At 39.2% G+C, this 72,089-nt stretch overlaps 1 protein-coding gene and 1 long non-coding RNA gene across 3 annotated transcripts; both read right to left on the bottom strand.

Annotated features, from left to right (window-relative positions):
- Positions 1 to 29,027: 29,027 nt before the first annotated feature.
- On the bottom strand, positions 29,028 to 71,771 carry LOC307001461 (nectin 1a). 2 transcript variants are annotated; one of them, XM_079617963.1, is made up of 5 exons: positions 52,289 to 52,423; positions 32,596 to 32,907; positions 31,396 to 31,504; positions 29,833 to 29,981; positions 29,028 to 29,650 (listed from the first exon to the last, which is right to left on the bottom strand). In XM_079617963.1, exons 1-5 carry the CDS (start codon positions 52,353 to 52,355, stop codon positions 29,616 to 29,618), a joined length of 672 nt encoding a protein of 223 aa, XP_079474089.1. In that variant the 5' UTR covers positions 52,356 to 52,423; the 3' UTR covers positions 29,028 to 29,615. The 2 variants fall into 2 exon arrangements, with proteins under 2 accessions (XP_079474089.1, XP_079474090.1); XM_079617964.1 differs by lacking the exon at positions 52,289 to 52,423 and adding an exon at positions 71,570 to 71,771 and having other exon boundaries at positions 29,476 to 29,650.
- Positions 46,073 to 48,506, bottom strand: LOC307002035. Its single transcript, XR_013798399.1, has 3 exons — positions 48,184 to 48,506; positions 47,078 to 47,243; positions 46,073 to 46,247 (listed from the first exon to the last, which is right to left on the bottom strand). It is a non-coding gene; the product is annotated as an uncharacterized lncRNA (long non-coding RNA).
- Positions 71,772 to 72,089: the final 318 nt, after the last annotated feature.

The raw sequence follows: 72,089 nt of genomic DNA, 5'->3' as shown, positions 1-72,089 counted from the left end.
TGTTTTTCAATAGCACAACATCTCCCACTTGAAGATTGGAGCTCTCGTTCTGCCATTTTCTACGGCCTTGTAAGGTTGCAAGATATTCCTTTCTCCAGCGATGCCAGAATGTATTGGCCAAGCTTTGGACTTGCCTCCACTGGCGACTGAAGAGGTCCTTTTCACCAAATTCACCTGATGGAGAAGGAACTACAGAAGTCTTTTGAGTAAGTAGAGTTGCTGGGGTCAGAATAAATGGAGCTTCAGGATCTGTAGATACAGGTACCAGAGGACGAGCATTTACTATGGCTGTGACTTCAGCCATGAAGGTTGTCAAAACCTCATGGGACAACTTTGATGGTCCAAGACCTTGTAGCATGGATTCAAGGATCCGCCTTGAGACTCCGATCATACGTTCCCAACTTCCACCCATGTGAGATGAGTGAGGAGGGTTGAACACCCAAGTACATCCATTTTCACTCAGATACTCTTGTACCTTTCTGTCTTTTGTGACTGGCTCCATCTTCAACTCCTTGCATGCTCCAACAAAGTTGGTGCCACAGTCCGACCGCAACTGCTTTGCCGGACCTCGAACAGCGAAGAATCTGCGGAGAGCATTTATGAAGCTGGAGCTATCCATCGACTCAATGACTTCGATATGTATGGCCCTAGTGCTCATACATGTAAACAGCACTGCCCAGCGTTTGGAGTTTGCTTGTCCTCCTCTAGTTCGACGTGAGGTCACCATCCAAGGCCCGAAAACATCCAACCCTACAAAGGAGAATGGAGGGTCCATACTAAGCCGTTCAGGAGGTAGGTCAGACATCTTCTGAGTCGAAATCTTTCCCCGCAGTCTGCGACACTGAACACATTGAAAGATCATACTACTGATGCGTCTCTTACCCCCTATGATCCAGAAACCAGCCTCTCTCACTGCACCCTCAGTGAAGATGCGTCCCTGATGTTCGACCTGTTTATGATAATGTTGAATCAGTAGTGATGTGATGTGACAACGACCAGGGAGAATTAGAGGACACACTTCATCTCTCCCAAGGTTTGCTTGTGAAAGGCGTCCGCCAACCCCGAGTACGCCAAAACTGTCAATGTAGGGGGATAGTTTAAAGAGAGGGCTCTGCTTGGAAATCACTGTGCTTGCTTGAAGGCATTTCAATTCCTCAGAGAAGGCTTCTGTTTGTACGCTGTGGATGATAACAGACTTGGCCTTTTCTAAATCTTGAACTGAGCAGGGCATGTCACATATATGCCAGCCCCTGCAAGTACTCTTGTTACTATCCTGCTTGAAGGAGTGGGTTATGTGCACAAGTCTTGCTATTGCATGAGTCAGTGATCGCCAGCTTGAGAATCTTTCAAACCGTTTGGGGTTTAACTCCTTTCTTGCAGTATGTGTAGCACAAGAAGTGACTTGAGGACGTACTTCAATGTCTACTTCAGGGTTTATCATACCAAAGAGACCCATGCGAGTTTCAGGCAGTGTTGTTTTAGTCAAGAATGTCGGACCAGTCAACCACATGCTACGGGGAAGGTCAGCTGCCGAAACTGATCTTGTGGCATGGTCGGCAGGGTTTTGATCGGTAGGTACGTATTTCCACTGCTCAGGGCATGTAGATTTCCGTATCCTTTGCACTCTGTTGTTGACATACACATAGAATTTCCTGGATTCATTGCAAATGTAGCCTAAGACGACCTTACTGTCAGAATAGAATGTTACAGCATCCAGCTTGGTGTCAATCTCATCTTCAATGGTTTCAGCTATTTCCACAGCTAGAACAGCTGCACACAGCTCAAGTCTGGGGACAGTGATCTCAGGTCGCGGAGCCAATTTAGCCTTACCAAACATGAAGCCAACTTCTACATTACCGCTCATATTGGTAACCCTGATGTAAGCAACAGCTGCAATAGCATTTGTAGAAGCATCACAGAAGACACACATCTCTTTGCTTTGTGTTTGACAGAGAGAGATAGTAGCATATGTGCGGGGAATTTTGACATACTCCAGCTCTTTTAATGAATCTCTCCAAACCTTCCATTCCTTATATTTCTCATCAGGCAGAGGTGCATCCCAGTCACAAGACCCTGTGGTAAGTGCTCTGAGCAGGAGTCTTCCCTGAAGGACAACAGGTGCAGCAAACCCAATTGGGTCAAACAAACTGTTAATCGTTGACAGGACCCCACGTCTGGTGTAAGGTCTCACCTGGTCTGCAACCTGGAAAAAGAACATATCCTCAGACAAATCCCAGCTCACCCCCAAACTTCTGTGAACTGGTGGGAGGCCAGTGCTCAGATCTAGATTCTTTAACTCCTTTGCAAGGTCCTCTGGAGGAAATGCTTTCATGACTTCCACTTTGTTGGAGGCAATCTTGTGAAGATGTAAATTAGACTGAGCCAGCATTTCCTGGGTGGCTTTGAGCAGCTTGATGGCTTCCTCTTCTGTGGGGAGGGAAGTAAGGCCATCATCCACATAAAAGTTCCTTTCCACGAAGTGCCTTGCCTCTGGTCCATAGTCTTTCTCACCTGAGAGGGCAGCTCTCCTGAGCCCATATATGGCAACTGCTGGTGACGGGCTATTACCAAAAACATGTACTCGCATCTGGTACTCCATTACCTTGTTGTTTAAGTCGTTGTTGTCATACCAAAGGAAGCGTAGAAAGTTCCGATGCTCATTTGTGACCACGAAGGAATGGAACATTTGCTGGATATCAGCCATCACTGCCACACGATCCTTCCTGAACCGCAGTAGAACCCCCAAGAGACTATTGTTTACATTAGGGCCAGTAAGGAGGACATCATTTAAAGATACACCTTCATGTCGAGCACTAGAGTCAAACACTACTCTTATCTGGCCAGGCTTCTTTGGATGGTACACCCCGAACATTGGCAGATACCAGCACTCTTCATCATTCTGTAATCGTGGTGCCAACTCTGCATGCCCATTCTCAAGTATCTTATGCATAAAATCAACAAAGTGCTCCTTTACCTCAGGGTGTTTTTTAAGCTTGCGAGTCAGTAAGGTGAGCCGGTTGCTGGCCTGAAACTTGTTGTTAGGGAGGCGTTGCCGTGGGCTACGGAACGGAAGTGGGGCAACCCAGCTATTTGACTCATCCTGATGAAACTCTCTTTCCATAATCTTCAGGAAGGCAAGGTCATCCATAGAGGGAGCTGGTTTGTCGTCATTCTTTGTGTTGCAAAAAACTGATTCACCTATGGGACATTCATCATGTATGGGCAAGCTTCTCTGTTTAAGGTTCAGGGTGGAGAATTTCTGTGGCTCATCATGATGGTTGAAACAGTCCTTCACATGCATACTGTTTGGACATGGACTCATGTAGCTGGGACGCCCATTTCCTAAAACATGAGTTTTGAAAACATCCACTGATGAAGGCTTGTGAGCTCCATTAAGGCATACATCTCCAACTATCACCCACCCAAGGGCCAACCTCTGAGCAAAGGGAGCATGATGTGGTCCGTTGCATTGCTCCAGCACCTTGTGCGCCTGAATGAGGTCTCTTCCGAGAAGAAGCAGGATTTTGGCCTTGGGATCTAGACATGGAATTTTGGAGGCTACTGATCTTAAGTGGTTGTGGTATTGTGCTGCCTCTGGAGTAGGAATCTCTGCTCTGTTGTTTGGGATGAGGTTGCATTCAATGAGTGATGGAAGAGCTAGGCATGTCTTTTCATCAAAGGACTCCACCATAAATCCTTCAGCTCTACGCCCTTCAGCCTCCGTGACACCTGCACACGTCCTAAGTGTGTAAGGTGCTGCATTGTCTGCAACATCAAACATCTCGAAGAAGGCCGATCTCGCCAGAGATCGATTACTCTGATCATCTATGATTGCATAAACCCTTTGTTTGTTCTGAGGCTCAACTTCCAGGTACACATTTACCAGGCAGATCTTTGAGCAGGACTTTCCACTTATGTGATCTCCACACACTTCTGTGCAGGTGGATGTAGCGATTGGGGAGGGAGGCAACTCTTCTTGCTCCCCGCCATAGCTTGTAGAGGGGCTGTAATTTTCCTTTTTTGACCAGGGTGCTGGGCCATAGTGAAGTGCAGCTATATGCTTGTCGCTATTGCATTCAGAGCACTGAATTAACACCTTACAGTCCTTTGCCTGGTGTGTGGTTGAGGAGCAGCATCTAAAGCATATGGAATTCTCTCGGAGGTAATCTTTCCGTTCCTGCAAGGTCTTTTCCCTAAAACCTCTACACTTTCTGAGGGGATGTGGCTTTTTATGTATTGGACATTGTCTGTTGAGGTTGTCACTTGTCTTGTTAGATTCATCCTTCTGTGTGGCATTGTCTATTTCTGTTTTGTGAACTGTAACCGGAGCTCTGATTGTCTTTGATAAGAATCTCTCACCTTTAGATGGTGCAACGGTGTGCATGCTCATGTTAAAGCTATGATCATTTCTCATGCGGGCTTCACAACGAATGAAATCACAGAAGAATGAAAAATGGGGGAAGCTGACACCATTCTCTTGTTTATAACGAGTTCCCTGCAACATCCATTTCTCCTGTAGGCTATATGGGAGTTTTTCTAAAACAGAGCTGAGGCCACGTGCAGTATCTAGGAAGGTCAAGCCAGGCAGATAACCTTCTGCTTTGGCTGCCTGTAGCTCAAGAAGTAGATCTCCTAACTCTCTGAGACGTTGAGGGTCCTTGGTAGCTTTGGAAAATGCTCAAGTTTGTTAAAGAGCGCTGCCTCCATGGCTTCGGCAGAGCCATAACATTCCTCTAGCCGCTTCCAGACCATGCTGAGGCCAATGTCTGGATAATGTATGTGAACCGACCTAATGCGTCTTGCGTGCTCAGTAGAATCAGGGCCGAGCCACTTTATGAGCAGGTCGAGTTCTTCACTAGGCTTAAGATCGAGTCCTTCAATAGCATTGCAAAAGCTAGACTTCCATGCCCAGTAGTTCTCAGGCTTATCATTAAACCTTGAGAGTCCACCTGTCAGAAGATCACGACGAGCCTGGAACTTTGCGAGTTCAAATACGTTTGAGTGAGCAGTATGAGACTCATTGTGATGTGAGGGTGAGTGGCTTGTCAATTTAATGTTGTGTCTTGGAGCTGATGCATCGTGCAATGCGGAATTAAACTGAGATGTGTTCCCGCCTGCATGTTTGACTGCTTCAGCATGAGTATGCATGGTGTGGCAGCTGAGGGGTGTCTCTGTGTGAGTGAGAACACGAGTAGGACGCTGTCTCTGTGGCAAGTCCTGAAAAGGACTATTCTGTTTGAAGGAATCGGGCTGTGGCTGGTCAACACAGAATGGAGCTAGCGGCTTGTGTTCAGTATTAGGAACAGAGGTTTCTGCAAGCATTGGTATCTGCATATCTTTATTATATCTATGCTGATCTTCTACATATTTCTTAGTCCTTTGCAATGAATCGTGTGAAGAATGATGCTCTTTGCTTTCAGATTGCTGTTCTATTTCCCCGGTATCCGTAGCTGTCTCAAACACTAATGCCTCTGCTGCAGCAGCTTCTGCTTCGCTTTCATGATGGAGAGCATTCAGTGTAGCCTCTAAACGAGTCTCCTCTACTTTAAGCTGAGCTTGTACTTGAGCTTGCTTCACTCTCACTTCTATCTCCTTTTGTGCATATGTGGCTCTAGTCAGTGCTGCTTCTGCCTTTGCACGAGCCTCCAATGCAGCCACGCTTGCTGCAGACTTGCCTGAATGTCTTGATCGTGAAGACACTGATCTGGTTTTCAGACTGTTTCTCTTTCGATGACATTCTGAGGTGAAAGCAGAGCTTGAAATCCCATTCACTGATGCAGCAATCCACGTTAATTGTCTTTTTACTATTCTGCCCTCGTAAAAGAGTTCCCCTTCTTCAACTAGGCAGACAGATGACTCTTTCCACAAGAAAGTTGAACTGAAGCATGGATTTATTGACTCCACCACTTCAAATGCAAGTGAAACAGAGTAAAACTGAAATACAGAAAAAAGGGAGAAATAATTCTCTAAAGACTGTACATTAATAATTGTAACAGTTCGCTTAAGGTATAACTGAACATAATAAACACAATAATAATCTAGATGCATGTAACATCGTACTGAAAAGTCTCTCTTAATATCAATTTTATCCTAAAATGATTAGCACTAATTCCAACAAAAGATGAAAAACTAGTAAACGCATACTTACAGACAAAGCTTCTATAAATGATTGCAAAGATGATGAAGAGATTAATCTGCTTTAACCGTGTGACTGCTTTACATCAACTGAGTAAACAAGATGGCTGCAATTAAGGTCAGAGGTTACTTTCTCTGACAACATCAAAAATATACATGGACTAGCACCACCTAGTGGCTCTAAAAATAAACTACACTAAGAACAGTACAGCTAGCCTTGCAGTCTCATCATGGAGTCTCTGACAAGTCTGATGAACAGTGTTATACAATAATCAGGATTAAAACTTTGTATGATTGACCACAGGCCAAGTGCACACAACAAAAGGACACACAAAACAATTAATAGGAGACTTAACTTCACATATCTTGTGGAAAGTGCCTGATGTAAAGAGGGAATTTTTTTTCTTGTTCCACCCCATTGCATGCAATGTAAGCATGTCCACCCGAGCTGTTGAAAGCAAATAATGAGGTTATGATGATTAATCTAAAAAAAGTATACAAGAATACTGCAAACACTCTGATCACCTTTGGACATACATTTGGTCGTCAGGGCACAACGTGAGAGGTAGCTGTTCACTTGCTCCACCTCCTCACCAGCGGTTGTCCCTGCTCCTTCCTGATTCCTGCCACTCCATTTAATCTGTTAGTAAAGGGTTGAAGAAATTCAATTAAATTTTATTTATATAGCCCAATATCACAAACCACAATTTGCATCAAAGGGAATTACAATCTGTGCAAGAAATGGTTATGCAAAAAGACAAAATAATATAGTGTAGCTTAACTTCAATTTCATATTATTAATGTGCTTGTAAATATTACAAATGTACATATGATGCCAAAATATTATACACACCTCACACTTAGTAGCATGGGCTCGAGCATGCATCACACTGAGAAAGGGTTTCATAGTGGTCAGCTCCTGAAGAGCAGGAAGAACACTAGCAGCTTTCTCCAAGTACGGCCAGTATGTGCAAGCCACGTCCATGGCGAAGAATTGTGCCTTGGCTGGCATGAGCTCCTTCTGAAGATACAGAGGGTAGGCAAGTGAAGTAGGTGGTCATAATGGACGACTCTTCGGATGATGGTAATCAAGATATGGAGTTCCAAGAAGTACGATATAATAAAAGAAAAAAGGGAATTAACATGGGTGATGAGTTTGAATATGAGAAACTTTGTACAAGTAAAACCAGGGATTCAGGACAAAGGATGATGAGAAACAGTGAGGATAAGGAAATTAAAGTTATGATCAGATTTGTCAAACAAGCAGAGCAATATGCATCCTGTTAAACTATCAAAAGCAATAGAAAAAGAAGTGGGACCAGTGAAAGGGGCAACATGTCTGAGCAATAGAAGAGTCTTTATTAAGTGTAAGGATGAAAATCAAAGCAAATATTCTAAAACTAAAAACACTAGCTGGTGGTAAAATAAGCTGTGCTGGAATAGATGTGAAGAGACGACTCGACGCCTGTGGAGAGACGACCCAACGCCGGCGATATGTTATGCCCTAAATTTATACATGATTAACTAACTGTATTTTTCTATGTACATTTCTGAAATGCATTTTCTGTAAAGCTGCTTTGAAACAATATGTATTGTGAAAAGCGTTACAAATAAATTTGAATTGAATTGAAAGAAACATGGCGTTATTTCAGCAGTAGGCTACCCTTAAATGTAACTATGGAAGAAGTAAAAGGAAACTTGATTGGAGGTAAAGTTGTTTTGGCTAGAAGACCTATGACATGGAAAGATAATGAAAAGTGTGATAGTCTTTCTGTGCTGTTACACTTTGAAGACAGCAATCTACCAGTCAAGGTGAAGCTAGGTTTCATCAGTTATGTGGTACGGGAGTATGTACCCCCTTCCTTTGTGTTGTTATAAGTGTCAGTGCATAGGACATACTGCTGCTGTTTGCAAAGGGAAAATGCGTTGTGCAAAATATGGAGGGGGGCATGCATACGGGAAGTGTCAGGAAGGAGCTGAGATCAAGTTGCAACTGTGGGGGAGAGCACAGCGCTGCATATGCAGGATGTCCAGTACAACAACAGGCTCGTGAAATCCACCCAGAATATTCAATATGCAGAAGCAGCTAATAGAGTGAAACATGTAGACGATACAAGAATACATATTGGACTGGAACAAACCTCTCAGAATGTCAAGTCAATGGAACAGCTGAACTTGATAAATAATTAATTAAAATTGATTTTTTGGCATGTATCTGTAAATGGTAAATGTATATGGCCAGTATCTAAGGATAATACAGGAAGTGATCATTTTCCAGTGACATATATAATTCAAAATAAGATTCAATTACAAAAATGTAAGTATGGTGTAAGATGGATATATAAGAAAGCAGATTGGGGAAAACTCCAAATGTTATGTGAAGAACAATTCAAAAATATGTCAGTAGAGGGTAGTGTTGATGACAGATATAATAAAATAGTGAATGGCATTTATTTTGCAGCCTCTCAGTCTATCCCACTATCAAATGGTATAAGTACAAGAAAGAATGTGCCATGGTCAGAGGAGTGCTCGGCAGCAATCAGAGAAAGGAATAAAGCATTACAGTTTTTAAAAAGAAGACTCACCTGAGAAGCAGTCATAGATTATCAAAGAAAAAGGGCTTATGTTAAAAAGATTATTTAAAGTAAAAAAAGGACAGCATGGCAAAACTTTTGCGATACAATAGGGATGGAAAATAAAATAAATGCAGTCTGGCTTATGATTAAAAAGATGAATGGGATTGACAGCTTTTAAAAAATGCCTGTAATGGAGGGAAAATGGGAAGGTAGCTATCACAGATGAAGACAAGGCTACTATGTTGACTCAAACATTTGCTAAAGCTCATAGCATTGAAAATTTAGATGATACATTTTTAACAAGACGACAACAAATTAAGAATATCCATGGAGATGCTTGCAAGAAAATTTATTTTTTAATAATATTTTGGATGATGAGTTTAGTTATTTTGAATTAAAAACAGCAATTAATAACTCAAAGAGTACCACACCAGGAAAATATATAAGTTATAGAATCTTAAAGGTGGAAAATTTTTTAATTGGGTTCTAGATTTTTTTTTTTTCGCACTTTTCAGGTGAAAATTGGGGAAGAATGATCAGCTCCTTATAACATTAGCCCAATATTGTTTAATTTGATGATCAATGATGTTTTTGATAAAGTTAATAAACCTTAGGATTCCTAAGGAATAGGATTGGCTCTTTATGCAGATGACGGAGCATTATGGAAGAGAGGCCGTACTGTGGTCAAAGCCATACAGGAGTCAATTAAAGAAGTGGAAGAATGGTTTATTGGATTGGGGTCTAAAGTTTTCAGTCTCAAAAACACAATGTTATTCACAAAGAACAAGAGGAATGAACATATAGATTTGAAGTTGTATGATCAAACATTTGTAAGAGTACCTGTTTTTAAATATCTTGGATTATGGTTTGATGGAAAATTAACATGGAAATGTCATATCAGTAAAATTGAGTCAAAGTGTAAAAAGATCTTAAATTGCATGCGTACGATTGCTAGTCACAATTGGGGAGCTAGCCGTAGTGCATTGTTGTGCATGTATCAAGCATTGATTCGTTCTTGCTTTTGTGGCGCTGGGAATGTGGAATTACCAGTAGAAAAAGTTTGCGACTACGCCACCCGAGGAATTTCGCCCCGGGAGATATGGACAACACTCAAATTATTATCATTAGGTCACTCAGGTTCACTTTCTCTAATAAAGGTAGGCAGAGACGTGGATATAAACAAAATGTACAAACATTTTATTACAAATTTAATTTAAAACAGTAAGATACTCACATAAAAAGACTAACAACCAGGAGCCACACTGGCAAGGGTTTGGGTTACCACACAACACTCAAGTAGACAAAACACACATTTAACTAACCAAACCAGCAAACACACACCCTTTTCTGTATCAATACACCTATCACAAAGACACAGCAAAAAAGACACACAGACACAGCAAAAAATTAAAACACAACTATCAGGGCTGAGGTTAGCCACGGAAGGAGGGATCACTAAATTAATTCACAGAAAAACACTCACACCATCAAACAGCCTCATAGGTGTCACAGCAAACCGTTCAAAGAAAACCCCACCACCAAAAGAGATCCTCCCCCCGTGGACCCCAGCACCTGATAGAAAAATCACAAAAAGAATAATTAATCACAAATAGTATACAATTACATGCAAAAAGGTAGGCACCAACACATAAATAACTCGATCCCCACAATGGGCTCACTAGCAGATGGTTTGATGCTCTGGCTTTAACGGCTAACAAGCGTCAGCCTCAGCAAGTCAATAAACACGTAACATTAAATCAATAAATTGTCAATAAAACCAGACAGCAACGATCTTCATGCGTGGAGTGACACGATCTTCTCAGATGACAACAGGTTGTCTGGTAAACTGGAGCACCAGCAGAGCAATAGAATAGGCTCTCTTAATTTCGCAGCAAGAGATTTCAGGGCTATAACAGCTGTTTATAGCACCGGCCGGACAAACAATTTGCCTGGACGAGAGGGAGAATCCGGAAGGGGACGATGCATCCACACAATGTGTTCGTTCACACACAAACTATTTGTGTGTTTGTCAGGCACCGATACTCAAAATCATGTAATCTGCGGTTCGGCTGGACTTCAGGAATGCTGAAAGTGAGCACACAGACCAAGACAAGCCAAGGGAAACTAGAGAAGACAGGAGTCGAGGAAAGGAAGGAGGCGGAGTCGGACGTGACACATCCCAAGCTACAGCCAACCAGCTCTTAAATAGGGAGGGCTCCCTGCTGATAGGTGCTCACTGATGTCACTCATCTCATTCACTCGGTTACAATCCACCCCTAGCTTCTGCACCGACGCCCCAGCGGTGGACCGAAAAAGAACCATGAACTGAGTCATCAGTTCCAAGGCCGGAACCAAGTAACAGCTGCACTACCTGATATACTGGACACTGTACCTAACCCCAATGGTCGTGGAAGGTGATGTACATTAGAATGCTGCCCAGCAGTAGTCCTTCCAGTCCTCCTGACAACCACAGAACTGGCAGGGATGCTCATTACAGGCTGCCAGTTCACCTCCAACTCAAGACCCCCTTCCGCCCCCTGGGCTTCCCCAGGTGGCATTTCCTCAACCTCTTGAGGGCCAGGAGGGGCACTACCCCCAGGTACCAGCACACAGTCAACTTGCGGTGTTTCCGGCACCAGGACAAACAAATCTCCCTCATCTAACTCTTCCTCTCCATGAAGCTGTACAACTTCAACCACCGGATTATCGTGCAAGATGGGAGGGGGGTTCCGGCTAATCTGAGCTTTCAGCAAGGATCGGTGCACATGCTTTATTCTATCCAAATCTGTGGTGATTTTTTGTCTACCTCTCACGCTATGATCACGGAGGTATACCAACTGACCCTCCTTCAGTGGTGCTTCTCGTACCTGCAGATCATGCCTGGCCTTCCGGCGACCTGCCGTGGCCCCCAAACGCTCACGAGCACCCTCAAAGGCCACCTGCAACCGATCCTGATGCTCCAGGACCCACCTATGCACGTTACCTGCCAGCGGTTGTTCAACCCTCCCAAGCAGGAAGTCAACTGGAAGTCTAGGCTCCTACCCAAACATCAAGAAATAAGGTGACTCCCCTGTAGCTTGATGAGGAGTAGTGTTATAGGCGAAGAGTACCTGAGGAAGACAGGATGGCCAATCCCCCTTCTTTGCCACCGGCAGCGTGCGCAACAGGTTATGCAGGGTTCTGTTGAAACGTTCGCACTGGCCGTTTCCGGCCGGATGGTATGGTGTGGTGCGTGACTTTTCAACTCTATACAAGCAACAGAGCTGCTGAATGAGAGCTGACTCAAAATTACGGCCTTGGTCCGAATGGATCCGACCAGGCACTCCAAACTTGTAAAACCATTCGACTACCAGGACCTGGGCCACAGTCTCTGCTCGTTGGTCCTTGGTAGGTACAGCCAAGGTATACTTGGTAAAAATGTCGGTCATAACTAAAACATTCTCAATACCTGTACTTGAGGGCTCCAACAAAGTGAAAGCTAAAGCTAAGATCTCATTTGGCCGTGCAGCCAACAAATGTCCCATGAAGCTAGCATGGTTGGGCTGGTCGCCTTTAGCACACTGACATCTCTCACACTCTTGGCACCAGCGGGCAATGTCAGCCGCTATCCTTGGCCAATAACATCGCTGCTGTACCAGCTGGGCAGTGCGCTCCACCCCCTGGTGCCTGTGTTGTTGGTGAAGTTGAGTCAGTACTTCAGACTTCATGGCCGCCGGCAATAACACTTGGAGAACCTCCTCTCCACCATCCGGGCGAAACACCCGGCGATAAAGCACTCCCTCGTTCTCCACCAAGCGGTCCCATTGCCGAAGCAGGACCACAGCAGACCTGGAGAGTTTATTACGCTCCTCAGAGCTAGGAGGTGACTTCCGCCTCCATAACACTAAAAGCTCCCTAATGACTGAATCTGCCTTCTGCTGCATAGACATATCACTGGTGGGACAGGGGAATGATTCAATTTGGTTCACCCGAGTCATCATCCCACCTTGGGCGGCTTGACACAACAACACTGGGACAGCTACACCCCGGCACAAATCCTGATCTCCCTCCACCAAGAAGTGTTGCCGTGACAAGGCATCAGCATTGCGGTTACTCTTACCTGATCTATATTTGAGCTCAAAGTCAAAAGCTGCCAGCTGGGCAGCCCAGCGCTGTTCCATGGCCCCTAACTTGGCAGAGGTCAGGTAGCTAAGAGGGTTATTATCAGTGTAGACCATACACCTATGCCCCAGCAGGTACTCCCGGAACTTTTCAGTCATGGCCCACTTGACCGCAAGAAACTCCAGTTTCATAGAACTATAGTTAGATGTATTGCGCTCAGTGGGCCTAAGACCCCGGCTACCATAGGCAATGGGACGCACCTTGCCTTGCTGTTCCTGAGAGATGACCGCCCCTAGCTCCCCATGGCTGGCGTCCACCTCCAGGATGAACGGAAGTGAAAAATCAGCATAGGCAAGTACTGGTGCGGTGGTAAGTTTTCTTTTTAACTCCTCAAAGCTACTCTGACACTCCGCAGACCAGGCATTATCAATACGCTTTGGCTGTCTTGAGTGCTTCGGATTCGCCAGCTCAGCCACCAACCTATGTAGGGGGGCAGCTAGCCTAGCGAACCCCTCCACAAACCGTCGGTAATAGCTAGCAAACCCTAAAAATGACCGCAACTCTGTCACACTGGTTGGAAGAGGCCACTGTGAAACCGCCTCAATCTTTCCTGGGTCTGTGGAGACCCCCTCTGATGAAATGACATGACCCAGGTACTTCACTTCCTGTTTGAAGAAGGCACATTTTGATAATTTGGCCTTCAAACCCTCCCTGTGTAGCCGGCTTAGCACTACCTCCATTCGAGCCAGGTGTTGGTCAACTGACGAGGAAAACACCACGATGTCATCCAGGTAGAGAAGCAAAGACTGGCACTGTTGGTCCCCGAACATCCGTTCCATGAATCGTTGGAAGGTGCCGGGGGCATTGCACAATCCAAATGGTATCCTGTTCCATTCAAAGAGGCCAAACGGAGTGCAAAAGGCCGTCTTAGCCCAATCCGCCTCAGTAACAGGAACCTGATTGTACCCACTGGCAAGGTCCATGGTGGAAAACCAACGTGCCCCCGCCAGCGAGTCCAATGTTTCCTCAATCCGGGGTAGAGGAAAGGCATCCTTCCTGGTCTTAGAATTTAAATGCCGGTAGTCTACGCACATGCGCAGACTACCGTTCTTCTTCTTGACCAGGACAATGGGTGAAGCATAAGGGCTGCAGCTTTCTCTAATTACCTGGGCGTCAAGCAGTTGGTTAATGTGCGCCTTCACAACCTCGTACTCGGAGGGAGGAATACGCCTGTACCGCTGCCGCACAGGGACATCATCCAGAAGAGGGATATCATGAGAAATGAGGTTGGAACATCCCAGATCTCCCTCATGCATGGAAAACACAGTTAGATACTTTTCAAAGAGCGCCCTTACCTTATCTTGTTCTTCCACTGACAGGACAGATAAATCAATCGACTCGATCTGTTCTAGTATAGTGGGGGAAACCAGCACCGCTTGTGTATTCACTCTAGCCGAAACCACCTGAACCTCAGTGACCTCTGGAGGTAAGCTAACCACATAAACCCAGTTGACAGTACCTATGACCGTGCTAGCATATAATAGTACATCTACCGTGGCAACATTAACCACGGGCACATAAGCTGTACCGCGTTCCACTGGCACTAAGGAAGGAGATGCCAACAAACCTGCTAGAAGACCAGCATCTGGTGGCTCAAACAGCACTGTACCATTCGAGTACTGTGCCGAACAGGTCACAGCAACCAATTTCATGGTGCCGCCCGGGATACGACACGCCCGACGTCCACGTACTTTAACCCGCCCCCCCTGATCCGAAACTGACTGAGAGTCAGTATGACAGCAATGTTGTAAGGCCTGGAAAACAGAACTAGGGGCTTGAGACACAACAGGTAAATCGAAAAGGCTCATGCCATGCTGTCCAAAGAGTTCCTGGTAGCAGCGGCTCAGGACATTCATTCCCAGAAAACCCGGAACCTGAGCACACAAACCGCCCGGAGGATCCTTGACCACCAGCACTCCGCACCCTAAGACCACTCGCCCGCAAAGTTCAACATCTAGTTCTAGATAGCCGATGTACGGAATTGAGAGGCCATTTGCGGCCCGGAGCTGTAACCAATGGCATGACCGAAGCTGTTCCTGACCCCAAGACTCAAAATTTCTCAAGAAACAACTCTCAGTGATGGTGGACACCATAGAACCGGTGTCCACCAAACACAGTACCTTGACCCCACCCATACCCACGAAAAGTTGGGGACATGTTGACATAAATCGAGACATAAAACCTGAACCAATCAGAACACCCGAGCCTGTCTCTCCCCCAACCAAGCTGTGGCCCTGTAGCTTGGCGGGCACTAGTTTCCCGACGCCTGTCTAGATGGTGACTGCGCTCCTCGTCAAAGAGGAATCTGCAAGTGCTGGCGGAAAACGAGGAGGTTGCCGCTCCCCCTCACAATCTCTGGCAAAATGACCCGGTTGTTGACACCGTCTACAAATAATCTGATTATGCCGGGATAGTTGCATTCATGGTTGGGGGTTTTGAAATTGGGCTATGCTTTGAGTCAATTTATTTAATTGTTGTTGCTGTATTTTCAGCATCTCTCGTAATTCACTCAATTCAGATGTAGTTGAAACGGCATTACTCCCTGTGGGCTGATGACCCTGGACTCCATACTGAATACCATACGCGGAAGGAACAGACTGGCTTCGACCACGTGTCCCCCCGGGCACTCCCTCACGTTCCCAGCGGATGGCTTCACCGCGAACGTCCAACAACGTCGCAGCGGGTTGGCGACGGACTAGTTGTTTTAATTCACGTCGAAGGGCACCATCCTTAACGTATTCTACGAATTGATCACACAGCAAAATTTCCGCATTAGGCATGCCCTGAGGTGACTGGTTTTTGACTTTTTCCATGAGACTCATCAGAACTAGGGAGAACTCCAATAAGCTCTCCCCATCCTGTTGTCTCCTGGAAAAAATTCCACATATGATTTGGTACAGCCATACAAGTCACGCAATGCCTGAATAATCTTTTTAGGATCCTCCCTCTCATCCCTCGACCGATAACGAATCTCTTCCCTTGCTTCGCCCTCCAAATGATCAACCAAGAAAAACGCCTGATCGATATTAGAGAGATGACGAAGCCGCATGCAGGCCTGGGCCTCCTCCACCCACTCATCGATAAAAATGCCAGACCTACCATTAAATTTTGGACACTTTCTGTCACGAGGAACAAAAACAAAATCGCTCAGTTGCGCTGGAACCAGATGGTGGAGGGAGGTCCCCAGCAGCATGCATGGAAGTACTAGATGAGCCAGGCTGTGGAGCCGGCGTTTGCTCCTGTCGCAATCTTTCATTGTCTGCCTTTAATTGGATTACTAATTCTCTTAACTCCCGTAGTTCATCATCCATGATTATGAATCATGCAAAGTCACTTACCAATACAAATATGAAACTCACGGGTCTACTTGTCACAAACTCACGATGAAAACCCGCTGCTGTCTGGTTTCTGCAACAACAACAAAAAAAGACAAAAAAAAAAAATCCAAAAACACTAAACAGACAACAATACCCACGTCCTTGCACTACACAATAGAGACCCTGCCGACTACGCCAGATTGTGGCGCTGGGAATGTGGAATTACCAGTAGAAAAAGTTTGCGACTACGCCACCCGGGGAATTTCGTCCCGGGAGATATGGACAACACTTAAATTATTATCATTAGGTCACTCAGGTTCACTTTCTCTAAATAAAGGTTGGCAGAGACGTGGATATAAACAAAATGTACAAAATTTTTATTACAAATTTAATTTAAAACAGTAAGATACTCACATAAAAAGACTAACAACCAGGAGCCACACTGGCAAGGGTTTGGGTTACCACACAACACTCAAGTAGACAAAACACACATTTAACTAACCAAACCAGCAAAGACACACCCTTTTCTGTATCAATACACCTATCACAAAGACACAGCAAAAAGACACACAGCCACAGCAAAAAATTAAAACACAACTATCAGGGCTGAGGTTAGCCACGGAAGGAGGGATCACTAAATTAATTCACAGAAAAACACTCACACCATCAAACAGCCTCATAGGTGTCACAGCAAACCGTTCAAAGAAAACCCCACCACCAAAAGAAATCCTCCCCCTGTGGACCCCAGCACCTGAAAGAAAAATCACAAAAAGAATAATTAATCACAAATAGTATACAATTACATGCAAAAAGGTAGGCACCAACACATAAATAACTCGATCCCCGCAATGGGCTCACTAGCAGATGCTTTGATGCTCTGGCTTTAACGGCTAACAAGCGTCAGCCTCAGCAAGTCAATAAACACGTAACATTAAATCAATAAATTGTCAATAAAACCAGACAGCAACGATCTTCATGCGTGGAGTGACACGATCTTCTCAGATGACAACAGGTTGTCTGGTAAACTGGAGCACCAGCAGAGCAATAGAATAGGCTCTCTTAATCTCGCAGCAAGAGATTTCAGGGCTATAACAGCTGTTTATAGCACCAGCCGGACAAACAATTTGCCTGGACGAGAGGGAGAATCCGGAAGGGGACGATGCATCCACACAATGTGTTCGTTCACACACAAACTATTTGTGTGTTTGTCAGGCACCGATACTCAAAATCATGTAATCTGCGGTTCGGCTGGACTTCAGGAACGCTGAAAGTGAGCGCACAGACCAAGACAAGCCAAGGGAAACTAGAGAAGACAGGAGTCGCTGTAAACACGGAAGGAGGCGGAGTCGGACGTGACACATCCCAAGCTACAGCCAACCAGCTCTTAAATAGGGAGGGCTCCCTGCTGATAGGTGCTCACTGATGTCACTCATCTCATTCACTCGGTTACAATCTGATTATGGATGTATTGTATATGGTTCGGCAACCAAGTCTTTACTGAAAAAATAGATATAATTCAATCCAAAGCATTAAGAATATGTTGTGGAGCTGTTAAAACATCCCCTGTAGATGCAATTGGAGTAGAAATGGGAGAGATGCCTCTAGATATTAGAAGGGAAAAACTGGCAATTACATACTCAGTTAATCTTCAACAATCAGCAAATAACAATCTTATTTGCAAAGTATTGGCGGAGTGCTGGGAATACTCATATGATGGAGGACACAGTTTTGGATGGAAGAGCAGAGTATGGGTTAAGGAATGTTGTATGGACAATACGATCTTCAGTCCCAATATACCACTTACTAATACTCCACCATGGTAGATTTGAGTTTACTAGACAAGTCCAAAGAGGAATACATTGCTTTTACAATGCAATGTATTCATCAATGTATTCCCCATTGTATCCTGAGGAATACAATGCTTTTTTAAATAACAATTTTTTCAATATTGCAAATATTTACAGATGGTTCGAAGGAACATATCAGTCAAAAGGTTGGATTAGGTGTATATATTCCACAATTTAAAAAGCAGATTAGTCTGAGGTTGACTGATGAGATGTCTGTGTACACTGCAGAGTTAACAGGACTACAGTGGGTTGAACAAGTCAGACCAAATAAAGTAGTAATATGTTCAGATTCTTTTTCAGCCTGGGTTCTCCCAAGGTTTTTTTCTCCATTCTGTCACCTGATGGAGTTTTGGTTCCTTGCCGCTGTTGCCTTACCTTCTGGCTTGCTTAGTTGGGGACATTTAATATTCAACAATATTATAGATCTGCCTTAAAGGTGGATGATGATGAAATTGTTTTTTTTTTGTATTATTTTCATGTTATCACTGTGAAGCTGCTTTGATACAATCTGTATTGTAAAAAGCGCTATATAAATAAAGATGACTTGACTTGACTTGACTCAGCTTTAATTAGTAGAGTACACGCAAGATCAGATAGAGAAGATTTATTAATGGAAGTATATTTATCATTATACAGACTGAAAGAGGCTGGAAAAGTGGTGTATTTCTGTTGGGTACCAGCACATGTTGGGGTATCTGGTAATGAAGTTGCTGATAAACGAGCAAAAAAAGCACTCGACAAGAGGGAGGTGGATGTTAAAGTACCTATGGGGAAAAAGGAGGCAAAATCGATTTTAAAGAAAAACTTAATGAATAAGTGGCAAATTAGATGGGACAGTATTGTCACAGGTCGGGGCGGGTCAAGCCAGACTGCACCCACCCCTGAAGACCGGGAACCACCTCGAGGAACGTGTCAAGGACCAGACAGACAAGGGAATAAAATAATGACAGTTTATTTTATTATATTAAAAATGGTAAATTGGATAAGTCCTAATTAAAATCTTCTTCTTGCCGCCAGGGCAGTTCAAGCGTCTCTGGACCTCCTGGAACAGGAGGAGGGGAACGGTCGTGGCAGGCCGGGGGCTCGTTGAAGGGGGATCAGGGGAAATCCTCACGCCGTCCAGGTAGGTCACTAGGTAAGTACTCCTCTAACGGGACTCAAGAGGGGGTCGCGGTCATACGAACCCCCTTCTGACTGGAACCAGGTAGGTATGCAGATGCGGGGGCGAGCGAGTCACTGATGTTACTCCGGAGGTAGGTACTCAGGTGTGGGGGCCAGCGAGTCACTGGAACGATACAGCAAGGTAGTAACTGTTCAACAGTATACGAAACTTTCAACTGATATACCTTCTCTTCTTCTTGAACAGGGCAGAGGCTTCCCATAGGGCGTGTGGAGACCACCAGGCGGGGAGGACACTTTGAGCGGAACGCTCCACTTTAGCTGTTCACCGGAACAATACAGCAAGGTATTAACGGTTCAACAGCATACGAAGCATTCAGCTGCAATACCTTCTCTCTTTCTGAACAGGGCAGAGGCTTCCCATAGGGCGTGTGGAGACCACCAGGCGGGGAGGACACTTGGAGCGAAACGCTCCACTTGGCTGGGCACTGGAACAAACACAGCACGGTTCTAACAGTTCAACGATATATGAAGCACTCAGCATTAACGGAGCCGGGTCTTCTCAAAGCAGGAAGTTGGGCGCTTGTTTATCAAAACCCCTCTTTAGAGACAGCGGGTGGAAGACTGTAGGAGGAGAGTGCACGGCAGACTTCTTTTACTTCTCCACACAACAATTTCACTTCACAACACAAACCGTGTGAATCGTCACTTCAGGCACTGCAATTCCACTCGCACACCGTGCATTCGGGCCAGCACTCACCCACCGGTCTTTCTCCCACCAGATCAGATCTCGTCTTTAGTCAGGGTTTGACTTCGCTCCAGGAAAAGCAGAAGAACGGTGCAGCGATTATCACATTCGGCAAGGAGAGGACAGAAGTGGAGACAGATCAACAATTCACTCTGTGTAATAGTTCACTCGTGCCACACACTTTCCAAACTCTCAACACCACTTCAGTGTTAGTGCATATAAACAACGGATCCAATACTCATCACTCGCGTCCTTCCCACTGCTGACGATATTCCTTAGGTCTTCGCTAAAAATTCCTTCACTCATTTCTTTCTCTTTCTCTTTCTCAGCTTCAATCTTCACCGCTCCACAGCCCAGCCTCAACAAAAAGAACAACCCGTTGACAACCACAGTATCTCACAGGAGGAGAACCCCCAAGCGGGGAGGAGAACCACACCTCAGTCTGCTTCCTCTCTGTTTTAAAGCCCCATGTAGCTGCGTGTCCCTCTCACAGCGCTCCCTGTAATCAATCCACACCTGCTGTCAATCGGGCAATTTGCCTTGCTGCCATGGCAACAGATTCACAGTGCATAGAATTGGATGTTCACTGGCAATTTCTCAATCTCGTTCTGATTTCCTCTTGTCACCCCGTGACAGTATAGCACAGGGAGGATAAATTGCCAGGGAGGAAATAGGAAAGAAGAATTATTGTTGTCTAGGTTAAGACCGGGACATACAGGGTTAAACTCAACATTGGCAATTATGGGGTTGCATGAAAATGGATGATGTGATGTGTGTGGTGAATATGAAAATGTATGTCATATAATTATTTATTTGTAGTAAGTATAATATTTTCAGGGATGGAATATATTATTATTGAACCCGCTATTCGAGTGTTATTCGAATATTAAATACAATAAGAAATGGAATTCGCGTTTATGTTTAAAAAAAGATGAGGATATCATTAAAAGAGAATCGGCGGCGGGTCCTCAGTTTTATCTGTCTTCTTTACCATAGTAACGGTCGATAAGGCTCGTGGGAAATGCAGTTACTGTTATTTCTCTTACGAGAGTACTTAATTTTTAAATAATGCAAAACGCGTTGCGGCAGCATGCAGACATAGGCAAGACGGCTCGCGTGCCTATTGGCTGTCCTGCGGCAACTGCAGCAGCCTATCGAGAGAGGCCTCTCGTGACGTCAGATCCAATGTGGCCACTTTGCACCCACTACGTCACGTCCCGCCGAAACAGGCGTGGCCTAGGCCTATAAATATAGCTCGAAAGGCTGATATACTCTGATTTTCATCTCTTCAAGCGAAGCTCTCGCATCGCTGGATCCTGAAAAGAAGAAGCTGCACTTTCCGAAAAAGCCTTCTGCGGGACGAGCCTTTGCATCTGAAGCAGCTGGTCGACAACTCGCCGCCTTCAGTCGGCGTTCCTGCTACGCTATCCGGCGTATTATATCCTTTTTCTCAACTAATCAAAATCAAGGATAATTTTTAGCTTCAATATCTCGTGGAAAAGAGTTTTTCCCCTAGCGTAAGATATTACGCTGTACGTTCCCTCTCTAGAGAGAACCAAGGTTAACCGAGTACGATTTGACACACCAAACCGATAGCCAAATTTAGAAACGATAGCCGTAACTCAACTCTGCAGTCGCTTTCAGGAATAATATATTTACTATATTTTGACTGTTAGGAAGCACTGACGATGGTTTACAATGTTGAGTAGCCTACCGATTATAAAGCAATACAACAAGGATTAATCCTGATTAAATATTGAATAATGTAGTTCAAAGTTTGCAAAATGAATAAAAATTTAGAAAAAAAACAATACTGTGCTCTCGATAGAAAAAAGTGGTGCAGGCACGAAAAATACATCCCATTGAAATACATTAGATTGAAAGTCGTGATGAGCGACACGAAAAAATGAACGAGATTCGTGCCCATGGACACTAATTCATGTTGAGTAGCCTACCGAATATAAAGCAATAAAAACAAGGATTAAAACCTCCTGATTAAATGTTGAGTAATGAAGCCCTTAAAGTTTGCAAAATAAATAACAATTGAGAAAAAAAACAATACTGTGCTCTCGAAAGAAAGACATGGAGCAGGCACGAAAAATACATGAAAGGGAAATTCATGTCCATGAACACGAAAAAGGGAAATTCGGGAAAAACGTGTCCATGAATACGAATCAATAGATTCAATTTCGTGACTATGTCACGAACTGCCGTGAGACTGGGTTGCAACATCTTTGGACGTGAAAGTTTGTTCCGGTACAATTAATATGCCGACGTCACGTCAATCATTGTTTTGGGGGTGGGGAGGGGAATTCCTGTTACACTTGGTGTCGCCCCCAGGGGTGATCGGTCTAATAAGCGGCAACCGGCAACACACAGTTAAGGTGATAGAGAGCGCTAGAGAGCACACAGTCACTCTCTAGTTAAGTGCGCGGTCTTGCTCCAGATTCCAAGAGATTGGATCTTGGGCGTCAAGGAGCGCTATCAATATGCGGGAGACTCCCAGAACTTCCGGGACAGTTGGATGTCTGGATAAAGATATAAAAGCATAAAAAGGAAAATTTCCTCTCGTTTGGCACGCCCCACCTGTCACATCTCTATTCTCCACACTTTGAGAATCATGCACCAATTATGTCATTAGTCATTAGCCATTAGTCAACTGATGCCAGGGGAGATTGTGACTCTTTTATGTTGGATGAAGCAGAGGGTTCCAACTTCCAATCCCCTTAAACTAACTTTCCCAGAGCCTCCACAGTTCCCTCCTTCTTGTCCAAAACATCATGTGTCCTCCAATCCGGGCTCACCATTGACCACAACATAGAAAAGGAAATGAATCCTCTAACTACCCTGCACTGCAGTGCTCCAAAGTCCAGTGTTCCCATATCCGGTGGTCCCGGAGGACCTTCCATTGTCATCTGTATTTCCCGTGATAGCTACTGCAATTTTGTGTTCTTGTACACAAATCAAAAGTTCCCCCCAAAACAATGGTGTCTGCTGTAGCTCCTCCAGACTCAGCCAAGGAGGCCATCTCGTAACTCTCAGTGCTCCCTCTCACGGGTCACGGAGGCCATACCTGAACATTCTGTGTTCCCAGTTATGATCTCTCTGCACCCCCTGTCACCTCTGTTGCCACAACAGTGGACATCTCTGAACTATGTCTTTTATTTTGTAGTGTATTTTTTGTCCCCTATTGTTTCCGTTCTGTGTTTCTTGTTTTCGTTTGTTTCCATAGTTGGCCTTGTTTGTTACCATAGTGTTTGATTACCCATGTTATCCTGTCTTTATATACCCCTCCATTTCAGTTGTCTTTCGTCAGTCGTTGTCTTTGTGTTAATGTACAAAGCTGTTGTGTTTCCCTGTAGGATTATTCTCCTCCTTCTTTGTCTGGATTATATTCTTTCTTAATTTAATAAATGTACTTCTTGCAAATCGATCTTTGCCTCACATCTCCTTTTCCCTAGACTGTTCAGTGCACACTGTGCATACATCCCACCACCAGAGTCCATTTAAAGTGAAGATATGTTTGAGACATTTTAGAGAAAGAGACATGCCAGGGAAATCTGATCATTTCTGGTGTCATGAAAACAAGAAAAGGACTAAAACTGGATTCATGGACCCGCAAGGGAGTATGTATATTCTCAACTGTAGAGGTTGATGTGCAATTATCCCATCAAAACTCATGCATATGCAAGAAGAATTTTTTTTTTAATAGATATCCACTGTAGTGACCTCTATGTGTAAAAGGGGTAAAAACCAAACTGTCCAACCTAAAACTGGACAGATGGCCACCCTATTTAGCATTCATTTGGCAAATATTGCTGTTTTCAGGCTCGTCATTTTCAGCTCCTTACATCTTACCTCACATTCTTACCTTGCATTCTTCTAAAAAGCGGCGTGCTGAATTACTGCTTGGCTTTGACTTCTGTGAACAGTAAACCTGGCTTCTTAAACATTTTGACGTTGATCAAAAATAATGACCAGACAAACTTCAGCACAGCAATGCACTTTATATGATTTATGACATATAACAGTAAGAATAACTTTACTCATGATAATTTCACTTCAATATAATTGGTTGAATCTGTGCAAAGCAAAAAAACTGGCAAAGAACATTTAATTAAATAAATGGAAGAGGTTGGAAGTTAATTTGATTACGGGGCGTGTTCTGAGGGGCTGTGCTGATCAGCTGTCTGAGGTCTCCACAGAAATGTTTTAACCTCTCCCTGTCCTCTGGCATAGTACCAGTCAATTTTAAAACATCAACCATCATCCCAATCCAAATGGCTAAGTGATCACTTGTCACAACGACTACAGGCCAGTGGCACTCAATCCCATTATGTTAACCCCATGTGTAGTTATTGTTTTCTAATATCTGTTGTTTGCTGAGTATGGTGACTTTTTGTAATCTTGTTGTTTGCAATGACAATAAAGCTCTGTTCTATTCTATTCTATTCTATTCTATTATTCAATATGTCATTAGACTGTAATATATGTAAGCCCGGCTCAATCGGCCCAATGGAGGCATACAATCAGCGGGGGAAGGTCTCTGCGCGTTACTGTCTTCCCTCGTGGCAAAGTAATTTGATTAAATGAAATACATTTTCTCTCGTTACTCGTTATTTAATCTGACTCTTTAATAAGACACTTGGAATTAGTTACGTCACCTATATGTTTCTTTGCTCACAGCTGATTGGTCAAACAGTTGGTCTGAGATCTCGAATCCAGAACATAACCTGCCCTGTGCAGGTTAGCCGTGCAGCGTAAGATACCATGGCGACGAACATCGAACACCGATTAAAGCCGAGCTACTTTCATGGTACCTAAAACCCAGGGTTGGCGGAAACTAACCTGGAACATAGCTGGCTAGCCACCTAAACCGGCTTCATGGTATAGGCCCCTGGTCTGTCCTGTCTGTCAGCGTGTTGTCAGTCTCCTCTCTGCTCAGCAATGCATTTTTCACTGCGTGAGAACATGATGTGGCGTGAGAGCGGCGTAGCTTGTTGGACATAGCGACAGTAACTAAGGGGGGCGGGTCTTAGCGAACGGTCAATAATGACTTTTTTTTTAAGGCAAATATGACATTGTTTGAGATGTCTTTGTTATGACACCTTGGCTTAAAACAATACATCATAACCTGTCAGTGTCTTGGTAATGACAACTTGACATTACCAAGACAATATAAATTGTCTCATGACAGCCAATGTCAAAACCAACTACATGACAGTTTAATGCAATGTTAACCCATAAAGCTCAGTGGTTTCTTTGTTTGTTTGTAAGCATGTTTATGACATATTTATGACAATTTATGTTGTCTCGGTAATGTCAAGTTGTCATTACAGACACTGACAGGTTATGATGTATTGGTTTATGTCAAGTTGTCATAACAAAGACATTTCAAACAATGTCATATTTGCATTAGAAATTTCATAATTGAGCGAATGACACTTAATGACAGTTGTCATAAACATGCATAAAACCTCCTTCATATTCATGACATGTGTCATGTCATGATTATGAAGGTGTCATGTCAGCCTAATGCACACCCCTTCAAGTAAAGTGTTACCAAATACGGTTTACAATTTTTTTTTTTTTTTTAAATCTATTTTCCAAACAGCTTGTCCTTTATAGGGTCACCATGATGCTGGAGCAATATAATGAATTATATATCTACTACTGTATACAGTTGTTACACATAATCAGTTGTTTGTTCTTAGTTTCATTTTCATGGACTCTTAGTCTTAGTTATTCATTAGCCACATGTGTTCCTTTGTTTGAGTTTCCTGCCACTCCTCATTTTCCACGGACACTGATCTTCATCACAGCTGTTCATAATTTAGTTCATCACCATGTGTATTTAAGTTCCTCACCTTCACTCAGGGTTTGTCCAGTCTTGTTAGAGTTAGTTTGTGAATGTGTTGTCTTCTGTTTTGTTGCCTGCTGGATTATTATTGAACCCTGCATTTGAACTATATCCTGATCTTCATCTGTCTGTCTGCAACCTTGCTAACAACAGGGTCCAAAGTCTAAGATCATTTTGAAAAATGTAATCAAAGAAAAGTCATAACTTGAAGAAAGATTCTTATATTAAGCACAATTTCTTAAATAAATCCATATATTGTTTTTCTAACTTGATATTAGCCTATAATGCAACCCGATCACACTAAATGCGTCTCTAAAGCATGCAGTGCGTTTATCGTGTAATTTATACGCGAAAATGAGTTTTTACGTGCATAGGATACGCGTGGGTTGGTTAGGGTAGGTTTGGGGTGCGTGTGTTATACGTTTGGGTAGAATTAGTGGTGTGGGGTGCGTGTGTATTACACGCAATGAAGTGCGTATGCACGAGAAAACTGCGTATCATATGCACGTAAAAACTTATTTTCGCGTATAAATTGCACGATAAACACAGAACACACTGGCTGCGTCCCAATTCACATACTATCCGTCCTAAATTTTATTTTTCGAAAGTAGAATTAGTACGTCCCAAATCGTAGTATGTTGAAATAAGTGTTCCAAAGATACCCGGATGGTCTACTATTTCCGGTCAGAATCCGAAGTGCAGATCGATGAACACTCTAACGGCTGATATTGCCCATAACCCATCGCACGTTGGGCGAGGATTCGGTTAGAACTGCAAACACGAGTGAAAAGTGTTAAAAAAAACTACAGACATGGAGGACGCTCGAGTCCGGCGTTATGTAGAGAGGTTTAGATTGAGTGATTAATTATCAGTATCTAACCTGACGAACATGTATTTATTCAATGTTGTCTACATTATATTGCATCTGCAGCAGTAGCATTGTGAACTTTTGTAAAGAATGGCTTCAAATAAATCCCCGGGATCAGATGGCCTCACAGTTCATTTCTATAAATATTTTTGGGAAGATCTGAGAATCATATTATTTGAAGCGCTAAAAGAATGTATAATTAGGAAAGAATTGATGACTAGCATGAAACAGGGTGTAATTACTTTGATTCCAAAGCCGGGGAAAGACAAACACCAATTAGACAATTTAAGACCGATTACACTATTAAACACGGATTATAAAATATTTTCAGGATCCATTGCAACTAGACTTAAAAAAGGGATAGCAGACATAATAAAACACAGTCAGGCTTTATAAAAGGAAGAGTCATTCATAATAACATCAGACTTGTTATGGATTTATTAGACTATAGTGATTTAATTGATGATGCTGATGGTTTTATACTCTTCCTTGATTTTTATAAGGCCTTTGACTCTGTTGAGCATGAATTTATTTTAAAAACACTTCATTATTTTGGTTTTGGCGACAAATTCAAAGATATTAAACACATGCTCTATTCTGATATAAATAGCTGTGTGTGTTTGGGACACGGGACTTGTAAAAGATTTAATATTGGTAGAGGAATAAGGCAAGGTTGTGGAAGCTCTCCCTTGTTGTTTATAATGGTTGCAGAAATTCTGTCTATTTTAATTAAGAACAGCGTGATAGAAGGTCTGAATTTGATGGGCAAACAAATAATTATAAGTCAGTTGGCTGACGATACAACTCTATTTCTTAAAAATGAGTTCCAAATTCCCATAGCATTACAAGCTATCAATATTTTCTCAAAAGCTTCCGGACTTCAGTTAAACTTAAATAAATGTGAATTATTGCCATTAAAAGACCAATCCATGCAATCATTATTCAACAAAAAAAAGAAGTCAAATACTTGGGTATTGTGGTGACTAATGACAAAACGATTTCTGAAAAACTAAACATAAAAGACAATGTTGACAACTGCAAATCATTTCTAAATAGATGGCTACAAAGAGATCTTTCCATTTTTGGCAGAATATTGTTAACTAAAATGGACAGTTTATCCAGACTAATTTATCCAGCTTACTCCCTTCCAATAACACCCCAAATAGTTAAAACTATTAACAAACAAAATTTTGATTTCATATGGCGGAATAAATATCATTATATAGCCAAGCACCTATGAAGATGGAGGTGGTAATGCAATAGATTTTGATTCTATGAATGGTGTGTTGAAAATTAGATGGTTGAAAAATTATATTCAAAATCAAAACTCATTGTGGTCTTATATTCCCAATTGGATTTTTGAAAAAGTAGGCGGCATTGGTTTTCTTCTAAAATGTGATTTTGATTTTAAGAAACTTCCTATGAAACTTTCAGACTTCCACCAACAGGTCCTGCTGTATTGGAAACTAATATTCAAGCATAATTTCACACCACACAATACACCAATTTGGAATAATAGGTATATATTGGTTAATAGAAAATCTCTTTTTATTCCAGAATGGTTCTCTAAAGGTGTCTGGGCTATTGCCCACTTCATGGATGTGGAAGGAAATGTTTTACAACATGTTGAATTCTGTGACAAATTTCAAATTCAATGTACCCAAAATAAGTTTAAACAGATTGTGAAAGCTCTCCCAGTATCACTTGTAGCTATGATTAAGCAGGATATAATATATTCAAAAATTACTCCTACCTTAAGACAACTTCACATTAATGGTATTCATTTTCAGAATTATAAATGTAACAACAAGTTTATTAGGAACTGTTTACTTAACTGTCAAACAAGCTCTCTCAAAAGAGAATATATTCTCAAAGACTTTGGAAAGGAGATTCGATGCAAATACTTAAAATTACCAGTCCCGCCAAAGACGAAAGAAATGCAGTTTAAAATTATAAATAGGATTTATCCAACTAATGATTTCTTAAAACAGAGATTTAAATGGATGTAGGAAACTGTAGCTTCTGTGAAAATGAACCCGAAGATTTGGATCATCTTTTCTGTTTGTGTGAAGTTGTACAAAGGTTTTGGCTGGACCTTCAACATTTGTTCGTCTCCAAAGGTATTCAGATGATGAATCTAACAATTAATGATATAAAATTTGGTATTTTTCGCAATGATCACAATGATTCTGGCATTAACAATGTAATTTTGTTAAGTAAACATTTCATTCATAAATGTCGTTTTTTCAAGACAATTCCTAACATTACTCATTGGAGGAATGAGTTGAAACTTTTTTATAACTCTTTATTATTGATTAATAACAAGAATGCAGAGAAACTGGCTTCTTTTATAATCAATCTTATTGAATAATTGCCCTTTTGTTTTATTTTATTTTGAATATGTAAATGCCATTTTTGCCATTTATAACATGCTCCATGTTCTTCTGTTCTTTTATGTATTTATTTTCTAAGATATGCTCTGTGGGTCTGTTGTAAGATTTTACATTGTACCTGTTTTGTTTGTATTTGCTTCGTTAATAAAAAAATAAAATAAAAAATAAAAAAAAGACACGTTTAGCCATTAACTTTTAAGTTAAAGACCCGCGACTGGCAGATGAACGTGCTACTACATTTCCCTCCGAAACGGTAGGAAATTAAATTAGATTGAATGGAGGATTTTAACTGTGACAAGATGATTGACAGGGCACTTTACAGTGACAGGATGTACGCGACAGATCTGTCCGTTAAAGATGACGAAGTAGTATGTCTCAAAGCTTGCCTACTTTTTTGCTACACACTCAAAAGTATATACTTTTTCTTCATAGTACATACTTTTAGGTCGTAGTATAAGTAGGCGAATTGGGACCCAGCCACTGCGTGCTATAGAGACGCATTTACGTGAGAACATGCTGTATAATTATGGTAAATATGTTTTATTATATCCATAATGAGGTTTAATCCAAATTACATCCAGGATGAAGGACTCAAAGCTCAGAATGGTAGTCTTCTTTCTTTTCTCCTAGAAAAGAGATAATCCATGATAAATACTGTAGTCTAAACAAACTGCTGTATCTTCTTTCATCAAAACATGCACTCTCAAAAATAAAATAAAATGTGTGGGTTATTTCAGACATTCCACATTACCATCATCTCAATCTCTTGATAAACTTTGTTTTTGTAAAGTAAGCAAAAGGAATTCACCTTTTTGCCAGTAGAGTGAGCCGGTTCCTGCTCCATACTCGTTTGAAGCTTCACAGATATACAGGCCACTGAGGTCAGATGTCAGTTTCAAGAAGATGATCTTATTTCCTTCTGTTTTAATGGCATCATTGGGGATACTCTGATGTTTGCTGCTCAAAGAAAAATGATATAAAATCAGTTTACTGCAGTCTGCTAGATTTTTAGAAGGTAGGATGAAAATGCATGCTGCCATCTGAATGCTTAGTCATTTACAAAACCTGGCAAAAGACTGAGTGAAATATTAGGGCCTGTTGTCAGGTCACTCTCAGCACTTTCTTGAGGAAGCTAATTGTACCTAGATATCCACTAATATCCAAATGATTGGATGCAATTCCTTTCCCAATTTAACCAAGTTTCTGTTACCATGCATTACTGTACATGTTAGGGATGCTCAAGGATCTACAGAGTCACAATGAGCTGTAGTTTAATCCAAAAGACGATGTGTGATTCAGAATTAATGATCACGAATCAACTTTAATTGACACAGAAGAGAAAATAACTTTAATGCGAAATAATAAAAGGAACAGAGGGCTTAAAGGGGTGGTTCAGGATTTTGGACATCGGACCTCATTTTTAAGTTAGCCTGGTTGTTATTCATCAGTGGAGACAGTTTTCCAAAAATTTCATCCAGTCCTTACAGTTGCATAGTTACCCGGTGCTAGGCTAGCGCGAGTCAACGGTATTTGCTAAGCTAAAGTCCCCAAAAGTCGGCGTGTTCCTTTAACTGCTCAAACTGACAAAATGGGATTCATGAACAACTATCACAAAAAAGGGGGATTGTGGATCGTCCAGGTACTGACACGCATTATAATCAAGTATATGTAAACCTTTGAACTAAATAATTGAAGCAAATTCAGTTTTATTTTTTTAATTACTATTTTGCAGATTCTCCAAGGTGTATGTAAACTTATGACCACAGATGTGCATATAAAAGGCTATATAATCCAAACAATTTAACAGGTTCTCACATATTGTCTGTTAGGTTTTGTTCTTTTAAGGGGGTATTTACACGACAGCGTTTCAAGTAAAAGCTGAAAATCTTTTTACGTATTTTGGATATTTATTTTCACGGCATTTTGGGGGTCTTAAAATGCACACTTTTAAAAACAGGGTTTAAAGTGCAAGCTTTGCTGTCTCTGTGTAAACTGCACATTTGTAAAAAAAAAAAAAAAAAAAAAAAACTAGATTTTTCAGTTCAACAACAATTTAGATCCTTTTCATAAAAACAATATTATGCCAACATACAGGACTTTTCCCTCTATTTTTCACCAATTAAAATTAATTTACCCCAATATTAGTTGGATCAAATTTTGTTATTTGATCCCATTAGAATGAGATCTAGTTATGATATTTTAGCTCTCCTTTTAAATATATATTATTCCTTTTTTACCTTAATATGACAATACACATTATGGTAAATGCTGTACATGACACAATTTTTTTTTTTTTTTTTTGGTGTTGATAATTAACGATATTAATTATATTTGAGTCACATCATGTCTACTTGCATATTATATTTCCTACCTGTGCCATTTGAAGTGTGTAGCTGGAGGATTGGCATCTGCCTCACACTGATACACTTCAGTATTAGAGTAGTTTTGGAAAGGTGTCACAAAGACCAGCTGAGGGGGATCTTTAAAACACAAACACATGACTGCAAAGTTCTCGCATACAATCCAGCTAAACAAATTCCTGTATACATTTGTGCAATCAGTTCAAATGATCAACTGACCAATGAACAACCAATTAATAAATCAAATAATAAATGTGTAAACTGGTGGATAAAAAGATGAATCAACACTTACAGTATTGAAAAACAAATAGGCCTATATAAATTGAGAATACAATGCTTGTGAAAAAGAAGTAAGCTTAATTGTATTGAATGTCCACTTGTACTGTACTTCAAATCTTAAAAGTATGTTTTTTTTTTAAATAAAAACTACTCGTAGATAATATATTAATGAAATAAAATGTGTACACTTTTCATTTTAAAGGTGAACTGTAATTTCAAATGAACATTTTTACTTTAAAGTACACTTTAAATATTTTTGCTTTAAAGAATTAGACTTATTTTGACGTGTTGACTAACATACTAAAGCGCAAACTGAATTCCTTAAAGTATATGTATTTTAAATTGACTAAATTGAAACTTCACTGCAAATGTGTTATATACATGACATTCAAAATAAATAAATTGAAATGGCCTACTGTATTGTCAGTACATTTAACCATATTTTAAAGACAATAGAAGTAATTATGAAACAATTATGTATATAACAAGTATGTACATAAATATGTAACGACGTATATAAGTCCTACTTAAGTGGGTCAAAAACACTTTAGTCAAATTGCATTAAATATAATTTTTAATTAGAATACATTTTTATTTTAATATTAAATAACATGCAATTAAGTGCACAAAATATTTAATTCAGTTTGCACTTATGTATTTTATTTCTACAATAAGTACTCTTTTTAAAAGTGTGGAAAAGTGCACTTCTTTTTCACAAGAAAATACTGAATGTACATAATACATGATCATTGTTAGTCATAAGTTTTTAAAACTTGATTAAACCATTTTTACTTAAATTTAGCGGACACTTTTATTCAAAGTTCTGCTGTTTATGGATCAGTGGAAAATGTGTGTCATCATTTTTTATACGTCACTTCCCTTTACCAATTACTGTGAACCGTTTGTGTCATATAAAGGATCATGTCACTTACAGTGCACAACGATATTGTGATCAATCCTCAGTTCCTCATTCAACATTTGATGTCTGATCACACACTTGACAAGCTGTTGATTCATCTGTACAGTTGGAGTAGCAATCAGACTGCTGTTGACAGTCAACGTCCCATCCAGGTGTTTCACAGTGCTGGTCAATAGCTTGACAGAATCAGATAAAGTGCCCAAATGCCATGAAACCTCAGCAGCAGACTGCTCTGTGGAAACTGTGCAGGTCGCCAAAGTTACCTCTGAGCGTCCCGCCACAGGGACCGCATCCACAGTCACGCTCACATTCACGGGGCTCGGAGCTGGTGGGGATCATGAAAAACTAGATGAGCATTTTAAGTGAAAAAAATAGAGATTAAAACATACATTTAATTAATATATATAGACCCCTATATTTGATAGTTATGGGGTTATATAATAATAAAATGTTTTAACAATGTTTTATGTTCATGACTTATACAGTGCTATGCATAAGTTTAGACACCCATGCTAAAGTTGACTAAAAAGAGGAATAAAAAATCATCTTTTGGAAATTGAACTTAATGCCTTAATTTAAAAAAATAGGAAAAATCCAACCTTTAAGGACACCAATTTTCTTTGTGAATGAATAATGTATCGTAAATAAATAAATGTTCTTCCTTAAAATACAGGGTGCATAAGTTTGGACACCCCTATGTTAAACTCCCATAGAGGCAGGCAGATTTTTATTTTTAAAGGCCAGTTACTATATGGATCCAGGATACTCAGCATCCTGATAAAGTTCCCTTGGCCTCTGGAATTAAAATAGCCCCACATCATCACACACTCTTCACTATACCTGGAGATTGGCATGGAGTACTTTCCATAAGATCATCTCTCAATGCAAATCAAACCAGCTGTTAGGCTAACTGAAATAAAACCATGCCAATCTCTAGGTATGGTGAAGGGTATGTGATGATGTGGGGCTATTTTAATTCCAAAGGCCAGGGGAACTTTATCAGGATGCTGAGTATCCTGGATCCATGAAGTAACTGGCCTTTAAAAATAAAAATCTGCCTGCCTCTATGGGAGTTTAACATAGGGGTGTCCAAACTTATGCACCCTGTATTTTAAGGAAGAACATTTATTTATTTACGATACATTATTCATTCACAACGAAAATTGGTGTCCTTAAAGGTTGGATTTTTCCTATTTTTTTAAATTAAGGCATTAAGTTCAATTTCCAAAAGATGATTTTTTATTCCTCTTTTTAGTCAACTTTAGCATGGGTGTCTAAACTTATGCATAGCACTGTACTTCTTAAGGCTGTTCCCATCTAGCGAAAACAAGTTCTTAGAATGTTTTGCTAACATTTCCATTAAGTTATGAAAACGTTATTTCTGAATGTTATTTAAATGTTAAAAGCTACAATGTGTAATTTTGTTGTGTAAATTTGCGCTAGGGGTCGCTAACCGCTTACAATAACAAAGATGACGCAGTGATACGCGGAATCATGGAACTTGTTGTCATGCCAATGGACCTAATAATGTTTATGGATGGGTGAATACATTGATGTTTTTTTAACATGACTGTGGTATGAAGTATACGCGACCGCTAATGAGAGACAGATATCAGCACCTCACGTGAGTCCCGCAGATATAAATGAATGAGGATATTTCATTCTACCGAACTACCCTCAAGTGCTGAATTAATACTCACACAGGTCAGTTTGTTAGACGAATTCAACTTGTGAGGTAATATTTGACATTTATTTATTGAAGAGGAATAACCCCTTGAGATGAACCATCTCGTTTTCGAGGGGGTCCTCAATTCCAAGTAGAGATTAACATTGACCTTACAGCAGCAGTCAAATAAAACAGAAGACAACAACAACAACTTACTTTACAATAATAGTAAGTACAAAAAAATATATAATACATAACTCATACAAACAAGACATTCACTCATACAAGACTCTCCAAAGGTTGCTCACTCGTCCCACAACAGAGTAAACACATGTAGTATATATATACCGAAACATCCAGTAAACACATTAGCACACAAAAGTGTAAAGGATTAATGCAACATGCTTAAAATAGGTTTCATTTAATCCCGTTTCAGGGTATCACCTCTATCAGTGGTAACCACTGTAGAGCAGTAATGCAGTAGTGACCACCAATATTAATAATGCTCCAGCCTCTGTCCTGGCCTGGGCCCTCAAACCACCACAGAGGAAAAAAAAAAAAAAAAAAAAAACATACATATGTGTATGTATATATATACATAAACACACACACATACACAAATACATATATATACACATATATACACATACACATACACACATACATATAATAAAAAATAATATATAATAAAAATAATAATAATAATAATTAAAAACAATTGCATGTATTCTGAAGATGTTGAGCTAGGGCATTTTTAAACATTGGAAAGGAAGTCAAAGAGCGAATTGAAGTTGGAAGGTTATTCCAATCATATGGTGCTTTATGTTGAAATGCATGTCTTCCTATTTCTTTATTGATTTGAGGAATGAGAAAATAAATTTGGTTATTGCGTCGCAAGTTATAAAATGAGCTAAATGGAATTAGATATTGTTTTAAATAGGAAGGATAGTCCATATAAATACATTTATAAATAAATTGTAACCAATGAAAACGCCTTCTATCTGGTAGTGTCAGCCAGGACAGTTGATGGAACATTTCACAATGGTGTGTTCAGGGGCAGCGGAGGATAAATCTGCACAGGCTATTGTAGGCAGTGTTAAGAGACTGAAGGCAGGATGCTGTAGTATTTTGGTATATGATGTCGACATAATCCAAGATTGGCAATAAAAGTTGGGAAACAATTCTTTTTCTGACAGGAAGATTAAAACAGTTAATTGATTGGTATAGAATTCTAAGTGAGTAATTGAGCTTATTAGTTATATTCTGTACATGAGTGCTAAAAGAAAGATCAGAGTCAAGCCAAAGGCCAAGATATTTGACCTGTCTAGTAGGTTTTATGGGAGTTTGATCAAGAAATGTAATTTTTAGTGAATTTTCAGTTAAATTTTCAGGCTTTTTTTGAAAAAGCATAGAATATGATTTGGATTTGTTAAGTAGAAGTTTGTTGGACAATAGCCACCTCTGGGCTGAATCAAAACCATTTTGTAGTGTAGTACTGATATCATAAATATTAGGTTTGTGACAATAAATAACCGTGTCATCAGCATAAAGTTGAATATTGCATTCAGTGCAGCTACGCGGAAGATCATTGATAAATATCGAAAATAGTAAAGGCCCGAGAGAGGAACCTTGAGGAATTCCTCTGTCAATGCCAGTGAAATAAGAAACGCTGCCCCCAAAGGACACACACTGGCGACGATTGTGTAAATAAGAATTGAACCAAAGCAAAGAAGAATTAGACAAACCAACAGAATACAATTTATCTAAGAGTAGATAATGATCAACTAAGTCAAAAGCTTTGGTAAGGTCTAAGAATAATGCACCAGTACACATACGATTATCAAAACTTGAGAACACATCATTGGTAAATTTAAGAAGTGCTGTAGTGGTAGAAAAATATTTTCTAAATCCAGATTGGCATTGAGATAATAAGTTATTGTCGGCTAAATAATTCGATAATTGCAAAAAAAATATTTTCTCAAAAACTTTCACAACACTATTGATGATTGAGATTTACTAAAGGAAATTTACAAGAAGAGAGTGATAAGTTGAAAAGTGAGGCCAGTGGCACTGCTAGTACATGAGAACCAATTTTAATAAACTTATTCTCGATGCCATCTGGACCAGCACCACTGATAGAGGACAGTTCACTTATGGCCTTTTGCACATCAGCTGGGCTGACCTCTGTGAATGAGAAAGAACTGACTGGCTGAAAACAAGGAGCCAAATCAAGTTGATAAGTAGAAGTCTGTACTTGTGGTGCTAGGGAAAAATGCAAACTAAAAGCATTAGCAATGGTAGCTGGATCATCTATACTTTCATTATTTAGGTTCAAATTAGTTATAGCCCGCCCAGATTTCCCAAGTACATTATTAACCTGCTTTCAAAATCGTAGAGGGTTTTTAAATGAATTCGTTAGGCAATTTCTGAAATACTTTGATTTGGAGTTTCTCGTTTGCATAGTGCAAATATTCCTTAATCGTTTGTATTCTTCCCAGTCAGCAATATATTTAGTACGTCGAAACTTGTACCAAGCCCTATCCCTCTGTTTAAAGAGATTAATAAGGTCTCCATTTACCCATGGTAAATGACTACCTTTAACTTTAACAGTGGTCCAAGGAGCATGCTTGTTTATAACACACAGAAGCTCAGTATATAGAAAATTCCATGCATCATCAATAAATGGAATTAGATTTAGCCTGTACCAGTTAATTTGTTGCAAATCATTAATAAATAGGTCACTATTAAAGAATTTGGTTTGCCTTATCTTGATAAACTTAGGAGGGAGACGTGGCTTCACAATTTTCCAAATACAATAAATCATGTGGTGATCGCTAAAGCAGTCTGGTAGAACCCCAGATTTAATTATTCGTTCAGGGTGAGAAACTAGAGCGCTGCAGGGCTGTTTCACTTGGTCTACAAGTGCGTTTTACGCGCGTAACGCGTCTTTGCATTGACTTAACATTGAAATGACTCGCGCCTGACGCGCTATTTGCGTCCGGTGTGAACGCACCATAACACTGTGCAAGTGGTTTTTGGATATTTTGATACAAAATTCTTACATATTGTTCCTTTAAGACATCTAGTTTTTTTATGTATTAAGAACGTTTTTCTTGGTTTATGTGAACATTAAAAGAACATTCCATTTGAAAATGTTATGAAAACTTTATTACTGAATTTACTGTAGGAATTTTCTGAAACCAGTGACTGCAATGTGGCTGTTGTTGTTTCACAAACTCTTCCCCGAATCAGTCCCAGCCAAAATTCCACTGTCCCAACCAAAAATGAATACCCTAAATGTTTATTATTATGGTCATTTAAAGTTGTAACGGTTTGTGACCACGACCACTATATGTTTCTACACTGTTTAGCTCAGGAAACATTTTCTGCATACCAATTTTCCTATTTAGTCCATGCCCTAAAAGTATTCACTTTTTTGTGGAAAAACAATGTGAAGGCAAAACATTTATTTATAAAAGTTCACAATATTGTTGCAGAAGAAATAAATATTTTTCATCAGGTCATGTTGATTATTAATTACTCAAACCCCTTTATCAGTGCATACCCCTTTTGTGGGTACCTGTGAAATACTCATTTCAACATAATCAGAATTCAATTGGGACACACTAATTGTACATTTTAGTCAGGGCCCACCAAATCAGGAGCTTGTAACCAAATAACCAATCACAAAATTTGGTGCACAGAGTCGTACCAAGTGATCCCAGAGCAGGGCCATTGTTAGGGAACTGCGCTTGAGGGGATCCCGTGGCGAACGGACCAAGACAAGCTCAATTTTGGGATATCTGTGTTTATAAAACCCTGCTGGTGTGATGTTCAATTCAGCTCCAGATTTTGAGGGAGATTGTGCTTTTTTACCACTTTATCAGAAATCAGCTTGTTCATAAAAAATTGATCTGAACAAAACTATCAAGTTAAACATTTTACAGCTTGTAAAAAATAATGCTTTATACTTTCTAGTAAGAAATAAAACAAAATTTTGTTTCAGTTTTATTACATTCTGCATTATTTTTTTCTTCTTTTTTTTTATTCATAAAAAGACACATGAGATTAATTTCAAAGCATTAAAGAAAAGTGCATCATTGTAGGAAACAGTAAGGTAATTGGAAGCATAAAACAAGGGGGAGAGTGGGGTAAAATTACATTTTTTTTTACTTATGTACTTATGTGGTAAGATAAGGGGAAATGAGCCATTTTTTACTTACTTATGTGGTAAGATAAGGGGAAATGAGCCAGAAGTACAATGAAAGTAGGCTATCTCAAGTACAGTGCTATGCATAAGTTTAGACACCCATGCTAAAGTTGACTAAAAAGAGGAATAAAAAATCATCTTTTGGAAATTGAACTTAATGCCTTAATTTAAAAAAATAGGAAAAATCCAACCTTTAAGGACACCAATTTTCTTTGTGAATGAATAATGTATCGTAAATAAATATCCATGAAGTAACTGGCCTTTAAAAATAAAAATCTGCCTGCCTCTATGGGAGTTTAACATAGGGGTGTCCAAACTTATGCACCCTGTATTTTAAGGAAGAACATTTATTTATTTACGATACATTATTCATTCACAACGAAAATTGGTGTCCTTAAAGGTTGGATTTTTCCTATTTTTTTAAATTAAGGCATTAAGTTCAATTTCCAAAAGATGATTTTTTATTCCTCTTTTTAGTCAACTTTAGCATGGGTGTCTAAACTTATGCATAGCACTGTAATTTCAAAATGTTTCCTATCATTTTAAATGATCAGAATGCATCTGACAAATGATTCTACATATAAACTGTCCATCTAAATGAATTTGATTCAAACCCATTTAAAATGTTTAAAATTAAAAAATAATTTAATAATACAATTTCCTTTTACAAATAAACACATTTCTTTTCTTAACGCTAACTTAAACATAAACATAAAAACAACCAAATGTCTTTAATTGTTTGCAAAGTTGTAACCGTCCCAAAAACAGACTAAACAGAGAGTTTGAGTAATAATTAATTAAGTCATTACATTTATAGCGCTTTCTCGGCACTCAAAGTGCTTTGTAAAAAAAAAAAAAATTTTTTTTTATAATTTTCTTTCATTTTAAATAGTACTCAAAACACTGTAAAATTACAAATAATATCTGTAAAATAAAAATTCAGCTGTTATTTTAGGTATTGTGACATTAATTACAAATTCCAGTAATTCACATTTTTTTATACAGAAAATGTATTGTATTTTTCATATAGTATTTTTTCTGTTTTCTTACATTACATTAAAATGTATGTAAATTTACAAATATAGTCTGTAATTAAACAGTAAAAAACAGTTAAATTATAAAATGGTCAAATGACTGGCAGCCCCAAAAAATCTGTAACATTGAAGTAAAACATCCTAAATTAAATAAACTGAAAAAAAACACTGTTTTTACAGGTATGTCCTGCATTATTATGATCGTAAACCTTCATTGTAAAAAAAAAAATCTTAAAAAAAGGGTCAAATGACTGGAAGCTACGGCTGCCAAACAAAAACCATAAACTTAGAGTAAAATATTCTAATTGAAATAAACAAAACAAAAAACACTGTTATTTCACATGTATTTCCTGCATTATTACGATCAAATACCCTCATTGTAAAAAAAATAGTAAAAAAAGGGTCAAATGACTGGCAGCTACGGCTGCCAAACAAAAACCATAAAATTAAAGTAAAATATGTTAATTTAAATAAAGTGCAAAAAAAAAACATGATTGAGATCAGTGTTTGCTTTAGTTGGGCTCATGACCCTTGAGTTTTAACATTACTTTATCTCTGGCTGTTTTAACTGTGTTATTTATACACATTTGTTATGGCAATAATTGTTGGAGAAAATCTCATCAGATGATGTTGGTCATTTACTGGTGATGTTATAGTAATCATACGGTGACCTTATTCCCTGGTCTGATTTTTGAGTAAAATCTCTGAATATATTAGCTGTGGGAACATATTATTTAGATGGACTATGGTTGTATACAAAGACATATCTTGATATATTGGCATTAATATTATAACAATTTTAAAAATATATTTTATACAGAAAATGTTTTGAGCAAGTTTTTTTTTTGGATTATAGTGCCATCAAGAGTCAACATATGAATCTCAACAATGGTGACAATCAACAAAGCCTTTTTGTGACTTTATAGTGGTTCAGAATTTTGTTTGTCACCATTGTTGTGATTCATACGCTGATTCTTGATGTCTGTGTGAGTCTATGGGATCCGGTCAAAACTTTTTCGATAAAATGAATTATAATGCTGAATATCACCGCACTGCAGAAGCGTCTACAGCAGTGTTTGCATGCAAATTTAACAATTAATATATAATGCCTTAAAGGGGTGGTTGATTATGATTTCACTTTTCTAACTTTAGTTAGTGTGTAATGTTGCTGTTTGATTATGAACAACATCTGCAAAGTTACAAAGCTCAATATTCAAAGCAAAGGGAGATATTTTCTTTTAAAGAAATTGATTTTTAAGGACTACAACAAACGGCTGGTAGGGACGACATTCCTCTCGGGTTAGTGACATCACCAAGCCTAGAATTTACATAAACCCCGCCCCTGGGAACACGATTTATAGATTATCAAGACAGAATATGCCAATCAATGACTAGAAGATAACTACACATCAGCTACATAAATTCATCAACTAACCATTCAGAAATGTCCTGTTGCTTCTACATGTTGTCACTTCTACATGAGTCTCTCCATAATTATCTGAATCCGGTTTGAAGAACATAAAAGGCTAAAAGTTTTTGAAATTTCCAGTGCATGTGTGTGTGAGGTGAAAGGACACAAGCTCTTGAGGCTCCGCCCCCTGTGCCGGGAGCAGCCGCTCATTTGCATTTAAAGGAACAGACACAAAACAGTGCGTTTTTGCTCACCCTCAAAAAGTGACAACTTTAACATGCTATATAAAAATAACTGTGGGGTATTTTTAGCTAAAACTTCACATACAGATTCTGGGGACATCAGAGACTAATTTTACATCTCCTGATCTGAGATTTTCTTGTATTCCTGCCATAACAAATATGTATCAGAAACACACAGTTATAGCAGTCAGATATATATTTATAATATAATCTAAAGGGTCAAGAGCCCAACTAAAGCAAACACTGATCTCTATCGTGGTGACATACAACTTTATTATTTTCAATAAAACATCAACTTCTAAACCCCTGTTAATTCTCAATAAGAATGTTATATGAAAGAAATAAAATCTGGATTGTAATAAGTGAAGATGCTGAGATCTTGAGAGGTCTGTTAGTGTGTAATGTTCTGTTGGGATGTAAAGTGTTTCTGTATGGTGTGTTTTGTGTGTCACCATTGTGTTGAAGAGTAGAGCCTGTGCTTCAGTACATGATGAGCAGTGAAACTTCGATGAAATGCTGCATGTTGCTTTATTTAACTGACAGTAACTGTGAATGATGAAGTGACGTATAGTCACAGTAAATCATACATGTAGTGTACTGCAAGAGATTCACTTTTTACAGTGAATTTGTTTTTTGTAAAAAAAAAATCTGGAAATATATTTCTGTTAAAAAAATGTATGAAGATTTATGTTAAATTATTTTGCACTTATTTAAATTAGGATATTTTAATAAAACATTTTAGTCAAAAGATTATTGGCATGGTAGCTTTTCGTCAATGTCTAACATGTTAGGCATGGTGAAAAGCACCTTCTGGTTCTCATCAGAGAAGCATTTTATGTACTTGTGTATAAATATGTTTTGAGTAGCCTACTATTTAGGATTGATAAATGGGAACTGGGATGCAGCAACACTTTCATTTCCGTCATGCAGGAGGCTAAAGAACAACCACTTATTTGTGTCTGTTATTGTGTTTTGCTGTGTATATTAACATATGCCCCATTATATAATTGTGAGGTAAAGCATTCATGCAATAATTGCAATTAAATCAATAAAAACCACATGGTCTGTTTGTCTTTGATATGTATAGCTCTGATTTGGAAGCATTTAATAAACATTCCATTCGTGAAGTCATAATTTAAACACAACTGAGACAGGATAAAGATATATAATAATGAAAATAAGACCTAGGCTACTGGTCCCGATTATAAGATGACTGAACATTTGTGCATGCATAGTGATAGCTACTTAACCGTGATAAGACAAACATCGTACGTTTCATCCCAGCTAACAAAATTATGTTCTGAGAACGTTGTGGGAACGTTGATTTGGAATGTTCTAAAAACGTTGAAATGTCCAGTTTGCTTAACGTTGCTGGAATGGTTTCTTAATGTTAGCAAAACATTGCAGGAACGTTAGCATAATGTTGCTGGAACGTTATCTTAAGGTTAGCATAACGTTGCTGGAACATTAGCATAACGTTGCTGGAACGTTAGCATAATGTTGCTGGAACGTTATCTTAAGGTTAGCATAACGTTGCAGGAACATTAGCATAACGTTGCTGGAACGTTATCTTAAGGTTAGCATAACGTTGCTGGAACGTTAGCATAACATTGCTGGAACGTTAGCATAACGTTGCTGGACTGTTAGCATAACGTTGCTGGAACGTTAGTATAACGTTGCTGGAATATTAGCATAACGTTGCTGGAACATTAGCATAACGTTGCTGGAACATTATCTTAAGGTTAGCATAACGTTGCTGGAACATTAGCATAACGTTGCTGGAACATTATCGTAAGGTTAGCATAACGTTGCTGGAACGTTATATTAAGGTTAGCATAACATTGCTGGAATGGTAGCATAACGTTGCTGTAATGTTAGCATAATGTTGCTGGAACATTATCTTAAGGTTAGCATAACGTTGCTGGAATGTTATATTAAGGTTAGCATAACGTTGCTGGAACATTCTTAAGGTTAGCATAACGTTCATGGAACGTTATTTTAAGGTTAGCATAACGTTCATGGAACGTTATCTTAAGGTTAGCATAATGTTGTCGGAACGTTCGCATAACATTGCTGGAACATTGGCATAACGTTGCTGGAGCATTATCTTAAGGTAAGCATAATGTTCCTGCAACGTTTTCCCCCAAAATGTTATTAACAATACAACATTCAAAGAACATTAAAATGTCCACTGTCTTTCATGTGAAAATGTTATTTTAAGGTTAGAAAAACAATTCTGCACCATTCGTTCAACTTAATTTTTTTATTAAAACAACCATGTGAATTATAAGCGCACTTTTACATCACATCAAAAAGTAGAACATTTCATATGATTATCATACATTTTAAACGCTACATAATAGCTTAAAAAAACAACTACAAATATTTTCATGTAAACATTTAAATGAAATGAAAACTGTGTTTAAGGGTTAGTTCACCAAAAAATTATGTCAGTAATTACTCATGTTATTCCAACCCCGTAAGACTTCCGTTCATCTTCAGAACACAAATTAAGATATTTTCGATGAAACCTGAGAGAACAGCACCAGTGATCGTTCCAATCACACAGAACGAGCAGTGATCTGCGTTTTATGTTGGCTGCTAGGCAAACACAGAAACAGCTGTCCTGTCAGTCAAGTAAACGTCAAATCAGCCTTTTATTAACTTTGTTTACTTTCTGTTAACATTACGATTCCTGAAGTCGTTAAGCTCCTGGTAACCCGCGAGAGCACCACAAGTTTATCCTCCATCATCACACTCTCCGGCGTTCAAAGCAACTGTAGCTTTCATCACTACAACGGAAGACCCGCCTCTCCATTCATTCAATTGGACAGTGGAAAAAACACTTTTACCGCTCGGAGTTGATTTTTTTAAACTCCAAAAACGCGAGGCGCCTGAGGCGCATAAACAGCGCGCAGAACGCGCACTGCCATAGAAATCAATTGAAAAAAGGCACCTCTCACTGCCAAAATCGCATTAGGTGTGAACGGCCCCTAAATCAGCTTAAAATAACGTATTTATCGATTACATTGTTTCGCCACAAGGTGGCAACAAGTGACAAAATGTATTTGTTATTGAATCATTTATTAAAGAGAATGTAGTAGTATGATGCTTTTGAAATAAGTCAGAAAGGCGTTTGCTGTTCTCTTCTCAGGCGCTCGTGTTCTCAGCGCCGCCCGTCAAAATAAAAGTCCCGCTTCCAAAACGTCGGCCAATCAGAAAAACTAATCGGCCAACGCCGATATTTGAAAAATGCCTTATATCGGCCGATATATCAGCCTGGGCGATATATCGGTCGACCACTAATCATCCCAGCCCTAGAGTTTACGAGATCAGCGAGAACTGAGAAGATGACGCAGATGGGTCTCGATGTAGTGCGGCACTTTTGTTAACTCACTCAAGAGGCCCACAAAAATGATTGTCGTTGCTTGATAAACTTAAGGTTGAGCCACTGTAGTCACTTGGACTATTTTAACATGTCTTTACTAACTTTCTGGGCCGGCAGAATGAAATTGCCTAGAAGCCTATGGAGGAGTGAGCCAGCTCTCATATTTCATCAAAAATATCTTAATTTGTGTTCTGAAGATGAACGGAAGTCTTAAAGGGATAGTTCACACAAAAATGAAAACTCTGTCAGTAATTACTCACCCTCATGTTGTTTCAACCCCGTAAGACTTTCCTTCATCTTCGGAACACAAATTAAGATATTTTTGATGAAATCTGAGCGCTGTCTCACTCCTCCATAGGCTTCTTGAGGGATTGAAACTTGCCGGCCCAGAATAGTTATTAAAGGTGCAATGTGTAATATTTCTGAGGATCTATTGACAGAAATGCAATATAAGATCCATAACTATGTTTTCAGTGGTGTATAAAGACCTTACTTAATGAACCGTTATGTTTTGAGTCATTTATATCTACATAACCGCAGGCACCCCCTTCTATGAAGCTCGACATATTGTGACGTCATGTTTCTACCGTAGCCGAACAAACAGCGCTACAGAGCGTTTCGTCACTAACTTGAATGAGAAGCTGCAGAAAACAGATATTGTTTAGGACAAGAGCCGACGGAGGGTAAATCTAAAAATCACGGGTCAACATCGGTGTGGCTTTTCACCGATGGAAGGGTCTTATGAGGGAAAAAGGCTTTCAAAGCGACGCCGAAGTTGCCTGTTTTCTGCTGGATAGGTAAGGTATTCCAACTTTAACATTGCAAATAAAAACTGTTGTTTCATAATGTTAGCATTACCTAGAAGCTAGCCATAGACACCATGTGAAGTGACTTTTCCCTTGTCAGTGGTGTAAAATATGTAGGTATATTGTTTCATGTAACTTAGTTATTCTCCCTCGCTGTGTTATGGCTTTGCTATGTGGGGATAAATGTGCTGGTTACGTTCGTGAGACAATCAGCTGATTAGTACTATTGACTGTAAAACACTAACATTAGCCTACAGCATAACAGTTCATACTAGCCAGCTAAACTAATCTGTTAGAAAAAATTTGTAGTCGGATAGTTTCATGTGGTTCTTCTCCCTCGCTGTGTTGTGGGTTTGCTAGGTGGGGAGAAATGTGCTGGTTACGTCGGCCACCGTAGCTTCTCCTTCCAGTTTGAGAAGGGAGGGATAGGCCGTAAGTGACTGGCTGTTTGCAATTCGCAAACCTCACCACTAGATGCCTCTAAAAATTACACACTGCACCTTTAAAGACATCGTTAAAATAGTCCAAGTGACTACAGTGGCTCAACCATATGTTTATCAAGCGACGAGAATACTTTTTGTGCGCAAAAAACAAACAAAACTAACGACTTTATTCCACTATTCATTATGTTCTCCGTGGGCCTAAGTGTGTTTACGTAGTATAACTGCACATAGTATATCTGTGTTGCACGTCACCACGTAGGCTCACCATTGGCCGACGCTGGTCATGTGTGTGACCTATGCAGGAGTGAGACAGCTGTCAGATTTCACGAAAGTCTTACGGAGTTGGAACAACATGAGGGTGAGTAATTACTGACAGAATATTCATTTTTGGGTGAACTATCCCTTAAATATAAGTAGTGTGGGTGTGCCAAACTAGCACTGTGGTCCAGTCTCTTCATGCCCCGTCTGTGGATAAAAAACAGATTGACTGATGTTACTAAAAATTGGTGAATTATTATTTCATAAACATTTGATAATAACAGTGTGGCTACTCCATAAATGTTAACCCTAAAGTTATTTAGAATGTGCTTTGAGTACTATAAATTTATATTAGTTTTTTTCCAACTGCAAACACATGTTTTCAAAACGATGTCACCCTTTTTCAAAACTCTACACACAATTCCCAAAACTGCACACACAAAATGCCTCACATCTCCTTCAAAATGTAACACTGCATTCAAAATGCCATAACCACATGACAGAATGAAGCATTTGCATCAAATGGCAAACACTTCTTTCATAATAGTACATTTTTGGATATACCATGTAAACACTGTTGTTCTATATCTAAAGCACTCTGGTCTTTCATAGGCTTATATCTTCACTTCAATACAATGTTCTACAGTGACAGTAATCTGCTGAGAGCGGGAACAAGTACACTAAACACCAATGCAATGTAGAAACATAACATGTTTATTAGGCCAAACATTACTGTTGTATACAGTAGCATACAACACAACCATAAACATATGTAAACCAAAAGTATATTCTTTAGAATACAGTAAAGAACACAATTGTGTGTGTGGGGTCTCTGTCCATTGATGGCATCAATAGTTCAAAACAGGTAATCTGACCTTTGACCTATATGTGATTGGTTAGTGATCAGTAAAGCAATAAGTGTTTTCACATGTGAGGAGTGTTTTTTTTTCTCATGCAACAGTACATTCCACAACAACATGCTGGCACGCTGACAAAATTTTCGTCTTCGAGCATAGTACGGGGATAGTTTCTCTCACCTTAGAGCTCCAATTCAGAGGTCAATGCATCCAACGGTTGTCCTGTAATGGGATGATGTCTGTTTGGTATGCTTTGGCCTTGAGGGGGAAGAACTAGTAGAAGCTTGATGCTCCGCATCCGCCAGTTCAGACGCCAATCCCATTGGAAGTCTCTGTGGGAAAAAAACTGTAAACCACACAAGATTAAAATGTAGCTTACAAATGTTATACAATGGAAAGGTTCAATAACACATTGTAAAGGATTAGCTACACCTGAAAATGAATGAACTTCCATCATTGAGGGGAAAATAAGATAATGTGCATCAAAATTCTGTGTACCTGCTAAACTTTTCTAATTTGTACTAATTTGCCATACTATGGAAGTAGTAATATAATACTTTCATTGTATGACAATAGCAGCATTGAGAAAGGTCTTCTTTGAAGCTATTATAATAAAATTATAAAAATGTATAAACCAGGGCTTGGCATTAACGTTAACCCTGGTCTTGTACTTGTCCTTTGGACAAATAAATCGTTCATTCACTTGTAAAAAAAAAAAAAAAAGTAGCTTGTCAAGTAATAACTTATATAATTTTTTTGAAGTAAGGTTATACATCTGTGTGTAACGTGTGTGTGTGCGCGCGCGCGCGCTGTATGCTTAACGTTAAATTAAAAGAGCACATTAATATGAAAACGGTGATTCAACTGACTTGGAATTAAGTTACGTTAACTTACCTGTGAATTAAGCGGTTGCGTGACATTCATGTTAATACTAGGCATAAATGGCATTATAAAACCGGCATTTCGTCATGTGAAAACTACGAAATAACCGTCCAGTGAATACTTTTAAGTTAATTAATTTTAAGATAATTTAGTTTACTTCCATTCACATTGAAAAAATTGCCACCAAAACCTTTACAAAATCGTTAATCAAGATTGCAAGCCTAAAGCCTAACGTTAAACTTCTAAAGCTAAAGTCTAACAGTTGAGATGCTAACGGACTTTTCCCGAAGACACTAAACCATTTCTATAAAGTAAATATTCAACGGAAGCGTGTTATTTACATGAAAAAATGTGTCAGAAACATTTGTATGTACTATTTGTGTAATTTTGGGGACTAAACTTACCTGAAATTAGCGAAACCAACAGTGAGAGACAGAGTTGCTGCTTGTCGTCAGTTGAGCTCCCCGCCCGTTTCCATGGTAACTCCAGTTCAAATCTGGTTCAAAAGCAACTCGAATGTTCAGTGCGCGCGCAAATTAAAATACGTAGAAGTCACGCAGCATTTACATGAAAGAAGAAATGATGGAGGGAATTATTTGATAATCAGATAAAATATCCTGAAATGTGAGGTTAACATTAAGTGTATAGACTCGTGGCCATCACCAAACTGTAAACGGAATAAGAATATGAAGCATTGAGTGTAAAACAATGTTTACAAAGTCATTTATAATAGGTTATAATAGGCTATAATATAATGTAATATAGTCTATAATATTATATAGCTTTATATAAATGGTTAACGTGGTGTATAAATAAAATGGCTAAACATTTATTAAAAACTAAACATAAGGCATGGATATATTTTATGAAATATAGGCTACACAATATGTACACAATTTACAGATGTAACATGAGGAACAATTTAAAAGGTTTATGTTCAATGTATTTTTTAAATAATATATGTTCAAAATGTATTTCAATATATTTAACAGAGCTTCACATAATGTGAATAGCATATCTATAAATTACAGGAAGGTCTGTCTGTCTGTCTGTCTGTATACTGTTAACCACATATCTCTCGAACCGTTAGTCCAATGGATTTCAAACTTGACAGGTTTCTTGCTACGGGCACGAGTAAGTGCAGTGTCAAGTTTTACGTTGTTTGGATTAGAAATGCGAAAAAATTTCGCTAAATATATCGGCAAAAGAAGATAATTGTTTAAAAATAAACATTCTGACATAAACACTCTGTCAGCTAAACATTTAGTCAGCTACACTGTTTACTTCTGAATATTGTATTTTATTCACAGCTTTTCTCGGAGTTCACTGTGTAGCCTGCTCCCTGAATCGTGTAGTAAAATTTTCCATATTTATTGTATGTCATTATGTCAGTATCAGTATTTGCTTTCATGCACAAATAAAAATGTCACTGAACTTTTGCTGTGTGATTGTAATGAGCCTAACACAACCCTAACCCTAAACCTAACCCTAACCCTAACAGGCACTTTGCCATCAATTATAGTAACCTATTCGCACACTGTTTGCTCAAGCGTAGCGTTTTCTCTGAGTTACTGTGTAGCCTGCTGCCTGATTCATCACGCTTATTCATTTGTGGATGTTAACTGAATCTGTAAGTCAGCTATGCTGTTTACATCTGAATATTATATAGGTACTTCTCTGGTGCGCTTAATGTTATCGCTACTGTGTAATAGTAGCTTATGCTATTAACCAACAAAACATATCATATTCAATGCGTTCACAATCTCTTTCACAGGCATCATTTGTAGCCTATACACAAACTGTTTTTGCTCAAGCGTATAGCGTTTTCTCTGAGTTCACTGTGTAGCCTGCTCCCTCAATCGTATAGTTCAATTTTCCACATTTATTTTATGTAATTATTTCAGGATCAGTATTTGCTTTCTACCATACACAAATAAAGATGTCACCGAACTTTTGCTGTGTAATTGTAACAATGAGCACTCAAACACACCAAAACAACAATTACTAAAAACACACACAAAAATTTATTTTGCAGAGGCATTTTGCACTAGTTAATATACAATTATTTATAGCGCTATAAGTGCTGGTTTATTGGGGTGGTGTTATAAACTACTGTGATGTTTAAAATGTTTATATGGATATATAGTCATACAAATCTAGTGATTGTAAACTAATGTTAAGAAGCACACATTTGTTAAGTGTAGCCTACTTAACATTATGAGAATGTTCAGCAAATAACATGTTCCCAGAACGCTGTATGACAGCCTAAATATAACATTCATAAAATACTAACATTATAAGGACCTTCGGAGAACGTTGTTCTAAGAACGTTTTCAATTAACGTTATGAGAACGTTCATCAATCACAAAATAACGCCAAAAAGACGTTCCAAGAACATTGTTCCAAGAACGTTTTATATCAACGTTATGAGAACTTTCATCAATCACAAATAACGTCGAAAAGACGTTCCAAGAACGTTGTTCTAAGAACGTTTTCTATCAACGTTATGAGAACTTTCATCAATCACAAATAACGTCAAAAAGACGTTCCAAGAACGTTGTTCTAAGAACGTTTTATATCAACGTTATGAGAACTTTCATCAATCACAAATAACGTCGAAAAGACGTTCCAAGAACGTTGTTCTAAGAACGTTTTATATCAACGTTATGAGAACGTTCATCAATCACGAAATAACGTCAAAAAGACGTTCCAAGAACGTTGTTCCAAGAACGTTTTATATCAACATTATGAGAACTTTCATCAATCACAAATAACGTCAAAAAGACGTTCCAAGAACGTTGTTCTAAGAACGTTTTCTATCAACGTTATGAGAACGTTCATCAATCACGAAATAACGTCAAAAAGACGTTCCAAGAACGTTGTTCCAAGAACGTTTTATATCAACATTATGAGAACTTTCATCAATCACAAATAACGTCAAAAAGACGTTCCAAGAACGTTGTTCTAAGAACGTTTTTTATCAATGTTATGAGAACTTTCATCAATCACAAATAACGTCAAAAATGCGTTCCAAGAACTTTGGTTTTAGAACGTTTTCTATCAACGTTATGAGAACGTTCATCAATCACGAAATAACGTCAAAAAGACGTTCCAAGAACGTTGTTCCAAGAACGTTTTATATCAACGTTATGAGAACGTTCATCAATCTCAGATAAAGTCAAAAAGATGTTCCAAGAACGTTGTTCCAAGAACGTTTTATATCAACGTTATGAGAACTTTGATCAATCACAAATAACGTCAAAAAGACGTTCCGAGAACTTTGGTTTTAGAACGTTTTCTATCAACGTTATGAGAACGTTCATCAATCACGAAATAACGTCAAAAAGACGTTCCAAGAACGTTGTTCCAAGAACGTTTTATATCAATGTTATGAGAACGTTCATCAATCACAAATAACGTCAAAAAGACGTTCCAAGAACGTTGTTCCAAGAACGTTTTCTATCAACGTTATGAGAACGTTCATCAATCACGAAATAACGTCAAAAAGACGTTCCAAGAACGTTGTTCCAAGAACGTTTTATATCAACGTTATGAGAACGTTCATCAATCACAAATAACGTCAAAAATACGTTCCGAGAACTTTGGTTTTAGAACGTTTTCAATCAACGTTATGAGAACGTTCATCAATCACAAATAACGTCAAAAAGACGTTCCAAGAACGTCGTTCCAAGAACGTTTTCAATCAACGTTATGAGAACGTTCATCAATCCCAAATAACGTCAAAAAGACGTTCCAAGAACGTTGTTCCAAGAACGTTTTATATCAACGTTATGATAACTTTGATCAATCACAAATAACGTCAAAAAGACGTTCCAAGAACGTTGTTCTAAGAACGTTTTCTCTCAATGTTATGAGAACGTTAATAACGTTATATGAACGTTCCGAAAACATTATTTTAATAACGTTTTGTACTAACATTTACACAACTTTTAAAGAACGTTAGTGAATGTTCTGGGAACGTTCCCTGTTAGCTGGGATATCGGCTATATCAATATTTTTCAGTAACATTAAATATTTTATTTAAAATATACTTTCTCATTACATTTTGAAACAAGAATAAGAGCGGTCAGACAGTATGATGATCGAATTTCGAATCCCTTCACTAAAACGCGGACAGTTCCACCGCACCTGAATAGGCGCTCTCTATAAATGGTGTTGTGTGTAACTAACTTTAGCTTTCAAAAAGAAAATTAAACGAGATCAGTGCAAATAAAACGAATAATGAGCAAAGCATTATCCTATAGCCCTAAACTTAAGCAGTTTACATAAATGAAAGTAGCCGATACTGTTCAGGAATGCACTTGCAATACATTATATTTAAAGTGTCGATTCCTAAACTATTAATCTGTCATCAGATTACTTTTGTGCACTTTGCCAATATTTACCCAGGCCGTGTCATGAAAATAAGTTTCTGCATTTCTAACAGTTGTTTCACCACGATATTATTTCAAATTAAAAACGTAGGATATTAAATAAGTTCATCCTTACCTTCTGTCTTACTGGTGAGAAGAAAATACGAAACAATAACAGTCGTAATAAAGTGACAGGAAAACATGTCTTTTACGGCACCTCATCCGTGTTAACTGAGTAAAGAAAGCGTCACTTTACATGATCCTATCTTGTGATCTCCGGCAAGCATCACTGGGGAGTGAACCAACCATTCCTTATAATAGCGTGCAATCAAAATTCTCGAGCCTCTGATAATACATAAATAATAGGCTAACACCCACATAGACCGAGACAACTGTTCAGCATGAATTCTAGAATAAAGAGAAATTATACATTAAGAACATTTTAAAAATGGTCAATTGAGATTTATATTTTAAATGTTAACTTTTAGCCCCATCGAGCTTCATAATGAAGCGAAATATTCTTCCAATAGGCCTATATTAAGTGAAAAATATTCTTTATTTTAGCTGCACTTATGTTGTAGCTCCTCAATTAGCCTACTTATGGTCTCATAACCCTCTCCGGTTTCCCCGCATCTAAATTGTCTTCATCACTCTCATCTCCTCTCCACCAATAAGCTGGTGTGTGTGTTCTGGCGCACTGGCCTAGCTATAATCCAGTGGATGCTGCCCACTGGTGGTCGTTGAGAGGTCATATAGGCTATGTCCCCTTATAATGTAAACTTTTTGAGTGTTGAGAAAACTGCTATATACATGCAATTTGTTATTATTATTGTAAAATCCTCAGATACACCCCTGCTGTACACAAATTGCCTGTATTTATGTTAAAAAAAATTGCAGATGTGTAACTGTTATACGTCCCTGGACGTAATGTGTTATTTATTTTATTATTTATTTTATTTTTGTCATGTGACTTGTTATTGTGCAGTTCGTTGTCTCTCTCTCTCTCTCTCTCTCTCTCTCTCTCTCTCTCTCTCTCTCTCTCTCTCTCTCTCTCAAATTCAAATTCAAATGAGCTTATTGGCATGACTTGTAGGCTACATTATTGCCAAAGCATTGGCCATTACATTGGCAATGAACAGATCAATAAAATGAATCAGTAAACACATGCCATTCATATACATAAAAAAAAAAAAAAAAAACTTTTGTACATTTGTACCAACATTCAGACTTTAGTTTTGTCCACTGGCTGACTCTCGTAGTTTGTGGCAGGCTGTTACATACTTTGCTGCTGTTGTGATTGAGCTAGAGTTTTCTCCCAAAATATGATTTAATTTATCTGAATTTGGTAATGTCATAAAATGTGGTTCTAGTTGTTGGAATCTAGAGAAATAGTCCGATCTAATGCTCTCTCTCTCTCTCTCTCTCTCTCTCTCTCTCTCTCTCTCTCTCTCTCTCTCTCTCTCTCTCTCTCTCTCTCTCTCTCTCTCTCTCTCTCTCTCTCTCTCTCTCTCTCTCTCTCTCTCTCTCTCTGCGGCAGATCACGTTGATGAGCGGGAGTGTTGATATGCTGAGAAAGACGGCAATGCGAGAGAGCTTTTTGGGGCGCGTCGTGGAGCTCCGTTTTCGTTCTGTCCCTCATGATCTCCTGCCCCAGACATTTGGTTTATTGTTGGAGTGTGGTTGTGGTTCGTTCAGTGAAGTTTCCCTGTGTGGGGTTGTCACCGTCGAATTATGAGGACATCTGTCTTGTTACTTTGGTATCATGAGTTTCTCTTTTGCATTATCTTTTATTTATATTTTCTTGTTATTTAAGCTGTTACTGATTGATGTCATTAGATTGATGTTTAATTAGTTTGCTTTGGAAGCCGTATAGGGAGGAGGTTGCCATCTTGTGTTTCTCTTGAGCCGTTTTCTCCTGTTTATCGTCAGTTAGGGAGTAGCTAAGGGAAGACTTTTGTACTTTCTTTGGGGTTTTCGTTTGCTAGGTAAATTATATTTCATTCCCTTTTAGTTAGAACCATTTCTGTTTGTTATTTTGGCTTGAACCCCTCCTGAAGATTCACGCGTCCTGTTATTCATTCCTGTGTTAATAAAAAGCTTACTTTTGACACTATTTCGTTTCATAGTATTTGTATGTGAGCTGGGACAGGAGAAGGGACATATGTATCAATTTAACTGATGCGTTGTTTGTCATTGGCATTCCTAACCCTAGACGGGGAGGTCGTGACAATGACAAACAACGCATCAGTTAAATTGATATATGTCCCTTCTCCGAATTCCGAATTCTAGCCACTTAACTCTGGATCTAATAAAGGCACCCTTAGCCTTTTCAGCATAAACGTTATTTAATTCTTCAGGTTGTGCAGTTTTACTTTATCATCTTCACTTGTCTGTTGCTTGCCTAAAATTATATTAATTTCGTTTAATATAGAGGTATATTTTAAAGATTTTGCCTTTGCTAACTGTTTACTAAACTGAATAGAGAATTTCCTACACTCGTATTTACACATTTCCCAATTGGAAGTTAGTGAGACACCAGGTTTTGTTTTAAATTCTTCAATGATGCTCTTAATTCCTAAACAATAAGAGGGGATCTGTAGTAGAGAACAATTTAGTTTCCAATATCCAAGGTTTCTGTGACAACTAGTACCAGAATCAGATAAAATAAGATCGACAAAAGAATGATCTGTGAGGGGAGCAGGACATAGCCTACTACTGGACCTAATAAAAGAAGACAAAGTCTGATGCAAGCCAGTAATCTATACCCGATTTTCTCGAGAGATCTTTACTAAACCAAGTATATGAATTTTTTTTATCATGCATAAACCTGTAAGCATCCAAAAGAGAAAGGTTACTACAAAAATCATTAATAATAGTGTTACATCTGCATGACTCTCGTTTTGGCAGAAATCGATCCAGACATAGGTCAGGAGCTTCATTAAAATCTCCTCCAACTACTGCAGCAGATGGATATTTACCTTTTAAATCAAGAATTTTAGAAGACAGATCCTGAAAAAATAAGCTATTTTGTGTATGATTATTAAAACCATGACATTAACCAAGATAAAGAAAAAATCCCCTAGAAGAATGACAGCAATTATCCATCTATCCTCGTCAGATGAAAAAGGACTGCAGAATCGAGCCACTAAAATTACGGTCAAATAAAATCAAAACTCCAGCGGAGTGATTAGTACCATGACAAAATAAAGCCTTACTAGCACTACCCCACTGATTGCGCCAAAAGGTTTCATCTTCAGAACAAGAATGTGTTTCTTGAAAAAAATAAACATCCCTTTTCTGTGACGTACAAAATTAAAATAAAGCCTTGCGTTTTGATAAATCACGAATCCCCCATACATTAAGAGAAAAACAAGACAGTTTAACCGGTATATGAACAGTAGCCTAACAGAAAAATACAAATAAAACAAAAAGTAGCCTACTATACAACTATCGTAACAAAGTTATGAAATAATACAGAATACAAATAAAGTGCAAAACTTGAAACGTATCCATACCCCTCAATAACGGTTTAGGCTCTTTGCTTACCTTAACATATTAATGTTCTTACATATTTGTCAGCTTTTTCAAATGTCAATAATTATTTCGCCAATCAAAAGTTCTTCAGACAAAAACGGCATTGAGCATCCCTGGCATATGCTCTCGACCTCCAACGTTCTAAAACAATCAGACATCGTCCGCAGCAATCCTCCTTCCATCCACGATAGCAATTGGGCCCCTGAGCAGGTATTTTTTAATCGAGCTTTCTCCACCAAAGGCCACAGCTTGTTCCGTGCTTCCTTCATCCTTTGCGTCAGGTCCTCTGAGATCCTAATCTTCTTCTGTTTGAGCACTTCTGATCTTCTTGCATCAGCCCAGATACGATCGCGGTGAGACCGAGAGAGAAATTGTACAATTATTGTGCGGGCATTGCCCAATTTGCCCATTCTCCCCATCTTCCTCCAGCACACCCGAAATCCTCAGATTCCAACGCCTCTTGTAGGCATCCAGCTCATCCACTTTGTCCCATAAGTGTTTGTTTTCTGCAGCCAGCGAAGACAGCTGGGAGTCCATTTTACCAGATTTAACAGCTGTATTCTCTGATTTTTTCTTAACGGCGTCAACCCGTGTTGTGAGATCGGAGATGAGGGTGGAATTGGATGCAACCGATCTCTCGATCTCCAGAAGTCTCACCATAAAATCATCCCGCTTCTTACCCAGTCTCTCTATTGCTTCCAGCAAAACGGCATTTGACGGATCTGAGGTCGGGCGTCGCATTTTCGGTAAAGGGCTTGCCGCTGGAGACTCGGGAAAACACACATCCAATGAATCCAGATCATGGGTAGATTTGGAATATTTATGCATACGTTTAACACTTTCAGATTTCAGGATGTCGTCCACCTCCATCATGACGCCACACAGGAGAACTCAAATCCACGTGTAGTGCAGCTGTTAAATGTCGTTGAGGGAAAAAAAATTAGGAATTCGCAAAACTGAGTATCTCTGATGTATGGAGAGCGTGAACAGAATTAAAATCAACGCATAGAGGACAAAATAGTCTTTAAAGGGGAGGAAAAAAGTTTTGCACAAAAATCAAGAAAGAGCCCAGAAAATGTGACCTACACCGACGCCATCTTGATGACGACCCCATTAACACAGGAATGAATAACAGGAAGCGTGAATCTTCAGGAGGGGTTCAAGCCAAAATAACAAACAGAAATGGTTCTAACTAAAAGGGAATGAAATATAATTTACCTAACAAACGAAAACCCCAAAGAAAGTAAAAAAGTCTTCCCTTACTCTCTAACTGACGATAAACAGGAGAAAACTCTAACAATAAACCAAATGTCTGGGGCAGGAGATGAGGGGCAGAACGACAACGGAGCTCCACGACGCGCCCCAAGAAGCTCTCTCGAATTCTTCTTCTTCTTCTTGTAAGATTCCGGCAGTGTACGCAAAGCGTATTACTGCCCTCCACAGGTCAAAGTTTGTACTAAATTCTCACATACAATCCTGTGTCATGCAAGAATTGAAGAACTGCCTTGGAGATCAGTCTATGCTCGTCACTGTGTCCAAACAAAGATAAAACAGAAAAAGCCTTTACTCCAAGTCCTGACAGTTTAATAAATCATTTCTTTCTTTCTGCCCTATACCCTCTGCATTCCAAGAAAATATGCTCTACTGTCTCAGGACTCCCACATTCACACAAGCCAGAAACATGCTTTCCTACAATGCACAGATAATAATTTAACCCACATGCCCCAACCTCAATCTACACATTTTAACTGAGTCCCTGCGAAATAAAATGTTACATGAACATCTTTTCCTAACTTCAGGTTGAATAGAGAAGTAGTGTCTCCCCCTAATTTCCTTTTCCCACCCTCTCTGCCATTCTTTTATTAAACCCTCTTTAATTCTTTCTCTCAGTTCCACTCTCCCTAATAATACATGGACATCTACTTCTCTTCCTAAGCTCTCCTTTGCAATGCTATCCACCCGCTCATTCCCCCTCACCCCAGGGTGTCCAGGGACCCAGCAAAAACTGATGTTACAAGTAAAACTAATTCTAAAAAACACAATCAAAATGTCATTGACAATATCAGGGCGAGCTTTAGATTTTCCTACTTTTAAAATGTCTAAAGCAGCTGCAGAATCAGAGCAGATAATTACTTATCTAGGTTTTACTTCCTCAATCCACCATAGAGCCCACAAAATTGCCATTAATTCAGCAGTTAGAACCGAGCTTCCATTAGAGATACGCCGGCCAATTTCCAACCCTAGCTGCTCCACATACACCCCAAATCCAGCTCTCCCACTAACTGGATCTCTAGATCCATCTGTAAAAACAATCATTGTGCTCTCACTAATTGGATTAAGATATTCCTCTATTTTTGGTCCCACCTCCCACTTATTTTTTTCCCGAAGAAAAGCAAGCTCAATATTCAGTTCAGGCAGCACCCAATAGGGCATAGGTAACCAACTTGTGTGCTCTACAATACATCCCTGATCCATGCTCATCTTCCCTGCCCACTGATTTATTGTGACAAAAAAAATAGTGTATCTATTAGCTCCAGCAACCTCTTGCAACAGACACCTTGCTGGGAAGATATGATTACACCCACTAAGTTTTACCCAGTACTGTAACCCTAACTTAATACGTCTTAACCATAATGGCATTTCTCCCATTTCAATGAGCAGGGCAGGGACTGGGGAAGATCTGAAGGCCCCACAGCAAAGCCTCAAAGCCCTTGCCTGCACCACATCTAACCTAGCCAAAACAGTTCTGGAAGCAGATCCATACACAAAGCACCCATAATCAAGAGCAGATCTGATCATGGCCTGAAAAATTAGTAGCATCGTCTCCCTATTAGCCCCCCACTCACACCCAGCCAAACTTCTCATTACATTCAAAACTTTTTCACACTTCAGCACAATTTTACCTACATGCACAGCCCAAGTCATACGCTCTCTAAAACCAAACACCCAAAAATGTAAAAACCTTTACCTTCTCCAATGGAGACCCATACATATATAGCCCCAGATTAGGTAACTTTCTTTTAAAACCAAATATCACATATTTAGTCTTAGAAGCAGATATTTTGAAGCCCCATGTATTCCCCCATTCCTCTACAGATACTAACACTCTTTGAATCTGTTTTAAAATAAACTCTACATTACGCCCTCTTTTCCAAATGGCCCCGTCATCTGCAAATAAAGATAACCCGAATCCTCGCTCTATTTTACCAAAGATATCATTTATCATTATATTAAATAGAACTGGACTAATTACACTTCCCTGTGGGGTTCCATTCTCTATATCCACTGTCTTTGAACTAACACTACCAACCTTTACTTGAATTGTCCTTTTCATTAAAAAATCATTTATCCAATTAAACATTCGTCTCCCAAGTCAAATTTTTTTATCATCAATCCTTCCTTCCTTCCACAAAGAATCATACGCCTTCTCAATATCCAGAAATACAGTCACTACTATTTCCTTATTGCTAAATGCCCTTTTAATATCTTGATCCAAAACTGCAACTGACTCCATTGTAGACCTTCCATTTCTAAAACCATTCTGTACATCAACAAAGAGTCCTCTTGTTTCTAAAAAATATACTAATCTATTAGTTACCATCCTCTCCATAATCTTACAAATCACTGCTGTGAGCGCTATAGGACGGTATGAGCCAGGGTCAGATGCCTCTTTCCCTGATTTCAAGACCGGGACCACAACTGCATGTTTCCACTCCTTGGGCAAATAACCCTCTGCCCACACAGTATTAAACAAAGCTAAGATTTCTTCAAGTACAAAATCATCCAGATATTTAAATAACTCATAAGACAGCCTATCTCTCCCTGGGGTAGTATTTGCCCCAGACATAATTGCATCCTTCAGCTCTTTTAAAGAAAAAAAAACAGATTAATAGGATTTTCATTTTCTAAACTCCTCTCCAGCTTCCAATGATTAACTTCCATCAATTCAGCCCTCTTCCTACACCTCTCAACCCCCATTCTCTCTGATCTATGCACAGCTTGAAAACTCTCAACAAACATGTCTGCTTTTTCCTTATTGGAAACTGCTACCACCTCTCCCTTCTGTAACACTGGTATTGATCTTATTTTATATACCCCTGACATTCTATGTACCGCTGACCACAAATGCCTTACTGGAGTCTCAGGACCTAACGTACCACAAAACTTCCTCCAACTATTTATTTTTGCATCCTTTATAACTCATCTTGCTACTGCCCTTAGACGCTTGTACTCCATTGCATTCACCAACATTGGATACTTTCTTAATCTTCTATATGCTTTATTCCTACTCCTTACAGCTTCATCACATTCTTTATTCCACCAAGGAACCAGCATACGTGACCTAAATTCCTGCTTCACAGGAATAGACTTTGTGCACGTTAGCATATGCTACTTCCGGCTGCGAAACCGATAGGGGGTGTCTAGTTTCCAGTAGCCTGATGGACGACGTAGTAGAGGATGTATATTCCGCCAAGAAGGCTACAGTACCCCACGTTGTGTAATCCCCTTTCTCTGGTTGTGCAGTCATTACTGCAGGGGCTCAGTGCAGCTTTCACTGTGTCATTGGGAGAGCCCTATTCTCTTGGAGATAATCCTCAGAAAACCTGTAGTGGGAATTCTACTGTAGTGACATTGCAGCCTAAAGGATGCAGCGGGACATGCATATCTTCAAAGCAGGGAGAGTGCAACCCGGATAATCCAGGCTACGAGTAAGAGTTGAAAGATGTGTAAAAAGATGGGAAAATTAAAAAGAATAAGAGAGAAAAACGAGTGCTTTAGAAGAGAAAGTGTTTCGTCCAATCATTGATCACGCTGCATTGATTGACACTCCAACGAGCCAATGGTAGCAGCGCACTGAGACTGCGCCGGCGACACTGCCGCTGTCAGAGACATTGAGAGAAAGAGCAAGTCAGATGAAGCAGGATCTCCAGACACTCCGTATCAAAGGATATATGTTGAGAAAGAGAACTATAAATGCAATCAAACGATTACATGAGTGAAAGTGATAACGTTGAAGAGCTGACGACGAAGTGAGAAGACGACGAGACAGAGAATCGAGAATAAAAGCCGATGTAGATACACGGAGCACCAAAGCACCGCAGGCGCAGATAATCTTCCTATTGAATAAGATGTGACTTTTTTGCCTTGGTGAGTTGTTTTCTTATATTGACTTGACATTTCACAAGTTTTTTTTTTATGTTTTAGGTCCATTGCGAACGATTAAACTAACTTAACGCCGGTCCACTGATGTAAACAAGACGGCAACCGGAAACGAAGTACCCAATTTCCACCCTCAAGCCGGAAGTTAGCATTTTTCTCGTGCACAGAGTGAATAGCTCTCTCGAATTCTTCTTCTTCTTCTTCTTCTTCTTCTTCTTCTTCTTCTTCTTCTTCTTCTTCTTCTTCTTCTGTGAATTTTATTGGCAGCTTGCAATCTTTGTGCATTACCGCCATCTACTGGACTGAGGTGTGATCACATTGGGAAGTGCAAAACTACAAATAAAATGTAAAATAAATAAAATGTACATCCCAGAGGATCAGAGCCAAAGCGTCAGCTGGCGCTGCGTGTTCAGCTCCTCCAGCTTCAACCTCAGCTCTTCCTCCAAAAAAAAAAAAAGGGCTTAAAGTCTTCTTGCTATTTGTGTTTTTTTAAGAAACTCTATCACTGCTTTGGTTGTAGACTGTGTTCCAGGTAGACTTAACAGGTTGCTCAAAGAAACAGAGTCCTTAGTTACCCTCTTAATTATTTCTCTCTCTTCAGAGTACTGCCTACATGTCAGAAGTACATGCTTCACGGTTTCTGTTTCCGTACAATATGGGCACATTCCTGTCTCATGTTTCCCCATTAGATGTAGGCCGCTGTTCAATCCTGTATGTCCTAACCTTAGCCTGGTGAACCAGGTATCCTCCTGTCGTGAAAGTGAGCTTATCTTTTTAACTGTTACAGTCTGTTGAATACCATACAAATGCCTACCTTTTTCCCCCTAATCCCATTTATCTTGCCAGAGTTTATGAATACCATCTTTAATTTTTGTTTTCAATTCTGATTTACTGAGTGTAACCTGTGTTGTGGCAAAAATTCATCAAACAAACATCACTGCGTAAGGGAGACTCAGAGTCAAATTATAAAAATTAGAAGTATTTATTCTTGCAAGAATAGGAGCAGCCATAACACTAGTTTCGATTTGTCACTAGGGCCAACTCCTAAGCCCTCCTTCACCAAATGGCCTTCTGACATCTAGGTCAGAGGTCCTTGTTCGTCTGTTCTCTGGAGTGTCTCTCCCTTCTGCCTCCCCAGGTACATAAACAGAATCTTCTCTCACTACAAGTGAGAGACACACATGTGACATTCTGTTGAATCATCCATATTTTACTAAAGACAATGAATATCAGAAAATCACCACCACACCTGTACTTCTACTTGTTCTGCTTTAAGTGCTTCTTTTGCCAATTCGTCTACTTTCTCATTACCCTCAATACTTGTGTGCGCTGGTGAAAATGTATGTGAAATGTATTACTAGCTTCTGTTGAGTTATCCTGAAAATCATCTGATGAACTTCATCTAAAAGATCCTGTCTGCATGCAGATTTCCCAGTCTGGATGCTAGTTAGGGAAGACATAGAGTCCGAACATATAACAGATTTATATGGCTTCACTTCTTCTACCCACTGTAGTGCCAGTATGATGGCCATCATCTCTGCAGAGAAGATTGAGAGGTGATTTGAGGTTCTTTTTTGTATTGTAACATTATATTTGGGAATGTATACAGCCACCCCTGTTTTACCTGCTGGTTCTTTGGATGCATCTGTAAATATTTGAACTATATCATCATACACTACTTCTAGATACTGCTGTACACTTTGATACAATCCCATCTTGCTTATATTTTTAGCTTCTAGATTAACTACAGGGTAGCAAAAAAACCAAGGTGGAATTGTGCTCAAGTTAACAGGTTTGCTGCAAGGTATATTACTGATTCCCATGGAATCTGCCTCTTTATTACTATTCCATTCAAAACTACTGTTCACAATGCGACCATATTCCCAGCATTCTGCTAACACCAATTTTGTAGGATGTGTGATTTCATGCCCCTGTAAGTTAACCCAATATGCTAGAGAAAGTTTTAACCTCCTAAGATTTAAAGGCATCTCCCCTACTTCTACTTGCAGCGCTGGGATAGGTGATGTTCGGAAGGCTCCACTACATAGCCGGAGAGCTTTAGCCTGCACCCTGTCCAGTTCAGCTAATGTAGTTTTCGCTGCGGTTTTGTATACTGAACATCCATAGTCAAACACTGATCTGATTATTGCAATATAAATTATTTTCAAAGAAGATCCCGTCGCCCCCCAGCTATACCCTGAAAGACACTTCAAAAGATTGATTGCTTTCTTACACTTGTCCACCATTTTCTGAACATGATTTTTAAAAGTGAGTTTACTATCAAACCACACACCAAGATATCTTAAGTCATTGACCTGTTTGAGAGATTGTCCATATATCTTAAGATCTATTGTGGGTTTTACCCTTTTCTTAGGAAAACAGATGACTTGTGTTTTTTCCACAGAAAGGTGGAACCCCCATTCAAATGACCATCTTCCAACCTGACTAATTGCTATTTGCATCCTTTGCTGTAAATTGTCAATATTACGGCCCCACAATGCTCCATCATCTGCATATAATGCCCTGTTTATCCTTTGATTCACTCCATCGAACACATCATTAATCATTACATTATTAAACAATGTTGGACTGCATACACTACCTTGTGGGGTGCCATTTTCTATTGTGTATGTGCTTGACGACTCGGACCCTATCCTAACCTCTATGGTTCTACCATTTAAATGTCTTTGATCCAATTAAACATTTTCCCACCTATTTCCATTTTATTCAACTTAATTAAAAGTCCTTCTTTCCACAGCATGTCATACGCCTGCTCTATATCAAAAAAGGTTGCCAAAACAGATTATTTGTTAACTTGTGCTTTATGTATCTCATTCTCCAGGCAGACTACAGGATCCATAGTTGTTCCTCCATTACGGAAACCACTCTGATATGGTGTGATCAGTCCTCTGCTTTCTAATTTATACACTAACCTTTTAGTAATCATCCTCTCCATGAGTTTACATATGTTAGACGTTAAAGCTATTGGTCTGTAACTTTTGACATTTGTTTTATCCTTTCCTGGTTCCCCTATAGGGACTATTACTGAGTGTTTCCACCCATGTGGCAGCTTTCCTCGCTCCCAAATTTTGTTATATAAAACCAGTATCACATTTTTTGCCACATCAGATAGTTCTTCAATCATTTTATAGCATATCCCATCTCTCCCTGGTGAGGTATTTTTAACACCTATCAATGCTCTATTTAGTTCAAACAGTGTGAAATCTGCATCTAGTGAGCTCTCCCCCACCTCTTTCATCCCCAGCATCTCTTTATTTTCTTCAATGGTCCTCATTCTTATAGCTAACTCTTCACTGGAGAGGTTCTGCGAGCTATGTATCTTTACAAAGGATTTTGCAAGCATCTCGGCTTTTTCTCTACATGTTACTGCCTCAGTGCCATTATCTCTTAATACTGGTAGAGAAAATTCCCTTCTTATCCCACCCATCTTTCTGATCATTCCCCATATATCCTTAATTTTAATTCCCGATATTATTACAGAAATCTCTCCAATATTTCCTTTTGGCTTCTCTTATAATTCTTTTGGCCTTAGCCTGTGCTCTTTTATACTCCAATAAATTATCAAATGAATGATTAGATTTAACAATTTGAAAGGCTTTATTCCTGTTTTTAACAGCCTATCTACACTCATCAGACCACCATGGTACCATTTTCTTCTTCTTTGCTCCGGATGTTTTACCTATTGTTTCCTCTGTTGACGCATGTATGTTAATAATCATTTCGTTCAACTCCTCAATATCGTCACTCAGATTTGGCATGACTTCGGTTAATTTACTGCTTGTTTTATAATTATACAGCCCCCAATTAGTCTCTTTCATTCTCCATCTTGGAATCCAATTTTCTTCAAAACTAATATTTTGACTCCTTATCTTTATCCAGATAGGATAATGGTCACTGCCCATTGCATTATCACTGCTCACATCCCATATGCAAGTACCTGCTAGTTGTTGTGACACAAAAGTAAGATCAATTGCAGATTCTACACCATGAGCTACGTCATACCTAGTGCCTCTTCCATCATTTAAACACACTAACTGATTATCATCCATAAACTCCTCAATAATATACCCATCTCCATCTGTTCTAGCACTTCCCCACAGGGTATTATGCTCTGTGCTCGTTAAACTGCGCTTGTTAAAATTACAAATTATTTACTTTTAGCTTCTGACCAAGGCTGTATCTCAATACTAGTTTTACTCGATCTTAGTGCTGCGTTCGGCACTATAGATCATAAAATACTCTTAGATCAACATAAAAATGACACTGGTGTACAGGGACAGGCATATCAACAGGCATATCAACACTCCCGCTCATCAACGTGATCTGCCGCAGCTGAACCTAATCAAGCCTGCACAGAAGGAGAGGGAGAGAGAGAGACAACGAACTGCACAATAAACAAGTCACATGACAAAAATCAAAGAAATAATAAAATAAATAACACATTACGTCCAGGGACGTAACAGTAACCGATAGACAAGGATAATTGTCACAGATTGATTTCATGGCTGAATTCAAAGAACACAAATTTCAAAGCTAGTACAGCACAACTTAGAGTTTTGAATGTGTTGTAATTGCAACTATTGTATACTTTAGGTACACTTTCAATATCTTGCATTTAAAGACTGATATTATACAGAGATCATACTATAATCACATTATACTATTATATATTATAGTTTTAATGTCTATACATTAAAACACATGTTAGGCTTAATATTAAGAAATGTACACGGTGCAGTAAAAAAACACTCCAAATAAAATTTTATTATAATAAGTCTCAAGTGATTTGTCAGTAAATATGTTAATGGATTTTAGTTTACTGTTGTATAATATCAAGGAAATGCGATTACCCTGCCTATTGTAGACTTCTTCTTTTATTACACATGTTTAGCCAATGTAGCCTACTGAATATAATGCATTGTGTACATTGTGTCTACTTAATTGAAATCATCAAACTTATTACATTTATTTACAGTTTAACAAAAATTACATTTTAGGGCCTTGAAAAGGATCTTGGAAACTTTGGGAAAGTTACAACTTGCGTCAATCAAGAAGATTAAAAACCTAACTTCGGTGGGAAACAACAGGAGTATAAAAGACTGATGAGTTGGTTGCCTCTTTAGATAAACTTTAATGTTTAGCTGAAGACAAGAAGCCCAGAGCTGAAGACAAGAAGCCCAGAGCTGAAGACAAGAAGCCCAGAGCTGAAGACAAGAAGCCCAGAGCTGAAGACAAGAAGCCCAGAGCTGAAGACAAGAAACCCAGAGCTGAAGACAAGAAGCCCAGAGCTGAAGACAAGAAGCCCAGAGCTGAAGATAAGAAGCCCAGAGCTGAAGACAAGAAGCCCAGAGCTGAAGACAAGAAGCCCAGAGCTGAAGACAAGAAGCCCAGAGCTGAAGACAAGAAGCCCAGAGCTGAAGACAAGAAGCCCAGAGCTGAAGACAAGAAGCCCAGAGCTGAAGATAAGAAGCCCAGAGCTGAAGATAAGAAACCCAGAGCTGAAGACAAGAAACCCAGAGCTGACTACACATTTGACTCAAAGCGTGATTATAGTTTTATTTGCCTTTTATATTTTTGTTTATTGTTAAAAAGAAAAGTAAACAATTAAAACCAACTTTAATTGATTACAAAAACTGCCTAAAGAGTTTTGATTTATAGAGTTTTTAAAGACTTTATACAATAACATACCACAGAGAAGTCCGACCGAATTTAAAATGCTTATAATTTAGGCCAGACTAGACTTACTTTACCCAACTTGAGAATAATAAAAAATAAGGTTAATGGTGTTAAGATCAAAGTACACTACATAAAACAATACGGATGAAATACGGAATCTTTCCTGACAGGAAGGAAGCAGCAGGTGAGAGTTAACTCCACACCCTTTCTGATGTGATTAACATAAGTACAGGTGCCCCTCAGGGCTGTGTAAGTGTAGGTAAATGTGGTGTGTATGTAAATTATGGTAAATTATGTGTAGGTAAATCATGTTATGTGTTATGTATATTGTGTTGCATCTGTTATCTCGAATGCCCAAGATGAATTTCTCCGTCAGGAGACAATAAAGGCTAATCTAATCTAATCTAATCTAATCTAATCTAATCTAATCTAATCTAAATAAATGTTTATTAAAAGATTCACTATGGGACAGATGCTGTAAGGGCATAATTTCCAAAGACAACTTTTGCCACAGTGCAAATGTAACAATGAACAATTTGTAAATACAATAAATTTGTAAAATATTTAAGTTCTACTTCAGTAAATTATTTCCTCTGTTGACCTGTTATGACTAAATGTACAATACAGTGAACTTGAGCTTTACTTGTTGAGTATAATAATGGTAGATACAAGTTTTCAGGAACTGGGGGGATCTCCTCAACCACCACCAATGTGCAGCATCCACTTGGATGAAGCGACGGCAGCCATATTGCACCAGAACACCCACCACACACCAGCTTACTGGTGGAGAGGAGACAGTGATGAAGCCAATCAGTATATATGGGGATGATTAGGAGGCCATGATGGACAGAGGCCACTGGGCATATTTTGGCCAATATTTTGGGATTGTTAATGACCACAGAGAGTCAGGACCTCGGTTTAACGTCTCATCTGAAGGACGGCGCTCTTTGGCAGTATAGTGTCCCTGTTACTATACTGGGGCGTTAGGACCCACACAGACCACAGAGTGAGCATCTGTTGGCCTCACTAATACCACTACCAGCAGCAACCTGGATTTCCCAGGAGTCTCCCATCCAGGTACTAACCAGGCTCAGCCCTGCTTAGCTTCAGTGGGAAACCAGTCTTGGGCTACAGGGTGATATGGCTGCTGGTTCACATATGATGAACAGAAACAGCCGACCATCTGGGCGTTAAGGTGAATAACAGAAATCCTCTTGTAGAAAACACAGAGCAGAGCAGCAGAAAAGCCCAGGCTCTGGCGGCGACAAGCCTCAGGTCTCTCAGAAAGGAAAAGGTAGGCAGCAGGTGGAGCTCGGGCGCTGGCCGGCCTTCAGCAGCAGGTAAACTGGTATAGAGTGCATACACCGAGCATACACCGAGTTTTACCAGTACAGACCAGATCCCGATAAAACTCAGACAGGACAGGAACATGAAGGGACTAGAGAGAGAGCTCCTTGCAAGGTGAATCATGTAATAATAATAATAATAATCATGCCAGTGCCTTAGGTTGCCAAACCCTGGAATGTAGATCATGGTAACAGAGCAGCACACACACACGCACGCGCACATGTTGTGTTTTCCTCTTTTATGGGGACTTTCCATAGACAGAATTATTTTTAGACTGGACAGACTATTATCCCCTAAACCTACCCATCACAGAAAACCCTCTACATTTTTACATTTTCAAAAAACATATTTTAGTCTGACTTATAATCTGTTTTACTCATGGGACCAAAAAATTCCCCACACGGACAGGGATTTTGCATTTTGCTAAATATTTTGCATTTTGCTAAATATTTTGCATATTGCAATATGTGTTGACATATTGTCCTCATAACGGGTGCACACACACACACACACACACACACGCACGCACGCACACACACACGTTTTCTTCCAGTCACATGCTCATGGTTGCATGCTTATGGTTGAATGACCTTTGTACAATAAGTTAGACAGAAACAAGGTTTACAGTTAACGTTTAAAGCAAAATCATGTGAATCTCACTCACTAGCCTACATGTGCAAAAGCACACAGAGCAGGATGAGTGCATAATGCATTGGTAAAGGAAATGGAAACCACAAGTAACAAGAGCTCAATGACAGAATGACAGAAATAAGTGTTTAGTTGTGTGATTGTGATGGTGACTGTGAGGATTAGACTGGATTAAATAATAATAATAATGTGAGACCATATGGTCACATGACATTAAAAGTGTACAGTTGCCAACTTGCCAAGACAAGGTACAGGGGGTGGATCAATCTTACGCACTCTCCCCATTTACACTTCGATGTCAGTGTTATGAGACACTGATATTTATCAGGAAAAAAAATATATTACAGGTTTTTACGATTGCTATGACAGATTTTTCAATACTTTTACATTTTTTCCAAAACTCTTCAAGGGATACTTCACTTTAAAATGAAAATTCTGTCATCCTATGCTCACCCTCAAGTTGTTTCAAACCTGTATGAATTTCTTTCTTCTGCTGAACACAAAGGAAGATATTTTGAAGAATGTCAGTAACAAAACAGTTAACTGGTCCCATTGACTTCCATACTATTTTTTTTATTTTTTTTGTTAAAAGCTGAATGAAGAACAGGAACTTGCTTTTGTCAACATGGAGATTGCTGACAATGAAATAAAACTGAAGGACATTCAGTCCAGAGTTGTAGAGGACAACCTTGTCTTTAGGAACATTGCAGCAATCAGCACAACATCCATTTCTCGGACTCTAGCTAAGTCCAAATGAAACAATTATACAAAGTTCCATTTGAAAGGAAAGGTGAGCGCATCAAAGAACTCCATCACCAATATGTCCAGGTAAGGTTATGCAATACAGTCATTACTGTACATTATGTGTTTTGCAGTAAACTACTCTATAAACTTGGAGTACATTAGGACATAGTAGTTACAGCAAAGCATTTACATACACTGTGTCTGATTACTTTCAGAGAGTAATGGAGTTGGAGGCCAATCAAGTCCCACATGTAATGATCTACGTTGATGAGGCTGGCTTTAACTTGGCAAAAAGGCGTCACCGCGGAAGAAACTTAATTGGCAAAAGGGCCACAGTTACTGTGCCGGGCCAATCTCCAACGATGGTGCACTCCCAACCCGATCTCACGACAATTCGTACGAATTTTACGAGGTGGCTAATTCGTACCAATTCATACGACCTCACTCGTACGAATTTGTACGTTTTTTGCTAAATCGTACATATTTTACGATTTGCCAAAATCGTATGAATTCATACGAATGACCTACCCCTGACCCCGCCCCTAAACCCAACCGTCACGTGGGTTTAGACAAATCGTACAAATTCGTACGAGTGAGGTCGTACAAATTCGTACGAATTAGCCACCTTTTAATCACTCGTACAAATTCGTACGAATTGGTCGTGAGATAGCGTTGGCACTCCTGCATAAGAGATTAGCCCCTACAACACCAACCGCCTTCTCCTGTTTTTAGAAGACCTGCACGAAAGACTTGTGCCAGAGGTAGAAAGGGGACAGGTAAGAGACCACTTGCCAATATGCATGATCACATGGGACAATGTGATCTTGTGAAATTGAATGTGAATTTTCCTTGCTCCCCTTTCCTCAACTCCATTGAGGAGTTTTTCTCATCCTGGAGATGGAAGGTTTTTGACCATCATCCACAGGACCAAATGTCCCTCCTGGATGCAATGGATGCTGCATGCCAAGACATCACAGCTGGACACTGCCAGGGGTGGATAAGGCATGCCAAAAGATTCTTCCCACGATGCCTTGCCAGAGAAGATATCAGGTGTGATGTGGATGAGAACATGTGGTCAAATGCAGAAGACCGGGCAGATTAGAAGATGACTGAGAATAATATAAGGGCATACCTGACACATATAAAATAATGCAGTTTCTGTAATTCCATCGGATGTTAGTGTTTTTATGACATTGTGCTATGAGTTTACCATGTGTGATTTTGAGCATGAAATTAACTGTTTTGCTAATTGTGTGTTGTAGGTGTGTTGGTGTGTTGGTGCATTGGTGCGTTAAGAGTGTAGGAAATTTGTTAAAAGTATTGAAAAAATTGTCATAGCGATTGTAAAAATTTTAAAATCAAAAATGTTGAAAGAAATGCATATAGTTAACTAAACACCTCTGCACCATGAATATCTTACTATTTATTGATACTGGGATGCAGCAACACTTTAATTTCCCTGTCATGCAGGAGGCTAAAGAACAACCACTTATTTGTGTCTGTTATTGTGTTTTGCTGTGTATACATATGCAACTTTATAATTGTAAGTTTAAGCATTCATGTAGCCTAATTAAATCACTAAAAATGCATGGTCTGTATGTCTACATTTGATGAAGCAATATAGCTCTGTTTTAGCATATAATAAACATGTCACAACTAAAACACAACTGGGACAGGATGAAGGTAGATATAATGTTTCCTCAATTACAGTAAAATAAGAATTTTACTGGTCCCAATTATAAGATGACTGAATTTTACACTATAGGCTACATAGAGTCATATATTAGTTTACTGCATGCATGGTGATACTGAATCGTGAAAAGACAAACATTTTCATCATACAAATAGGCTACTTTTCATATAGGCTATATCAATATTTTTTAAGTAACATTCAATATTTTGTTTAAAATGTCATATGCTTTCTTATCACATTAATTTTGAAACAAATTTTCAAAATGCCCTTTTTTCCGATTCCCTAAACTTCGTGTAAAACGCGGACAGTGCTTCCACCGCACCTGAATAAGCTCTCTATAACTGCAACTTCACCTTTCAAAAAGAAAACTAAATGACATCAGTGCAAATATGCCTATATATAGCCTATAGGGATAGGCTATAAGGAGCCTAAGGATGCACGCGCTTCCTTATCAGTTTACATTCTATTCAAAGTGTCAGTATTTTGTTAATCTGTCATCACTTGTCCACTTTGCCAATATTTAGTCACGATAAAAGTGTCTGCATTTCTATATTAGCCTATTGCAAATTAGACATTAAACATATAATCTCTTACCTGTCTTACTGGTGAGAAAAAAATAAGAAAAAATAACAGTCGTAAAGAAAAACATGTCTTATGGCACCTCATCCGCGTTTACTGAGAAAGTGTCACTTTACATAATCATATATTGTCTCGGTAAACTTCACTCCGGTAAATTAAACATTAACAATTCCTTATCGTGGATGCAATCAACACACTGGGCCGGCGCGTAACTATTGTCGAACAGGCAGCTGGCTAAAGCGGCAGCACAGTTTGAGAGAGAGAGAGAGAGAGAGAGAGAGAGAGAGAGAGAGAGAGAGAGAGAGAGAGAGAGAGAGAGAGAGAGAGAGAGAGAGAGAGAGAGAGAGATTCTTCCTTCTTCTTTGCCATAAGAGGAAGCTACTAAATTAAGTAGGCCTAACTAAAGTTTGACCTCATATGACAGATTTGGCCACACACACTAGAGTGCGAATCGGTCCGGGCCCGGCCAGACAGGCATAATATTTATGTCCGAGACCGACAGTTAAAATCCCATTTTTTTATCATAGGCTACTAA

Source organism: Phoxinus phoxinus, assembly GCF_949152265.1.
Source record: "Phoxinus phoxinus genome assembly, chromosome: 7".
Lineage (NCBI taxonomy): Eukaryota > Metazoa > Chordata > Actinopteri > Cypriniformes > Leuciscidae > Phoxinus > Phoxinus phoxinus.
The sequence above is the reverse complement of the archived record's forward strand: the minus strand, read 5'-3'. Positions and strand labels throughout refer to the sequence as shown.

Bases quoted from the DNA above. Each gene is read 5' to 3' on its own strand.
- LOC307001461 (XM_079617963.1), bottom strand. From the start codon at position 52,355: ATGTTTTCCTGTCACTTTATTACGACTGTTATTGTTTCGTATTTTCTT. The intron at 29,982-31,395 runs GTAGGAAATATA...TTCTTTGAGCAG, and splicing joins ACACACTTCAAATGGCACAG to CAAACATCAGAGTATCCCCA. The intron at 29,651-29,832 runs GTGAATTCCTTT...TCTCTTTTCTAG, and splicing joins CTCACTCTACTGGCAAAAAG to GAGAAAAGAAAGAAGACTAC.